The sequence below is a fragment of the Passer domesticus genome, chromosome 4 (genome assembly GCF_036417665.1).
Source record: "Passer domesticus isolate bPasDom1 chromosome 4, bPasDom1.hap1, whole genome shotgun sequence".
In the NCBI taxonomy this organism is placed as follows: Eukaryota; Metazoa; Chordata; class Aves; order Passeriformes; family Passeridae; genus Passer; species Passer domesticus.
In genome coordinates, this window is record NC_087477.1 from 79,490,886 (window position 1) to 79,562,974 (window position 72,089).

At 36.9% G+C, this 72,089-nt stretch overlaps 2 long non-coding RNA genes across 5 annotated transcripts; both read right to left on the reverse strand.

The window, feature by feature from the left end:
* Nucleotides 1-6,414: 6,414 nt before the first annotated feature.
* Nucleotides 6,415-27,367, reverse strand: LOC135299682 (uncharacterized). 4 transcript variants are annotated; one of them, XR_010361634.1, is made up of 6 exons: nucleotides 27,257-27,367; nucleotides 24,443-24,579; nucleotides 17,938-18,692; nucleotides 14,480-17,338; nucleotides 12,274-12,426; nucleotides 6,415-9,022 (listed from the first exon to the last, which is right to left on the reverse strand). It is a non-coding gene; the product is annotated as an uncharacterized LOC135299682 (long non-coding RNA). The 4 variants fall into 4 exon arrangements; XR_010361631.1 differs by having other exon boundaries at nucleotides 6,792-9,022; nucleotides 14,480-14,628; nucleotides 17,187-18,692; XR_010361630.1 differs by having other exon boundaries at nucleotides 6,458-9,022; nucleotides 14,480-18,692.
* A 16,200-nt stretch (nucleotides 27,368-43,567) lies between these two features.
* On the reverse strand, nucleotides 43,568-51,474 carry LOC135299683 (uncharacterized). Its single transcript, XR_010361635.1, has 3 exons — nucleotides 51,356-51,474; nucleotides 50,517-50,850; nucleotides 43,568-44,050 (listed from the first exon to the last, which is right to left on the reverse strand). It is a non-coding gene; the product is annotated as an uncharacterized LOC135299683 (long non-coding RNA).
* Nucleotides 51,475-72,089: the final 20,615 nt, after the last annotated feature.

The window sequence follows — 72,089 nt, forward strand, 5'->3', positions numbered from 1 at the left end:
TCTCTTTTTCATTTCCCCCCCCACACCTTCAACCCACATGTTTTCTGTAGAATATGAAGTGCTAAGCCTCTTGCCAAAATATTTTACACTGCAGTACAAAATACATTTATATTTATGAAACCTCATCAGTACAGATATATTATTCACACAGATATTTAACATACCCACAGAAAAGCAGATTAAAAGGACTCTGGGTTGGAAAATAATCCACCCAGACACTATGGAATGGAGAAGACTGGTTTTGTTCAGCAACCAGAGATTGGCACCTTCACATTTTTTGCATTAGAAGGTAGAATTTTATCATAAAATTGAATGGTATCTTTTTTCATAACATGGTTCTATGGTTCTGACTAATTCAGGACTGAATATCACAGAATAGTTTGAGACTGAAGGGACCTTTAAAAGTTATCTAGTCCCACCCCTCTGCTACAGGCAGGGATATCTTTCAGTAGAACAGTTTGCTCCAAGTCCTCTCCAATGTGACACATCCTGGGATGGGGCATGAACAATTTTCTGTAAAGTCTATTCCAGTGTCTCACCACCCTCAGAATAAAGAATTGCTTCCTTAGGTCAAATCCAAATTTTCCTCTTTTAAGTTTAAAATAGATATCACTTGTCCTATTACTAGAGGCCCTTGTAAAAAGTCCCTCTCCACCTTTTCAATCCTTATTAAGCATAAAAACACTGCTCTGAGGTGTACCCAGAGCCTTCTGTTCCTTCTGTTGTCACTCTTTAAGACCAAACTCAAAAACTCAGTCTCTCAAACTTCACAAGACAGGTGCCCCAGCCCTCAGACCATCTCTGTGGATCTGCTCAAACAAGGAGATGTCTTTCTGCTCTTGGAGGCTCCAGAGCTGGACACAGTAATGCAGGTGGACTCCCACAAGAGCAGTTTATGTCCAGTTTTCATCCACCTCTACCCCCAGGTCCTTCTTGGCAGGGCTGCTCTCAATCCCCTCATCAGGGGAATCCCACTCAGTGATGCTGGGGACTGTCCCCTCACTCTGGCCCTGACCTTGCCAGTGGAACTTGTTGAGTTTCTTCAGGGACCAATTCTCGACATCTGTAATGAAAATTACTTGCTGCAGTCTTACAATAGCCTACTAATTTTTTAATTTTTTTTTTTAAATTTGATAACAGATGTATCATGGCTTTATTTACTGGTTGCTGTTCAAAGCCTGTTTTCCAAACAGAATTGTTCATTTCTAGAGCTATATGTAAGGCTATCATTAGAACATGAATTTTTTTTTTTTGAGAAATGTTGTACTAAAGAAGCTTCTGCATGTGTAGAATTTTTATTGATAAGATTGAATCAATTCCAATGTGGGGCTTTTTTCAGTTCACTGAAAAAGCCACTAACAGCATAGAATCAATAAGTTTATTGCTTTTTGAGATCAGTTAACTCAATTTATCAATTCAGAGGTCACTCAGTAGGAGGTCACTTAAAGACAACCAAAAGAAAGAGTGGGAGAAGTAGATTGGAATCCTTTTTTTTTTTGGTGCCATAACTTCTTCCAGAGAGCTCTTTACAAAGATGGCTTATGAAACCCGTTGCATTTCAAAAGCCAAGATGTCAGTCCATGGGACTTGTTATAATACTCCAATAAATAGGAAGAAATGGTTTGAACTCCTTCCTCTAGCTAGCTAAATACTGCATTTCTTTCTATCAGACTGTTCACATTCCTACTACAATTGCAACTCTTGGCAATATAAAGCAAAAAGCAGCCTAAAATTGTGGTGCTGCATAGAGAAGGACATACACATCATGATCCCAACTGTTCTGATGCAGCAGGACAGACCTGTCAGCATCCTGTAAATACAGAGAATATTTTCCATGTGGCACAGAATTGACCACTTGAGATTGTCTGGCCTCATTGGAAGTGTAAAAATTGTCATTCTCTAAGACCAAACTCATTCCCCAGTGGGAGCCAATGTCATCAGGAACACCAACAAAAATCTCAGTGACTTCAAGTGCATTCTTGTTGAGGTTGAATTCCCTTCACTAGACATACAGACAATAAAGGGAGTAAATCTTTAGCCATATATGTTGTCTTTGTGTTCAAAGATGACACAGACATCCCTACAGGGTAATTCCTCCCTTCCTAAAATATTTGATGTCAGATAACTTACCTTTTAGGGATGCCTACACTTGAGATGAGAAATTAAATTTAAAGTGTAAAACAGTAAAACATTTCCCCCCTTGCTCAGCTGAAGCACATGTATGTTTAAAACTCCCTTTCAGCAAAGAAAACCCATGCAATGAAACATGAGGCAGACACATGGTGTTGGAAAAATGAGCACAAAAGCCTCTCCAGTCCAATTTATTACTGTTTGATGTTAGAACTAATAAAAATACTCTCTTGTAATGTGGCACACCAGGGAAACTTCATAACAGATAATGCTGTCATCCTGGATTTCTGTGTTTGCTATTTGATCAACAGATGGTGGTGATATAATTGTCAATGACATAGAAAAGAGACCAAAACTTCAGGAGCTAAGAATTTACAAACTGCAGACTTCAGTATGTGTTCAGGTGCTTTTTCTTCATCCTTCAAAAAGTGGGTTGTAATATTTCTGAAATATGCATTACAAGATTGTAGTGGAAACCTGCTGAATATTTCATTTTCAATCATCTGCAGTAGTAAAGTTACAAAAGAATGCCTCTAAGCTGAAAAATGTAGTTTTACAAGCAGAACAACCTAATTTGGGAAATGACCAATGCTTTTCTTCCACTTTGTGTTTCCAAAGTGGACAGTTTCAGCAGCTGGCTCTGCAGTTTTTATTTTTTAATGTTCTGTAAGATCCTGTTTGCTGAGTAATGCTTCCAGTTGCTGATCACATCATCTGAAGAGCAGATATTTTACTGCTGGGTAGCAGAATAAGCTTTCTGTTAAATAATAGGCTTTCTTTTAGAGAAATTCTGGCTGCAGACAACTTTGCTGCTGCTTTGGAATCATCCATAGAAGGTCAAGCTGTCTAGAACTGAGCAAACTGGTTAGTTGTGATATTCCTTATCATGTGATTCAAGCCTGAATATAACTCAAATACAATTTAATTCATCTAAGTTTCAGCCACTCTTGAGGGAAGAGATTTGACAGCATAACTCTGGAGTGGCCTCCTGCCAGTAACCACAGAGGGGAATTCAGATGTTTGGCTTTGAGTAGAAACTTCTACTTTTAGAAAAATGAAACTAGGTGAGATCCATCATGCACTAGATACAGAAATTATCAATGACAAAATCACTTTGCCTTGGACTCAAAAGTACATTGTTGTGAACAATCAGACACCTAACTACTAAGTGATTTTTTGTCTTTTGCCTGAATGTTGGCAAATCCCAATAGTTTCACTACCTATCTTTTGATACTGTAGGCATTGCCTTTAGCAAAAACATTACTTTTTTTGTAAATCAACAATTCTGGGGCTTGATTCTCCATTAGATACTGTATCAATGAGCTCAGCAGTGTGATTGTGTCACATGCAAGAACTCACGTTCATGTTATTGGTTTCATATTGATTTCTTTTCTATTTAAACATATATGCTTGAGCTATGAAAGAGTAAACAAGGATTCTGAATTTACCTTCTCTGTGGCATTCATTACCCTGCATGTTTCTGTAACATCCTGTATTAATCAGGAAAACTGAGCATTCTTCCTATGCCTTCAAGAACTCCATCAGGCTTCTTTGGATCCCTTCCATTTGTGCTACCCATTTTTGAGATAAGATAATGGAGAAAGAACAGTGCTACGAAAGGCTAAGCCAGGAAAGCATGTGATGATATTATTATAGTTCCAAATTTGTTTTCTACACCTTCTCCAAATGTCTTAATGTTTTGTTTTTTTCAGTTTTAGCTACACAAAGAATTACCTGTAAAGACTACAAAGACTTTTTCTATAATGATTTGAGGTGCACTCTAAGTAGGTTCAAAAGCGTATGTTTACTACCTTATTATTGTTTGTTACCTTTGTCTCCACAGTTGAGTGTTCATTTGCTGTTATGCCACATTTACCTTAAGTATGCTAAAACCTCTACATTAGTTGAACCATAAATTAACAGAGTTAATGTAGTGGAGAAAAACACATGATCTGCAGTAAAGAACTGTGGATGGACATGAGGTCACCATTAGAAGTCAGCTCCCAAACAGCACCAACTAGACCTAAATCTTCACTGAAAAATGTTTTTATAAATGTGGTTTGTTTGTTTGGTTTGGTTTTTTGTTTGGTTTTTTTGTTGGGTTTTTTTGTTGTTTGTTTGTTTGTTTTGGTGTTTGTTTTTTTGTTTGGTTTTGGTTTTGTTGGTTTTTTTTTTGTTTTGTTTTGTTTTTTGAAACTCCAGTTAAGAGTGCTGCAATATTTTTGCACAGGCTTGGCTGGTGCTTAATCTCTGCTAATATTAAGGCAGAAGCTGAAGCTCACTGGTACTTCTTTCAATGTAGTGAGTAGGCATTTCTATTATCTTTATAAAAAACAATCCAAGCACTTGAAGATTGCATTCCTTCAGTCTGTTCTTTCTCTTGGAAAAGACCACTGTATTCTCTCAACCTTCCATCACAGAAAAAAATGGCAGCTGGTCACAGCAGTCCTGGAGATCTTGGAAATAGTAATCAGCACTTTTATTGGATCTATCTGGCCTTTACTGACTCCGAAAGACTCTGTGCTGAGTTATGCTTCATGCATAACACTGATAATTTATAGTCACACCACATTGAGACAAACATACCTACAAATGTTTATGCCATAAGCAAGAAGAGAACAAGGTTTTTAAATGCATGTCATATTTGGGATATGCTCCTATAAATGATTCACAAAGTTAAGTTGTCTGATCCTGTTTTTTCCCCTCCCTATTACAAAACATCAGATATTAAGGGAGAAATTGCAATGCCTTAAAATCTAAGAACCTTCAAAACTTAGGGAATATCTGCAAATTCTGAGGTTATTCTGATCAACTCACAAGTATAAGGAAGGGCCTAAACCCACACTAGTTTTATTGTTGCATTTCTCAGCTTTCTGTAATTTTTGTAGAGAAGAAAATTTCTTCAGTTTTAGAGGAAGTGAATGTTTTTGCTGCTTTGAGAATTCACTTGTGCAGCTGAACATTGAAACAACAAGCAGCAACTGACAGGAAGAAAAAATATCTGCCATCATTGCTTTCAGGATTTTGTTGCAGGGGAAGGAAAGGTTCCCTAAGTTTATAAGCAAGTTAGAGAAAGCAATTGGATTTTAAAAAATTACCTGTATGAGATGATCACAATTACAGTCTGAAAGACACAGCAGTCTTGAAATGCCCTTTTGCCATTCAGTGCTTCTAATGATTGAGGGTGATAAATCCATACTTATTTGCATTTACATAAGAAAATGGACATTGGCTTCCAGTAGCTTAATTACTAATCCAACCTTTATGCTTTTTTATGTCTCATAATTACGGGAAAAGGCAAATATTCACCCATGACGTAGGACAGCAATTAGTTTTATTCAGGCTGATCATATTAGCTAGAATGTTTTCTTATACACAAGGAAAAACTAAACTTCAGATAAGCTTCTAGGCTGGGTTTAATAATTACATCATCTCAGCATAGAGACTATCTTGCTTTGTCTGCTCAGTCATTTAAAAGTATCCACAAAGGCAAACTGACCTTTCTTTTCATAAGTAGAAATTTAATATCAATATGCTAGAATTAAAGCCAACTTCTTTCTTTTTAATCTTAGGCTATTCTTTGGCAGAGATGGGGAAATATAGAGAGAGAACATCTGAAATCTAACAAACACCTGTTAATGAAGGGAAATTAAGGCTCCTTTCAGATAACTGCACAACAGAAATCATGGAGTTCAGACCATGAGAAGGAGATGCACAGAATTTTGTATTACTACAGGAAATATCACTTTGTGTTCTAAACAGAGACATCAAATTGTATATGCTCGACAATGAGAAACATTGGAGGGAGGAAAAATTGTAGCTTCCCATGTATTATTATTGTCCTTTCCACTCATGACGGAAATGTGGCTGATACTGTAAAGTAACTTCACAGTAGTGTAAAGATTAAGAGCTGAGTTTGTAAGTAAATAGGGCTGATTCCTCCATTTCTAATTTACAGAGGACCCCAGAAGAAAAATCCCATGTCTCAGTCCTTTCTGTGCTCACAGGCTTCTGTCTAGCGTCAGGATTTAATGCTTTGAGCTCATCCTTAATTCAAACTCTGCCAGTGGCAGTTTGTGAGCTCAACATATGCCCAGTTTCCTGATATAAAAAAACAAGCCCTTGATTTATTCTAAACTCTTTATACACTCTCAGAGCAGGCAGAAAAGTTTATCCTAACAATGTGGACCCCTTGGCATACCTGTGCTCCATAGGGCAGGAGTTCCTGAAGCAAAGGATCAATTTTAGTGCAGTTTTGTAGAAAGGAATGAGCAAATCTTAAGCAGTTTCCTTCTGCTGCCATAAGGTGGGAGGAAATTTGCCCCAACAGGAACCTCCTGCCAATAATGTTATACCTTTTCCTTTTTCTTCACATTAAAGCCTTATCTAAGGGCTTCACCTGAGATGGGAACCCCTGTGCAGAAACTGCACAAATAGAACAGATGAACAAAGCTCTCCTGCTGATAGAGACGGCAGCACAGGAACACGACTTCTGCATGTAATGAAACCCACATTGGCCTGGGGTCATGATAATCTCAGGCTTAGCTGTCACCTTCTATACACCCTGAAAATTCACTCTTGCAAAGGAAAAATCGCTTCCCCAAGACCCTATAACAGATTTTATAAAAATAGCAGGACCATGACATTAACTTTACAGACAGGAAATTGGAACACAGAGATTTATTAATTTGTAGAATGCCTGTAGAATGAGTGCATGGCACAGCACCATAATTCTTGGAGCTATTTTACAACAGTAAATAAAATAGCACTAAGTGCATCTCTGGCCCCATGGTAGAAAGCACAGAAAAGTTTAATGGTGGCTGAACTCTCTTCTCCCACAGAACATGGCCCAAAACTGAACCCCAGGATTTGAGGTGCAGCTCACCAGTGCCCAGCACAGGGAGACAATCACTGCCCTGGTCCTGCTGGCCACGCTGTTGCTGATGAAGGCATGGGGGCATTGGCCTTCTTGGCCATCTGGGCACATTTTGGATGATGTTCAGCCACTGTCACCAGCACCTCTGTGTCCTTTTCTGTCATGCAGCCCTCCAGCCACTCAGTCCATGGTCTGGAGTTCTGCAGGAGATTGTTGTGGCCAAAATGCAGACCCAGCACCTGCCTTTGTTGAACCTCAGACCTTTGGCCTTCATCCATGTATCCATCCATCCATCCATCCCGTCCAGATTTCCTGCAGAACCTTCCTGCCCTCCAGCAGATCAACACTCCCACCCAGCTTGGTGTCATCTCCAAACTGACTGAGGGTACCTCCCTCCCCTCAACCAGATCATCAATAAAGAGATTAAACAGAACTGGCCCCAGAAGTGTTCCCCTGGAGAACACCAGTTGTGACACTCCAGCAGCTGGATGTGGCTCCATTCCCCAATGCGGGGCCTGGCTATCCAGCCAGTTTTTCACCCAGCAAACTGTGAACCCATCCAAGCCATGAGCAGCCACTTTCTCCAGGAGAACATGGTGGGAAAAGCTTTCCTAAAGTCTAAGCAGACCAGATCCACAACTTTTCCCTCACTTCACCATGTGAGGCACCTTGTCATAGAAGATTGGGGTGACCAGCAGGACCTGTCTTTCCCAAGCCCATGTTGGGTTTGTCCTGTACCTGCAATGTGATCTGATCTGTCCTGTACTCAAGGTGATCTGATCCATGGCCTCCCTGGGAGCAGCCTTTAAGATTTCCCTCTTGAAGAATGTCCAGCCATCCTGGACTCCTTTGCCCTCCAGGAATGTCTCAGCAGGGATTCTCCGTCCCAAGGGATTCTCTCAACCAATCTTCTAACCAGGTCAAGCACTGCCCTGTGGAAATCTGAGGCAGAAGTTCTGCTGGCAGCTCTCCTTATGTCTCCAGAAATCCCAAACTCTTATAATTTTGTGATTTCTGTGCCCCAAGAGGGCCTCTGACCATCATATCACCCACAAGTCCTTCTCCGGTTGAAAACAGCAAGTTCCACACATTCCAGGAACCTCCCAGACTATTTCCTCTCTGCTGGGTTCCGTTTCCAGCAGACATCTGGAGTTAGGAGTTCCCCATGGGAACAACAAAATATTTAAGTGACATCCTAAGTGTGTCCTCTCCATTTTTTATCCAGTATCATGTTGTACTGCCAGACTAGGAAAATTTAATTTGAATCTTAACTCTCATTTAGTCAAATTTCTTGTCTGAGGAATGTAGCAAATCTTGGAAGGGGTACTTGGACATTCAAACCCCACAGTATTGTCATGAAGTCTTAGCTGGCAAAACATGAAGCTAATGAATTGATTAATGCTGTTATCAGAGTAGGCTTACCCTTAGAAAATTCAACAGATCAGGGCACTAATTTTATGTCTTCTCTGCTAAATGAGGTGTGCAAGCTGTTAAAAATTCCCCCATCACGCAGAGTTTCGTATCAGCCAGAAACAGATGGGCTTGTAGAATAATCAAACATTTAAGCAGATGCTAAGAAAATTCATCAGCAGTGAACCAAAACATTGGGATAAATTGTTACCTTTTGTTTAGTTTGTCTATTGGGAGGCCTCTTAATCATCAATTGGTTGTTCCCCATACCTTTCCAAAAATACTCAAGAGGCAGCCACTCTGAATTTGTGTTGTTTGCAAATTATCCGACATTTGGCAGCCTCACATTTTCACCCAGATAACAACCTTCATAATTATACTGTTCAAATATGTAAATTAAGGCCCTGATCCTGCAGATAGATCGACAGGAGTGGAAGGATATAACATGCACATGAATGACAGCAATAGTTCCAAACTGGCAATCTTTATGAAATATTGATGCTGTAGATGGATGAGGCTGAACAAGTCTCAAAACAAAAGCAGTGACATTGAAACAAAGGTGATTATTAGTCTCGTTTATGCTCCTCTCAATCAACAAGAGATTCCCTGCAAAAATATAGAGAATTGTTAGGGCAGGGAGCACACAAATTTACACTTATTGCTGTATCATGTGTGTTCATTTCCCAGATCTGAAAATCTTTCAGCAGATCTGGGATAACTCATTCATGGTTAACAGACAACAAGACATTTTTATGTTCAAGGTTGCTGGTTTAGGGTTTGGCATATGGGCTTGAGCTGACCTCAGAGTGACACAGTCATACTGCATCTGGTCCTGGAAACATAAATTTTCATGACATTATTTCTGGTGGCTTAGGTTCTTTCTCATGCTGCTGGGTAGGAGAATGTCATTCCACTGAGCTATAATATCAAGCAGAAAAGCAGCTCTACTGTATTTTGGATGGCTAACAAGACATGAAATACAGCTAAATCTTTCAATGGAGCTATTTAATTTTCAGTAATATACTATATTTTACTACTCAGGAAGCTACCCAGCCACTGTGAGAAAGTTTAGCTGATGATTAAAATGTCTGTAGAAATACCAATGGAACAGTGTCAAGGGAAAAACACACACATATATATATATACACACACACACACATGCATATGGTCTCTAAAGGACCCAGTTCTGTTGAAAATTATAGAAATGTAAAAACCTGTAAAATTTGGCTCTGTGAATTCTCCAAGAATGTATTAAATTAGATCAATGTAATGTATAGTGCAAATTATTCTTTGCCTGCTAAAGATTGTTGACAAAGCTCAGAAAAATTTTGGTAACCATCAAGATAGCATAAGATTTTGTGACTAAAAGAAGAAAATTTGTTCTATATTGCTCTAGAAAAAAACTTTCAATTTTCACTTTACCCAAAAAGAAATCCTGCCAACTTTTTCCTTTTACAAACATCACTTTTTCTTTTGTTAGAATTTACATTTAATTATCTTCCAAAACATTGTAGAGAAATTAGAAGGAACAAGAACTTCCTTTCAGTTTTATTGTGGTAAAATGTTGCAAGAGACAGGGAAGAAAACAGAGGAAAATAAAGATTAATAGCTGCTTATTCAGCAAATATTAATGAATCATTCACAGATACTTTGGTTTATCATGAAATTGTAGTTATTGGCACACAGGTAAAAATAAATGAAAACTAAAAGCAAAGCAAATCAAGGAAGTCAAGGAAGATCAGGTCATCAGGATAATAAATCTGATTTAATAAATAAATAATAAATAAGTCTGATAATAAATCTGAAGACAAGTTTTGAAAGGAGATTTGGCACCTTTCAAGGCACATTGGTAATGAAAGAGTAAAAAAAGAAAAGAATAATTAAATTTTAGATAGCTTTCAGAAAATGTAAAACCCATCATCTTTCAGTTTCAACTATTTTCTCCCCCTCCTATATTTTTATTCTGTGGAAGTATGCTTTATTGGGAATATCTATTTTCTCCCACTCATTTTTCTCTATGTTTCCTTACTTTAGGTTTTCCTGTCCTCAGTATTTTCTGATGTTAAATATTTGAACTCACTTTAAAATGTCACAGGAAGTGTTGTTTTTTTTTTTTTTTTTTTTTTTTTTTTTTTTTTTTTTTTTTTTCCTGTTTTCATTCTCTTCTTGCTTCATTTGATTACTTAGTAATATCAGGTTAGATAGAAATTTTTTGGATGGAGGGGGCAGGGAATAGTCAAAAAAGAAAAGTGATGGAGAAAAAAATAGAAAAAAAAATTTAAAGTTGTATGTAACAGAATGGATCTGTTGTGCAACATCCCTTCTGCAATGTCCAGGGAAACTGGCTGTGAAAATGGCTGTGTTCGGTCTGTCTCTTTTCCTAACTGCATAATTTAGAAAATTCTCTTCACCAGATAAATTTAGTCCTTTCCACTGTGTGAAAATTACTTGCCATATAGGTCAATTATTTTCAATTGTTTGGCTGCAGTGATTTAGCTGAACTAAATCTTGACCATGCAGAAGAGCAATGCCTTGACTGTCTTTCTGCCATCAGAATTGTTTGGTCCTGGGTGGTTTTACCCATTTTATACAAAAATATACTTGCATTACAAGTTTGTGTTTAAGGAACCCTGCCCACCAGTATTCAACTGGCAAAGAACTAAAAGCACAGGAAATATCCTTTTTATAACAATGCTCAGTCCAACACAGGGAATGAGAAATGAGACCTAAGCTGCACTTCTTGCCAGCTTCCAAACCCTCATCACCCAGGGCTAATCCAGCTAATTCCATGTGGCATAAATTAAGGCACAGGAAAATAGGTAGTTGTAAACTCCATCCATCCATCCATCCATCCATCCATCCATCCATCCATCCATCCATCCATCCATCCATCCATCCATCCATCCATCCATCCATCCCTGTCTCACTGCCCTCTTATGTTGTGATTGGATCATGAGGGAGGCAGTTTTTCATACTGACACCTGAAGTTTTAGCTTTCATATTTTTCCATACTGCATTAGTACATAACTCTGAACTTCATATAAAGTGTTAGTAAGTTCTCCTCACAGTCTTGTCATACAAAATAATTCTTTTCCAGCCCCAGAAACAAGGACACTATTGCATCAGGCCCAAAAGGTATAAACAATGGTGAACTGGGGAGAGTAATCTGGGAGGGTATGACTTCAAAACCTGAAGCTGTATTTGGATAATTAACCCAAATATTTAAATGGACCAAAAGATAGAAAAGTGTGAAAACTCATGGCTCTGAGTCCGTCTTCAGTGTAGCCTTGGCCTGGCTCTTGTACTGCCCAAGATGCATCCTTTGAAGGCCTTTTTAATAAATGCCTCCTTTATTCCTTTAACACTCTCTAGCCACTGCTCTAGATAGCCTTTCAGACATCAATATACCTTTTAAAATAGGATTATATTCTGTGTTAAATTTTCAGGGAGAGATCAGAACTGCTCCCTGGCTGTGAGCTGGAGATGAAAACCAGACACTTTCAATCCATAAGTTGTTTGCACTCTTAAACAGTGAGGAAAAATAACCACAATGAGCACAACTTAGCTCAGGGTCAGGATAGCTTCTCTATTGTCCATCATTGCCACATAAGTGTTTTACTAAATTAAATTCTAGAAATTCTTGTTGAAAGACTGTTTTTTAATTCTCTACAGGGAATTCGGTGGCCAGTGCTATGCAGCAGCTGAGAGGGTGAACAAGGGCAGGAGTCCCTTACATCACCCTGTTCAGTTCATCCAGGAGCCCATCAATCATCAGACCCATTGAAAAGGTTGCATTTTTAGGTAAGTCAAGCCACACTTTTTTTTTTTTTTTTTTTTTAAATGTTCAACCCATTTACCTCTTTCCTCCTTTTATGAGTTAATGCTGTGTTCATCCGAGCAGGGCTTGTTACTCTTCTCCATGCCATATTCCTGTTCCCCTAAGTGGCTCTTGCCTTCATGCTGGATAATCCAGTTGGACTTCTCAGGCATTGTACTTTCATAATGGTTGGCTTTTAAAACATACAACTCAGTAAGTAAAAGACAAAACAAGAAAAAAACTGGGGTACTTGACTCTTTGCTTTAATGGCACATTAGAAATTTTAATTTTAAATTCCTGGGAAAGTTATCTTTGTTGTTTAGCTTAAGTGTTGCTTCCAGATTAATATCTAATTTAAGAGCAGCTATCATTTTCCCTTTGTTGAATTTTTTTTAATAATAACAGCCTTCAAAGTAGCTAAAAATATCCTTGTTATACAGAGCAATAAATGTTTGCAGATATGAATCCCATTATAGTTTATAGTGATTAGAACATGAAATAGGACTTGGTATTTGGTCTTTGAGAGTTCTGCTGCAATTTGAAGCAGACAGACCTAAGAGCAAATAGTTGCATTTATGTCCTTTTTACCTCAGGGCTTCAAACTATGATGGGGATAACTATCATTTTTTCAAAAGGATACTTAGAAGATATCTATTAGATATAGATATCTTCTATCATTAGAAGATATCTAATCAGACATATTCTGACCAATGCAGTAGCAAAGAAGAGGCTGAGATAGTGAATGCTGATGTGTTTCCAGAGAAGAGAAAACTGAGGACATCTGTCTTTCACAGGGTAACTATTTTTTTTTCCCTGCAACAGCATAAACACAAAAATATTAAATGTATTGCTTAAATTATAAAGACTGCAAGATGCACGAGACTGATAAATCAGATTTCTTGGTTTATATTTTGGTTTTGTGTGATTTGTTGGGGTTTTTTTGGGTTTTTTTAATTTTTTTTGTTGGTTTTTGCTTTTGTTGTTTTGGATTCTTTTATGGAAAAAATCCTTATACATACCTCAAAGAAGAACCCAAAGGATCTGTGTCAGCTGTGATCTCAGGAGTGCCCTAAGCACACCCATCAATCTGTGTCTACCTCAGGCTGTAATCAGCTATAAAATACACTGTACAGGGAAGATCTTTCTCTCACTAAGCCATTCTTAAACACTCCCACAGAAGCATAATCAAAAGCTAACACAGCTTTCCTCCTCATATGTTCCAAGATATAAAGTGATTTCATTATTCATCTATGCAACTTTTACTTTGTACTGAAATGGAGTAGAACACCTTGCACAGACAGACAATTAAATGTGATTATCCTGAAATTCTTGATTAATGCCTTTCAGATTTTTCATGTGACTGCGACTGTGGAAATTTATATCTTGGTTAACATGTCCATTTTTAACATCTATTTAGTATTTGGTGGAACAAACCATAATTTCAGGCAGAGGGGTTCAGTTGTTTTGCCAAGTGGATGCATCTGAACTTGTCGGTCCTTTTCCACAATGTAGTGTTAAGTGGATATGGGCTGTATGAGGAGGAATAAAAAGAAGAAAAAAAAAACCAACAACAAAAATAAACTCTTTGCTAGCTGCAGAGTCACCACATGAAGCAGCTTCTTGTGCTGAGGGCTCCATGCCATAAATCCAACTCACTGGAAGGAGGTGGGAGTTCTTCAGGCACTGCCAGACAGCGTTGGCGTGGCCCCAAAACCCCACACTTGTGGTGCTTAAAAATACTTTGAACTGGGAGAGGATTATGGCAGGAGCTTTTTTAGGCTCAGTCCAACCAACTCAAGCTGTGATAAGGGAGTCAGTTATTTCCTTCATCCAAATGCATGTGCTCAGGATAAAGAGGGAAGCACACAATTGTGGGATGGCAAAGTGGGAAAGTTTTAATTCCCCAGGAAACTTCACAGTGTCTCACAGAGAGCTCCAGTCAATGCTGTCACTTACCTGTGACTTTCCACCTATGTTTATTGTTACATAAAATTAATATCAACATTTTAATACAAAGCTCAAACAAAGTTATTGACCATTTAAATATAAATAGGTTAAACCAAAGGGAATGAGTTTGAATAGGTTGGTTTGTTTGTTTATTTTTTAATGAAGCCAACATGGATTTGAAATAATTTACAGTAATGCTTAATTTCTTTAAAAAGCATGTTATAATAAAAAATTTCAATCTCAATGAAATTTCTTTTTCCCAAAAGATAACTGTACCTAAAGGAAAGCAAACAACTTACCATCTAAAATATGAGCATTTGTGGCATTTAGAGACATGTTTTGTTTTAGTGAACATCGCAGTTCTGGTTTAATGGATGGGCTCAATGATTTAAAAGATCTTTTCAGCCTTAAAGATTCTCTGGCTTTATATCTTTGACCAAGCAAAATACTGCAATGAGAGAACACAGAGTAATACACTTTATTTCTTCCTGTGCTCTCAGAAATTTGTTAATGTTCTTCCTCTCAGTTTTCTCAAGGACTATAAAACCACATTGACAGTGTCAATTTATTTTAATGGACATCACTCAGAACAAAACTGGCCCAAGTTCTCTGGCTATTGCTTATCAATGCATTCAAAACCACTGGAGGAAATGGCCTCTGTAAGGAAAAGTAAAAATTCCCATTCACTTTAGAGTCTCCGTTCATCATGACAGTGAGAAAAATAGCTACAATATCAGCTTTCAAGATGCAGCCATTAGAAACAGGTAAACTGCATTTTGATTGGTGGATTTCTTTTAGGGTAACTGGTCAAGAAACCAAAATCCTAAAAGATGAAGCAGGTTTTTCATGTACCACTTTTGGCTGCAGAACATCAACATCTGGAAATTTTATATGGAGCTTGCGGGAATTTTTTTCTCTCAGGAGGTCCTGTTGCAACTAATCTGGAATCTGGTTTAGCAAACAGTCTGAGTTATTTTTAAAATACAAGTATTTCATGACAGTTGTCTTTGTTGGTTTTTTGGTTTTTGGGTTTCGCTAGTTTGAGGTTTTGTTTTTTGGTTTTTTTTGGGTGGGGGCATATTTATTTCTGATAAACTTTGATCCAAGCAATTGCAGCAGATTGTGATCGATATGCAGAGTTATTATTAGAACTGCAGTTGTTGCTACCAGGTCATATCTTCTACACAAAAATCCCATTAAATTTTAGTGCAATAGTATGCCAGATTTTTTGGTAAGGTAGATTCACTCTTTCCCAATAGAAGCAAATTATTTTTACTATAAACTAATTATAATATATATATAATATAATCACAGTTCAAGTATGAGATGCATTGAGAAATTTTAGGATGCATCACTGTGGTTCTATCAGATCCACTGTGGGAAAGGCTATGTGGAGGCAGATAAATCAAGGAAGAAGTAGAGTTTTTATTATAAATCTTATAAATGTCTGTCTTTTACCACTTCATTGACATGTTGAAGGGAAAATCTGCAGAAACTGAGTTTAACAATATTTCAGTATATGGTGCTGGCTCATTTACACCCTGCCATGATCAATACTGAAGATTTAGAAGTTCAGGGTGTCAGAAAAACTCCAAGTTGAATCTATACACCCTTGCTTATTGGCTCACAAACAAAAGCCTATTGTTAAATCCAGAAATAACATTATTGCCAAAAGTGAAAATGAATAATCTGAGCTGGAGGAGACAAAGAATTCTGAAAGTTAAAGTTCCTATGGCAACACTGACTTGGACAACCTGCCACAAAAATGAATTGTTTCCCTGTTCCTTTATGGTAGGAGGTGCAGTTAGGAAGAACACTGCTGGAATAAACATGGTCAAACACCTACAGCCATTCTGATTAAGTATGTTTTGATATCAAACAAGCCTGTCAGGCCCAGGTTTGTAAATATGTTCAGAGAAAATGTGAATACAAAGCAGAGAGTTAAGTACTAATGTACAGATTCTGTGTGCTAGCCTCTCATGGAGTATAAATCTGTTTATACACACACTCCATCCAGCTCAATACATTTACTTACCATCCACTTCCTACACTGATTTTTTTTCAATTTAAGAGACACTTTTGCAATCAGATATAGAGTTTGCTCTGTTCTTTTAGTCTCATTTACTGCATTTCTCAGGATAATTGTTTCCTGGATATCAGTACTGATAAAGTATTTGAGAGGAGTTCACCTGCTTGTAATTAATTGCTTCCAGTATCTGAGGTGTGTTGCAGTGTAAACCAAGAATAAAAGCCTCTTTACCAGGTATTTTAATCAAGATCTTGCAGTATTGATTTGTCTCCAGCAAGAAAACCATCTCCATGATCCCAGAGTTCTGCTAAGGTTCTTGGAGAGAATCCAGTATGCTCAGTGTAAGACAGGCATGGGAAATATTTAATAAGTGTGATAAAAAGCATCTGAATGACAAATATTTTACAACTGTAATTTTGAGGCACACAGTGTAAGTCTTGTCACCTGTACACCTCTGCTGAAATCTTCTCTCAGGATTTTCTTTGTGCATGTCACCGAGACAGTTACAGAATTATAATTTTAAAACTTTTTCCATTCAAATTGTATGGTTCATAACAAATATCTGAAAGCCTGCAGGATCTGAAAACCTCCTCATTTGCCAGCATGCTTTGTATCCCAGGATGCTCTAATTCTAAAAAATTTGGGGAATACTTACACCTTAAATTTTAAGATGAAACCTCACAGCCCCTATGAGATCTTCATACCAAGCCAATACCAAGATTGGTACTAATTCACACAAGCTTTGCCCATTTTAACTGACCCATTATGATGTACATCCAAATCTTCATATTTTAAGATCCCTTTTCCAAAGGCACCTTTTCTCCCAGAGCCAATAGTCTCCACTTAAACTGTTAAAACAGCAGGACATTGTTTCCCAGTAGAAAATCATCTCTGCAGGATTTTATCACAATTCTTTAGTTTGAGATTAGTGTGAAACTGCATAATCCAACAGGAAAATGAGTTGTGAAACATCCTACCTGGGATTGTTGCACCTTCTCCAAAAGATTATTTCTGCAGGATTAAACTAAGGCTGCTGAAGTACAAGCAGGACTGAAGCTTGACTTCTTGTGTCAGCTGAGGACCTGGCTCCTTTCCCTGAAGTTTTCACTCTCCTTCCCAGAAGTGTCAGCTGAAATGAAGTGACAATTCCAAGGGCACCTTTGACTTTTCAGCAAATAAGCTAAAGCCCAGAACTGTAACTCCTGCCAGTGACTACCAAGAAGGGGAACTTGGTTTTCTTGTGTTTCAGCAAGTCCTGAGATCTATGGGCAGCTGACCTTCAGCGTTCCTTCATGGATGGAAGATCTATATTTACCTCTATGGTATTTCTGGATGTGAGAGAGTCAGTTTAGGAGCAAACAAACCTTCCTTCACTTCTTGTCTGTATTGGCCCTTGCGGTCTCTTCTAGAGCAGATCTCATGGCTTTTGCCAGGACAGGGGAAAATATTAAAATTTTACAAGTGGAATGCATTTGAGAGTGTCCTCAGAACTGTGTGCATATTATCTCAACATAACCTATCTTTTGCAGACAGAGAATTCTTTCTTGATAGGCCACAAAAGTAACCCTGACACAAGCACACAGGGTTTGTGGACAGATGGAACTCAAGCAGTTTAAGCTGTGTGTGGAGACAGGCTTGGACATACAGGGCTATGAAGTTTTCTCAGAACCAAGCTACACCACAAACACTGCTTCCAAAACATCACTTCAGGCAAGAAAAGTTCTATACCTGTTTTCAAATGTCTTTCTTGCATAGAAGAAGAGTTAATTACCCTTGCTCTGAAGGATTACAGTCTGTAAGGCAAAGTTTAAAGAGACAATCCTTAAAAACACCACCTGCTTGAGAGAATCAACAGATGAAATACAAAACAAGGAGGAAGAAAGCACCTCCTTCTTAGTGAGAAAAGTGGTTTTCAGAAAAGCAAATGAACAATTTCAAAGCATTTTTTTATCTGAAGTGTCTTTTAGTCTGTTCAAATGGTAAAATCTCCAACCACTCCTTTAAATGTTAGAGGTACTAAGCCTTAGATAAGCCTCAGATATCAGATCCAGCTACCTTACTCTTCTAACAGTGTCAGATCTTGAAACAACTTGAAACAAATTTTGAATATGTTAATATTATTCAGCAACATGAGCATGGACATATTCCCACTTTCCTTTATATCTCTCCTCTCTTCCTGTGCTTTATTGGATTTATGTGTTTTGGGAGGAGAATATAATACTAATAATCATCTCAAAGAAAATCTGCTAAGACCACTTCCAGCTGATGCAGAGGTAGTTTGAGGTACAATGTGTGGCTTCAAAAGCAATCTGTATTGTAGGACAAGACCTTTCAGAGAGACCTGTAAACCCAGCTTTAGAATTGTCCTGCAATGTCATTTAGCTTCTCAGTAGCTCTCCAAGTCCTTGCAGAAATACAAAGATGATCAAAGGTACAGGATGGTATCAGCATGATGAGTGTATAATAGACCAGCTCTTTTCAGACTGGAAAAAAAAAAAAAAAAAAGATGAGTGAATAAGTACATGACAGATGCCATCAGTGGCACATAAAAGATAAAAAGATAAGTCATTCATTGTCTCTTTCAATGGAATGAAATATAAAGCAGGCAGATCCAAACTAAGCATGCATTTTCAAAGTGGAGAGTTAAAAAGAGTACTCCTTGCCACAGGCAGTTATGCAAACTTTTAGGAGTATTGAAAAGGCAATTGATGAAGTTGAAGATAATAATAAATAATTCACTGTGGGTTATTATGTAAAGGCACTTCTGCTGTTTAGAGGGACTTTAAACAGAAATTTCATCAAACTGGGAGAAAACACTCCAGAAAAAGATCATTGCTGATTTCTCCCACTCCTATATTTTATTTCATTTACCAAATATTGCGTAACACACCATGTTGTGTGTCAGAATACAAGGTTTCAGAATACAAACTTTAAATTTCTGCATAAAAATAAATTTAAAAAATCATATGACCAGTTCTGTGCTCCCTGACAAAAACCCAAAATAACAGCCTTCAACTTAGTGTGTCCCTGGACAAAAACTTGATCTTTTCATGTTCATTCATTGTGCATGGATCAGTCTTATTTGTTAGCAGACAGGTAGATTCCTGCATTACAGCTGAAGTGACAATTCCATTAGCATTCAGAGCAGATACTTCTGGAATTGGCTGACAACAGAGTTCATATTTATATGCATGGGATGCATTTACACTTATAACTATGTCATGATCTACAACATCAGCTAATGTGAAAATTATGCATTTAGGTTTAACACTGTGTAAATGCCAGATAGGGGAATGGAAAAGTCCATTTAGCTTTTTAAGTACAACCTCCAAAGGCAGTTTAGAATTTTTAGTTAGCAACTACATTATTAATTTTTTTGTTCTTTTATTATAGAAATAGGTAGAAAAAGCCATTTGACACTTTGAATACAATGAACAATTCCACCTGCTCTCCACTCTTTGCTTTTATTACAAAAGGCTGCACTTTTATTGCAAAGCTATTTACTACAAATAGCTTTACTATAGCATCCTGTGTATCTTTGCTATTATAACAAGGATGTTCATGTCACTACATTAACCACCATTCTCTGACCCTGAAGGGTTGAAAGTCTTTCCAGGACAAAGTATTTTTCTTTGTACAGTAATTTTAAGTATAGTATTGCCTTGTAAGGAAGAAAAACATATTCCTCTGGGCTAGCTTGCCTCATCATAGTAAAAAGAAAAAAAGTCCTAAAAAGCACACCAGCAAAGCAGTTTCTATCCTGATCTTAAAACATAACTCGTTATAGGAGTTTATCCATAGAATTATCAGAGTATGGGGTTTAAATAATTCTTTTAACCAATGCTGTCAGCTGTAGAAGCTGAAAGAAAGAGCCAAAATGGCACACTCACAGGTTTGGCAGTGGCTAAAAAAACCGTGGGATTTCCATTTTTCAGGTGAGTACCTGCACAGAGAACCACGATTGTGATGCAGCTCCTCTCACTCATTAAAATCCATGTGTGAAGGAAACAAAACATCAATGTCTAAACCAATCTGTAAGCCAAAGTTTAAAATGGACATTGTGAGAGTATTTCTGAAATAAAAATAAGCTACAGTAGAAGTGTCTACTGCAGGATTAATAGTAAAGAATCTAGTACTCCAATGTACTAAAGACTCTATTGGACATGAATGAAGTTGCAATTGAAGTGAAAATGTTTCTAGGAAGAGAAATGAGTAAGAAGTGTTCTGGCTAAGGCACCTCAGGGTCAGGGGAAGTTCATCTGCCACCTGTGCCAGTCTCAGACATTGTGCCAAGTGCTCACCAGCAGAGTAAGATTGTTTTATTCTTAAATAAGTCTTAGTTTGGTTATGCTGAATAGTTTTTGTATCAATGTATCAAAATAATTGAATGTAGAATGTCTTGGTGTTTTCACCATTATTCCCTCTGATGAGCACATCCCTTCAGGGACCCTACAATAATCTACTGCTGCTATCACCACTATTTTCACCTCTACCATTTACAGAAGTAAAAGTGGGTTTGGGTTATTTAGGCAAAAATCATGATTGTATAATCTCACAATTTCTCATCTGGAGGGGAAATCCAGCCCTCTACCAGCTGTGTGATGTACCTGATCCTTAGTTCATGGAACATGGATATTTATGGGAAAAAAAGAACCCTTTGCAGTTAAAAAAAAAAAAAAAAAAAAAAAAAAAAAAAAAAAGAAAAAAAAAAGAAACCAAAACTGAGCTGGTTTCTTAACTTCTAAGTCATATGATTTTTAACTTCAATACATGCAAATGAATACTTTTTGCAATATTTCTTCCAAAAACTCTGAAATTCCCTGGTTGCATGCACAGGCATCCTCAAGATAAAACATATTTAGTTTATTTATCCCACATCTTTTATTTTCAGTTAATGGATAGCAAATCCACACCTTTTTGTACTTATGTTAGTGCATAAATAAACAAAATAGTTCCTACTTAAAATTCCAATTCCTAGAGATTTAAAGAACTCCCTTCACAAATAACCTTGATTTGAAAGCAGTTAAATTCAACCTAGGGTTACAAAACATGCATTATTCATTTTCCCTATCACTGCTAAAAGCGATTTAATCTGTTTATAAAGGGGGAGTACAATTTTATTTAACTTTTCTTAACGAAGATCCCTCTGCTGCAGAATGTTTTACCTTGAAATTTTCACCCTTGCCTCTCAAACAGAATCCAGAGAGAAAAAAAAATCTCCTCAGACATAACAGCATTCATATAACATTTATTCTTGGGCTTTATAATCATATTTTCTACCCGTTATAAATTTGTAATTAAGAAGCAATGAGCAAAACTTTTTTCAAGGTTTCATTTCTGCCCCAATTAACATTTTGGATTTTGCTTTGGGGTCTTCGTTACAAACAAGTTGTCAAGCTAAATGATGTACCAAGTTATCTATATTTAGCAACCTATAATTTTAGCTTGTGTTTTACTGGTTGAAGACATGAGCAACTGACATCACTGCAGAAAACAGGAAAGAAGAATGAACTAATATTAAAATCCCCAATAGCATGCATTAATCTTCTGTGATTAAAACCCTCTGCCTGGCCTTTCTTTGAAAAGACAAAGACTTCCAAACTGATTGAACCTAGAGGCAAGGCTGTTTTGCATATATCTTGTAAAAATCCCCAAGCTGCCCTAAACTTTAGTCTAAAATTTAGCTGCAATCAATTTTTTCTTAGATAGTCGCATACCAGCTTGGAAGTCCTGCAATTTTATTCCTCAAAATCGGATAACCTGAGTCCAGTTTTTATAAATCAAAAATGCATATCCATTTTACCTGATTTCATCAGATGTTCTAAAATTGTTCCAGAAAACAGGGCTCTGTTTATGCTACTGAGTTCAGTGAGCTTTGCTGTTAGAAATCAGCCATGGCTCACTTCTGCTCTGAGTGGACAACATCACACCAGGAGCACATTCTAATTAATTCCAACGTTAATTGGCAATTCATTAAGCTGTGCCACCAATTAAGTTCAATTTTACCCAGGTATCCCCCAATGTATTCAGAGGCACAGCCACCTATCTCATTGCTTTGGGCCTTATTCCTACAACTTCTGAAGCAGGAAAGAGTTCACAAATATATGGTGGGTAAAATGCAGTCAGAAACGGTCACAGCAGCAACTTAGATGCCAAAGAAGCTCAAAAAATCTGTGCAGAGGTTAAAAGCAGCTGTTTAGATCTGGAGAGGTCAGTTCCAGTCTGATTCATCTGAAGTCACTGCAAGCTCCACTCCTGCCTTCAACACCACAAACACTGAATTAAGGACTACATCTGTACTCAACTTTTTCCAAGCTGCTGAAAGGCTTTACATGGTCATTGGAATTCCCATCCTAATTTTCCCTCTGAACTAAATAAATCTGGAAGTTGGTTTGAAGCCTCATTTCTGAGAACAGGGACCATACTTTAGACCAAGTGTCTCACTTTTATTATTCCAAATGAGAGGAAATAATTCCATTGAAGATACTAACAAGAGTCAGAAATCCTCATTGGGTCAATAGCAGGACATGACACTACTCAGTGTGACTTACTGAACACAAAAGTGTCTTCTTATTATGAAGTGACTGATTAGCATAAAAAATTAATTAAATGTATTACTGGCTGGGATATTTTTGAGGTGGATTCTGACTTCTCTGTCCAAATGGAGACAGAATATATCCACCCTTGATATCAAATAATATTACAAAAAAGCACTGTTAAATATAGAGTTAACATTGAAACTGGTTTTTTTCCATTACTATTTGCTACTAGTGTAAGTTGGCAAGCACATTGTATGTATCCAGTGTTTTTCCCAATACTGTTTTTAATACTTTGTAATAAAATTGTTTATGTGAGATGTTGACATAATTGCTTGCAGATACAAATTAAGAAGTTATTTCCTAAGCTGTGCAGAACTGAAATCCTATGGCATAAAAGTAGGAGTAAATAAATACTGCAATATATTTTGTAGAACATTTTAATGCACCAAGTGTCCCATAAATCAGAAGAAATGCACTACTTCCCTTGCTTCCCTGGATTTAGTCTTACAGATGATAGGGTTACCTAAACTTCAATCCTGACCCGAACGTAATCCTCTGTATTTTACCTATAAAGGTTTCAGCAAGGGTATGAAATAAAACATTGAATCATACTGAGGATGATGAGGGAAAAAAAAAGAGCTTAAAAGCTAGAACTGGATAAAGCTAAATCAAGCCAATGAGCACCATAAAATCTGCTTAAAGTCACAGTGCTTTTACCAAGCTTTTTGGCAGCTTAATATTCCAAATATTCAAAGTTGGATCCTTAGAAATAACTAGAAAATGTCTCCTGACCATAGCCAGACTTCACAGAGGAAAGTTGTTTCTTTTTCATGCAGGTAATTTTTAACTTTCCTGATCTGCCTATCTGCAAAGATCTGAACATCTCCTCAGAAGAGATTTGTGAGATTTTCACGAGTACAATACTGCATTAGTGAGTGGCTGTTCCCACAAGGCTCCCATTGCCCCTTAAGAATACCTTTCAAAAATATATTTTTCAAAAAGCAGGTCTGGCTGCTGAATCGTTGTGGGTTTATACTTAATAACAGGCATTCTGCAAAGAAACAAATCCCAAATAAATCAGACCGGAGTGGTTGTTTGACCTTGAATCAAAGTGCCCTAACAGAGCTTCTGTCCACACGCCCAAACTCTCTTTATTCCTCAGAACTGTCAGAATAGAGTTTCCTTCTCTTTTGAACCAGTAATGGTGCTTGGCAGTAACTCTAAGCTGCAATTCTATGCACTTAGAACTCAGTCTCCCTTTTAAGCTTGAGAACGAGCTGGTGATTCAATATTTCTGCCATAAAGATACTTCCAGGCTTTTTCTGTAGATATAATGACCAAAAGAGCACTGCTGAAGGTCTCAACATAGCTCAAAGACTTCTAATGCTAAAAATGGAGCAACATCCAACCCATATTCAACCAAAGCTCTACATACCATATACTGCCAGCTTTTGGACCATCAACTTGGCTGCTCACTGACCTCAAGATAAAGAGAAAGAAATCGTATCCTGAATATCCAAGGGCTGTTCCTCAGGAGCAGCAAACTTACACAAACTTCTCATAAAACATGAAGTAATTTCTTCATAAGGAAGAAGCTTCACCAATGTAAAAGAGAACATAAAAATACTGAAATATCCATTGTCAGCTACTTAATAAAGCAAAAAGCAGCTAAAAAGCAGGTATAGTTTACCTACCTCTTGTTGTAGCCATGTGCTAGAACAGCGAGGAAATGCAGAGCTCGAGTTCAACTTCCACTTAAAACATTGGCAACCAAGCTGGCAGGATAACTGGGTTTTCTCTTTTTTGTAATTTTGATTAGGCCAAAATCCAGCTAAAGCAAACAAAATTATTGCTAGTAACTGAAAAATTTAAAAATTCTTGTTTTTGTGTAAGTATTAACATCACCTTTCAGGGTGTTTGAACTCAGCTTTAGCCACCCAGACCAAGTTTTGGAAGTGATCTGGATGTTCTAACCACACTACCCATCAGCCAGTGATCCACAAAAGGCAAATGTTACTAAGAGTGGTGTAAACTTTGTTTATGTAAAACTTTAGAGGAGATTATGACATTGACTGTAGAGTTAGTCTAGGAAAAAAAAGTCAGATGAGATTAATCACTATATCTTAACTAACTTATAGATGTGGGCAAATATGCTTCCAGAGCATAACATTACTATGAACTTGCTTCACCCTATTACAACCAGGAGAGGTATCTCCAAATATCATTTTACAGAGAAAATTATGACATTCCACATATTCAACAGTGTCACATGCAATTCTAAATTTCTTATTTTGGTTGCCCAAACTAACAATTCAAATAAGTTGTTTATTTGAAGTTATAAGCTTCAAGTAAATTAGGTTTTTGTAGTTATTTGATGTTTTCTAATTTATACAGTAAGCCAGGAGAAAAAAAAATTAATACATTATATTATACAGGTTATTTTACTCAGATCAGAAAAAAAATCAAACCAATTACCACGAATCAAGAATTAGATGCACTTTTCCTTTTGATTATGCATCTGCTATCCAGCTTGATAAGACAAGAATCATCAGATACAAAGGCGTTATGTTGAAAATAATTATAATTAAGATTAACATAGCCAGAAGCCAACCCTTCATTACAACACTGAAGAAATTTCTTGTTAATGAGAAGGCACATCTTCTAAACAGTTTCACAGCTTTAGAAAATAAGAACTCCTTTTCCTTCCAGGCAAACAAACAACAACGACAAAATAATTTTCCAAGTTCTGAGGGGCTGCCAGGACCTGCCTATAACTACTATATCTGAATTACCAGTTCACTTCTCTTGCTTTAGGTTTTGGTTTCAAATTTATTTTACTTGTAGGCACCACATTAAGAATCTTGTTATTCCAGATGGTAGTTACCACTTTATTCTGCAGTTTTACTTCTTATTTGGGTATTATGTAGAAGTCATCTGGAATTAGAAGTAAATATATCATGCTATGAATTATTACTATATGCTTCTGCTTGGTTTTTTGATGGTGGAATTTACAAAAGCATAGTGTTTAATATGAATTCTTGTTCTCATTATATCTCACTATTTCCACATTCAGCTACAATATGTTGTTACCCAAACTGCATATGAAATTTTCTTCATAACTTGGTTCTGGATTTTTATTTAGTGGGATTTTCTTTTGTTGTTGTTCCTGTCCTGTTGGTTTTTGAGGTTTGTTTTTTTCTTTAGATTATAGCCAAAAAAGATGCTATGGAAGAACATACAGAAAATTTAATGAAGTCAAGGTAAATGACATCCAAAAAACACCCTCATAAACTTACTCACAACTTATACTTAAATCCACACTTCCCATTGGAAGTCACCTTCCTTTTGCTCATGCACTTGATTTTGACTTTCAAGTACACTTCTTAGATACTTTTCCAAGGAATTGAAATTTAAAATATTTATATCTTTTTCATGTTCTTTTCTGACACCTCAAAGGTGAGCACACCAACTCCCATTTTTCAGTCATTAAAACCCTCCTTAATTCCATCTGTTGATTCCAAACTCTATTAAAAACTGACAAAACCATTCATAGCCCTGAGAGATTTAAGTTTTATACAGGAGTATCCTTCCCATTAAAATCTCTCAGAGTTGCTGCCCTTCACCCAGCTGGTCTGCAGATAGACTGGATAACATCAAGGTTAAAAATTCTTATTTGTAGAATAAGAGAATGGTTTGGGTTGGAAGGGACCTTAAAGATAATTTCCTTCCAACCCCCTGCCATGGGCAGGGACACCTTGCACCAGACCAGGTTGCTCAGGGCGTCCTCCAACCTGGCCCTGAACACTTCCAGGGATTCACTGCTGGTCAATAATGCAGCCTTTCCTGACCTGCACCACCCTCATAAAAATCTGTGGAATGATGAAGAATCTCTGGACCTCAATAAGTTGCTCTTTCTCAATACACATACAACTCAAAATATGAGATCACACTGCCCTTTCTAGACAGGGAATATCTCTGCTGTTATTCCTTGCAAAAATAACTAATTATTTTCTGGAATAATTCAAAAGACTAAATAAGCTGGTGAAACTGTCCTAGTTAATTTTTATTATCTTTTTTCCCTAGCCCTGATAAAATGAATTTAGTGCAGCAGGAAATACCACATAGGCACCTATTAAGTCATATGTGAAAGAGATTAGATTCAGGTAAAAGAAGATTCAAGCAGATTTTGCAAACATTGGTCTACTTTATATTTTGTAAGGAGGTACAGGTCACAAACATCCAGGCAACACAAATATATTTCAGTATTAGGAGAATACTACTACCATGCTCAGTTACTGAACTAAAAATATAAATTTCCATACCATAGAAAAATGCAACTTCCTGGATAACCACCATGGGAACTAAGGGGGAGGGGAAAAAAAAATCTCATAAACTCCAAGCAGAGATTTAGGCAGTTTGATTTCTATACCTGACTTTTTTAGATATTTTTCTACTACCAGAACAAGAATTTCTAAGGAAACACAGACTTTTGGAGAGCAAATACCTACAGAAATATACAAACACTTCTGCATTTTATCCCTTTTCTTCTCCCCTCTGCCAGTATTCCTAGTGCTCAAGAATGAGCTGCTCTGTATTATATAGGGACATCGACTTCTCCCACTTCCAGCAGGCTCTACTTGCTAATTAGCCCTTAATTAAAATGAGTTGCAGCTGGTTTGAGACACTCCCTTCTCCCCAACCTCAGTGCCCTGTTTCTAATTTCAGAACTAATAAAAATTCCCACAAGCTAGTCTGGTCTGGGTACTTTTCTTGAGAGAGTATATTCAGCATTTCTTTAGTGCTCTTTCCTCTTCCTCTTCTCTGTCTGTCTTCTAAGCACAAAACTTTAAGAATAGATTTTGCTTCTTGTTAGATTTCTTTTATTTAGATTTCCCCCATGGAGTGAATTATATAGTTTTTCTTTTTCCTGGCTTTGAAACTTGTTTCAGTTGTTGGTTTGATGAGGCTTTAGGCTGGAATAGACTGAAAACCCAACAATAAAATCTTGCTAAGGGCCAGCGCAGATGTGTTACAAGGCTCCCAGATACTGCTGCCAACACATTTTAACTGAGGCTTGTGATGTCTCTTATTCCTGATTTTCCACTCAATTGAAGTAAATTTCATTTGGATTTTGTGATGAGGACAAACATCCACAAAGGATGAAACCAAAGCTCACAAACTCAATTTGACCTCCCCTGGATTTGCAGAAGTCTGAAAGGATGAAAAGGCTGGGCAGCCTCTTCTCTCTGTTGTAACTATGTCTCACCATGTTAGCAAATAAATATCACTGGACAAACCTCATTTCAGCTTCCTTGTTATGTTCCTGATTCACCCTTCTGAAAGTTAATCTGATCTAAGCCAAGAGACACATTAGAGTCTCCAGGAAATACTCTGAGATGGTTACTTTACCAGAAAAATGGAGATGTGAACAGAATTTTAAAGGAAAAAAAATCTGGAAGGGAAAGTGCCAGGGTCGGCTGTTGCTTGTCTCTGCCCCAGCACGGGAAAAAGTGGTTCTGGGTAGGCCGCGCTCTCGAAGAAGGAGTTTGGACTGTTGCTTTAGGTCTTCAGTCGAGTTTATTATTTCTTATCTACAAAGATTTTCTGTCTGTCTAGCCGAGGTCTGATTAGCAAGACAGCCAAAAGCACTCTCCCCCGCCAACGAGGCGGTTGTCTCTTTTATAATGAAAATTACGTATTAGATATTTACCTTTACTTCTCAATACTTTCTGCTTTTGTTGGTAAGTGTACTCTTTCTATGAACCAATCTACACATGCCAACATCATCCTGAACATGGATGCCAAGGAGAAGAAAGAAGAAGGACAGGGCACGCCCAAATTCCTCCATCTTGGGACTCTTGATCCATGCACAGAATTCTAGACCCCCCTGTACAGCACATAAAACCCCCCTGTACAGTGCATTCTAACTTAAGTTCTAACAAGTGAATAACATCCCCTCACCATTCAGACCTGAAATTCTCTCATCTCCTCACCTTCAGGTGTCATTTCTTTAAAAGGATCAAAGTCAAGCCACCAGGTACTTTTGGCAACATTCCAGGGCCTCCGAGCCCCCCAAGGGTTGTCTCGGTAGCTCTGGACATCCGGAGTGATGTACTGAGTTCCCATAAGAGACACATTAGAGTCTCCAGGAAATACTCTGAGATGGTTACTGTACCAGAAAAATGGAGATGTGAGCAGAATTTTAAAGGAAAAAAAAATCTGGAAGGGAAAGTGGGAGGAAAAAGAAGTGTATGGATACATTAACTTAGTTCTGAGTGAGAAACTTGAAGTCGTGGCTTGTGTAATCTCTTAAAAAAAGATATATTTTCCACTTAAATATAACCAAAGACATAATTCGATTCACTAAGCATGAGAGGTACAAGAGAGAAAGGCAAATAATGGCTGCATTATTTTATTCTCCACAGAAGGGTAATTCTTATTAGGCAAATAATATTTGAAGGTCTTCTCTGCTTTTGTATTGGCAACAGGAATGTAACCACTCCTCCCCTGGACAACTCTATATACAGAGTATGACAACTGCAGTTTACCTTTCTGCTGTTTCCAGAAGTTCCAGAAGAGTTTTATTTCAGTTCTTGGAGGATCTGTATCCAGATTATAGTTTTATTAATTTATTAAATTTATTTTCTGTCTTGCAACCATGCTCATGTTTCTCTCCCAGTCAAAAGTCCGAGGTTTGGGATTGGTTTCCTCCCTGCCCTTTACATGTGAAATGAAAGTCAAAATAAATCATTAAATAGGCTATTTGGGGGGAAAAAAGAAATGTTTTGTGTCAGATTTATATTTGTTTAAATTAAACCTTAAGGTAAAATGTCATTGCATCATTTCTGGGGGAAAAAAAGAAGAAGAAAACTTCCTTCTGAAAATATAAAAATGCAACAACAATAAAAAAAAACCTAGCTTTATTAAGCCCTGATAAATACTTCCTTCCCCATGTGTGTTTCCATCTATGAATCTCCCATGAGTTCAAAACACCAGAACAAAAATCCTAAATAATAAAGCTGATTTTAAAACATGTTTGTAAACAGAAACTAACTTTGAAAAACTGCAGGTTGAGGGATGCCTTCAGATCAGGTTTAATTTACAGAGAACATTTCATGAGGCAGCACCAAATGTTTCTTTGTTTCCAATTAGCTTTCTAAATAAATGCAAAGCACTTTGACATTTGTCATGCAGAGAACATTTTTTGTCTGCATTTCATGTTCAAACTCCCAGGTTTTGCCCTTACTGATGATCATCAGCTGTGGTCACTCCTACTGTAATCTCCATACCTCAGGAGATTTTACTTTGAGTCTGAAGCAAAAGTGCTTCAAGTTGCATCTAGAGGCAGTTTGGTGTTGTCAGTGGCAGTCCCAGTGCAATGTCCCCTTCTCAGGTTATTTTCAAAGGTTGTTTCAATTTAAAATGTCTTCACAAATGGAAATCCCGCATCCCTCTGTGCCCAGGCACACCCTAGATGTGTCCAGCCCTACAAAGTTGTGTGCTGACTTTTCTCTATAATATCTTTTTCTTCTTTTACAGAAACTGATACTTTTGGTAAATTAACTGAGGTATTTTAATGATATTCTCTGCAAATACTAATTTCAGATGCTATTGAACCCTGGGTGTGCAGGTGACAATGCACAACCACAGGCTGGAGACACTCTCTGCCTGATGTCCAAATATCCATTGGGCTGAGGAATGTGGTCTCTTGCTTTTCCTTCCCAGAGGATTCTTTACAAACACAGTCCACTGAATAACAGATCCTACCTGGCTGCAGGGAAAGTCTTGCTGGAAATTCAGCAGTTGAACAAAGACTCTGCTTTCACCTTCCAGAAAACTCTTTCCAGAAGTTAATCCTAAACTTTCCGATGTTAAAGATAAATTTTCCGTAGGAAGTTGACAGGTTTTTGACATGTTCTGTCTGTCTGAAAGAGATGATACAAGTAAAAAGACACATGAATTTAACTCCTTATTGGAAACATAGAGATATAACTTTTAATAGAAGAACTTTGTAGCTTTGAGAAAAAGCAGAACTTGTAAGAAACAGAAATGTCTCATTCAGCAGATGATTAAACTTCATATTGTAAGAGAACGAAGAAAGACATTACAATCAATACTAGGATTTGAAGTGAATATACAGCTGAGATAAAAATGCATAATGGAAAAATAATAATCTTTTTCTTTTTCTTTTTCTTTTTCTTTTTCTTTTTCTTTTTCTTTTTCTTTTTCTTTTTCTTTTTCTTTTTATTTTTCCTCCGCACTCCAAAATTCAGGCAGTGAACTAGAAAACAAAAGAAGATGTAAGACCACCCTGCAGCTCCAGTAAGTTTAGTCTCATGTTATTTTCCTGTAAATGTCCCTGAAGGTATAAGACAGTGAGCAATCAGCTCAGAAAATTACTAGATTCACTTTGTGTGATTCACTTTGTGTGGCCAGAGGGGGATACTTCGTTAAAAGGCAATGAGAAATAGAAAGCGTAATGAGATCCTAAGCTCCTATTCTAGCCATGCATGTGATGGTAAAATATTAGTATAGTGTGAAGAAAATACAGAAAGAAAATCACTGTAAATATCAATGCAAAATGTAGCTTGGGTGAGGTGATTTGTGTCCAAGAGAAATCATCATAAAATCCATTATAAAAGGCATTGTAAAATCCATGGAAAAGTCAGAGGAAAACACTAATTTCTTTAGTACAGACAGCACAGTTATGAATTTTTTCTTACTTGTACTTGGCATACCTTCTGTACTATTTTCATACATTTTACCAAAAAAATGGGATTTAGAAGTGAGTTAAAAGAACAATATTCTGTCTACGGGGAGTTTGTATATTTCAATATATTACAAAATTCTGAATACCTTTTTGATGGAAACCAGGATGTGTTTTGGCCTTGTTTATAGAGCAAAATTAGTTATTAAGCAGTAAAAATAATAAATAAGAGTGAAACTTCTTGACTTGTTAGACTGAAGTAACAATTTATTTTGGAAGGGTGTTGACATTGTGTGGTACTGTGGTGTCACAGGAAAGGCAACATGAGGTTTGAGGTTCAAATGCTTTCAGATTTGTTCTCACCTCAGATTTGGGGATCAAAATGCATTTTACACCTTACATCTGGAGATGTGTTGCATCACATTTTCTGTAGAGGACAGGTGCAGCATATTATGGGAAATACAATTTGTTTCCCCAGTCACAAGAGAAGTGTGGCACACTTTTTAATTGACTCAGAGTTAAGTTGAATTGGCTCAGGATAAAGTTTCACGTGAGTTTAAAAATGGTACTGCTTTAATATGGGTTCAAACCAATATAAAGGTATAATATTCCATGTTCCAAAGAAAATATGGTGTAATGTTAAAGAAAGAGAATGGACATGGCTGAATAATCTTTCCTGCAGTTATGGGTGGGTTTATTTGGGGAGATTTCTTCATTTTTTCTTTACCCAAGCCTTTCTTCTTTACCTACTTTCAATCCAAAATTATTCTGCCAAAAATTCTTTCTAAAATATCTATTTCTTCATTCAAACCAAGGCTGATGTGCAGTACTGCATTCAAATAAATCTAATAAAAATTTTTCATGGTCTTGGAAGCTGAAAACTGTGTTCACTCCTTGTGTGCTCCTCCATGGTCAGTCTGCAACAAATTGCCAGTTGAAAAACTGGAAATTGGAAGGTTTCCCTTTCTTAAAGACTATCATTAGGCAAGTCCCTTTAATATTTTTTAGACACTTAAATGCACTCAACCACTCTTGTGAAGCCTGCTGTATTTCCAGATACAGCACTTGTGCACTTGACTAGAGTTTAGATAGAAATAACCTCCTGTTTGGTATAGAAAAGATATTAAATGAGAAAAGAACATTTCCTGATGCTAAGTCAGGTCGCTAGGGAAAAAATGTTGATGTCCTACTTAAAAGGATCAGAGACAATATGACTGAGGTCAGGGTGATAACACCTAAAACTCTTTTTTCATGTAATGGGTGTAAAGAACACAGGGAAAGATGGGAGGGACAGGTGGAGGTGATTTAAGTGGTGGCATTTAACAAAGGGATGTCAGGCAGAAAGATGACATCTGTTTTCAACCCCATCATTATATTCATTTACATAAATATTTAGATGCACATAGGAAAAAAGAGAATTTCGAGAAGAGATGGCTTGATGGGTCTCTTTTCATGCCTCTTAAAAGGATAACCAGGCTAAGAAAAAAATCCCTAGAATGCAGTTAATCCCTAGGAATACAGAACATCTGGAAAGATCACAGCTGTACCAGAAGCCAGGTGTTTCAATAATCTTATTTAGATTGAAAAAACAAGAACAAAAGAAAGTGGGAGAAAAGCACACATAGTGATAAAGAATGGAAAAGTCACTTTGAAAGACCAGGAACTTTTGTACTTTCTGTTTTTATGAAGGCTAAAGCATTGATTATTCTGGAAATGTTTTCATTTCTGAAGCTTTTTGGAGGAAAAACCAAAAAAGGTTGTTTGAACAGCTGGCTGCTAAAGCCATGGCTTGAAAAGAGGGTGAAGATATGGCAACCAGAAGTTCTCCTGTGATTAACCCTGGGTCTATTGTAATTTTGTTGTGGCAAGAAGGAAAAAAAAGTCCAATATATGAGACATTCCATAATGTCCCATGTTTTACTGAAAACAACGTATATTGGAGGAGGAAAGATTCCTTCTTTTAGGAACTCTGCAAACATGACTCCAGCAAGTAACCTCATCTCTCAATTTCACTAATTTATCTCTTGTGATGTTTTGTTTCCATTCTAATAAATATTTCAAAGCTCAGACTTGAAAAAGATTTTCTTCCATCAGCTTTAATTATTAAATCAAGTATGGTAAATTAGTAAAGGACAAAAGATATATTTCATATAGAATACTCTTCACAGAAATTGCACATGGACATTTTCTGACAATGTGGTCCTAATAATTACCTGAGTATCTATATTTTTTTCCCTTGAATTATGTATGCATCAGCTGCATAGTCTATAAGCATAAAGAAAACTTCCTGGAATATTTATGAGAGGTCTAAAATATTAATAGTGACAATAACTTAATTCAAATGAAAAATAAACATACTTACAGTATGCTCTTTTTCCTGATTCTGAACTGATTTGATTGAGATGTTGCAGTTATTGAGAAAAACATGATCCTTACATTGTATTTGCTATACAGGAATTCCATATACTGACTTGAAACTAAATTTAAAATAATGAAAATATTCACTTGCCACAGAAAGTATGAATCATTAGAAAAGCTCAAGTATATTTGAATGAAATTACGTCCTTATGTTTGGTGTCATAATCTTGTTGGAATAACCAGGTAAAATAATAAAACTATTGAGTTTGTTAAGCAGCACTAGCACAAAAAAAAATAAAAATTAAACAAATATATATGTATGTATGTGTGTAAGTAAAAAAACATATGTCTATTCCATGGAGATCCCATGCCTGGAAATGTTCAAGTGTTCAAGGCCAGGTTGGAAGTGTGAGCAACCTGGTCATATGGAAAGTGTCCCTGCCCATGGCAGTGGGTGAGAACTCAGTGGTCTTTAAGATCCCTTCCCAAACATTCTGTGAAAAAATTTTGAGATGAATGTTGAACACACTCAGTATTCTTCCAAATATAATATAATTATGTTAAAAATTATGTAGAATTTATTAATAAGTATTAAAAAATGTATTCTAAATTTTCAACCTAACTTTTAAAATTGAAAAAATAAAATGCTGTAGGGCTGCAGCAGGGAGTAAAAATCAATGTTGTTCTTTAGACATCTTTAATCACTACACAGGAAAGTAAAGTATATCCCCATCTTTTTATGGTGGATGTATGCATTGCTAAACAAATATTCAGGAGATTTTCGGTTCAAATTGTAGGAACAAGTTACATAGAAACAAGTAGGATATGGCCAAGAAGTTGCCATAAAAGTTTAAATTGATTAGAAAGGATTCTGCAAATTCCTGTGAAATTGGTCCATCCTTTTGAGTGTTAAACACAATCAGAAGCATAAACTGATATCCAGAAAGTCCATAAACTGCTGACTGCAAAGACATTGTCCCCAGAGAAAAATCTGGCTGCATAATGACTATTTCTTTTTTAATACAACTATCCTGTTGGCAAGCAGGATGCTGGAATAGGAAAAAGCTGTAGCCTATCTCAATATGACAATTCTTTCCTTGTTATTGGGAGAAAAAAATATTTAAGTACCTCAGCACTTAATTAAGTTTGTAAATGTGTCCCAGACTTAAGGTTGAACATACAATTAATTTATTTGCTGATTTGGTGGGTTTGTATTTCATTGTGCGAGTTATTTATTGCCAAACTCTAAGAGGTTCCAGTGATCCCAGCACAGACAGTTCACAAGAGTTTGCCCTTATTTTGCCCTGTTCCACTGCCTCTGGCAGGTGAACTTCCAGATCTTTGAATTAAGAAATGGCTGCTTAAAACTTTGAGGTGAAATGTGAAGAGCAGTAAGATCACATCCAATTAAAAAATAATTCTCCAACAATGTTAACTTACAGGTCACTCATCTTTTTAAGAAGCCATAAATAATTTATCCATTACTAATTAGCTGCATCTACTTTACCATCATATCTCCTATTTAATGAGCAACATGAGAGCATTATGTTAATTTAAAACTATACGACTTGTCAAAAAGGAGTCAATTAAAAGGATTCTCTTCAGGAGGCTCTAATAGAATTCAGGACTGGATTACATCAGAAACAAAATTGAACTTTCTGTCCTGTGGGTATTTTTGAGAGTTCAAACTTCTGTCCCAAACAAAAACAAATAGAGTGAATCTGTTTATTGCTAAGGAAGGCAGAGGCACGTCAGTTTGAATCAGTCACTCTGTATATCCTGATTGTTTATATTTCATGCTTATATTTCAACTCTATTCTGCAATGTGCTCTCAGGAGATTGGATTAGGAAGAACCTTTATTGTAGCAATTCTAAAGTTGCTGGAAGAGAAAATTAAATTTATTTTATTTTCTGAAAAGTTTTGAAGGGTGCAAGAGACTCCCCATGGTCCCACGATGTGGCTCCTGTTGGCACAAACAGAGAAGGACTTTCAGCTCTCCTCCCAAGCAGCTATGCAGGGCAGAAGCTCCCTTATTTTTCCATATGAAAAGACAGCTCCAGGGGAGTATTAAAAACTAAAACCTAGCTAAGTTAAGTAAAGGTTTCATCTCACACAGTGTTAGCTGATTGGCTTTGGTCAGATGCACTGGTGTAGCAGGGATGTGGGCAGAGAACTCAGAGTGGGACCTCTGCAATGCAGGCTCTGAAACAAGGCAAGGTGACTCCTGCCACAAAGATTTGGAGCTAATTATCATCAATAAGTTTTCTGTGCCTCTCACTCCTTCAGAACAGCAGATATGACTGCAAACTCCTATCTGATTTCTCAAGACTTCTTGCAAATTTTGTACTCATTTGCAAAATTAGGACCACAATTTCTAGACACTGGGAATACGGGGATATTTTTATCTACATATATAGATATGCTCTTAAAAAAAAAAAAAAATTACACACCTTATAATTTGAAAGAGTTGACCAGCTCACCAAACCTTAGATTTCTAAAACAAAGCTCCTAATTAAAGGTGAAATATTGTCTACAGTTAATAGTAAAAGCCAGACAAATCCAGAACCCACACCAGTTTGTTTGGAAACCTAATTTAGGATTCCCACTGGAGAAAATCACTTTTCTGAAGACATCAGGCCGGTACAAAAACATGTGTGTCATGGACAGGCAGAGTGAGCTGTTAACATGGGAGTTATTCTGACCCATGGAAGTCAGAATGCAGGAGGAGGAATGGGAGAGAGCACAAAGGTACAAAAAGATCATGGAGCACCACCTTGGCTTGTTTCAGGGTTACTTTGAATTTTCATGGCTATTTAAATTGGATTAGCTTCAATTCTCAGATGGTCTGCCTGAAAAAACAATCATCTCTTCTCTAATGAAAGGATAAATCCAGAGAATTTAGAGTGCCAGGAGCAAGCCTGCAAGAGTAGAGGAATAGTCTAGCAGACTTTAGGAGGTCTTTACTTTCATTATTTTACATTGAGAGTCTTTCTCTTGCTCAAACAAAACATTTCACACCCAAAGCATATGAACAAGATGTTATCTTTGCACCAGGGCTTGCCAGAGATTAGATGGAAATCTCCTGAGTTTTAGGCCCCATTTATCTTCCACTTGACTCTTTTCCAGCTGATGATTAATTAATTGGCTGTGAAGCTCTTAGCAAGGCTTTCCCTTAAACATTCCTTTGTTCCATCACACCTCCAGAGCTCTGGGCTGCCCGGGCAGCTGGGCTGAGCCCCTCTGCAGCACTCACTGATGTCAAAGGGAGCTGGAAGTCAGCAACCAGAAAAAAAAACCAACATCACCATGTGGCATTTTTAAAGGTTTGTTGTCAAGTAGGTTTTAACAGTTGCTTTTTATTGGTTTCATTTTTTGTCTAGACTTTCTCTGTAATCTAGAGATGACACTATTGTCACTGTGATATTTTATGAAAATCCTCTTGTGAGGATTTTTCTCCTGAGAAGCCTCAGAAAAGAAATGTAAACAATAACAATCTGATTGCTTTGGAATGTGATCTGGAGATGGTTTACCAACAGGTACATCTTTGATTGGTCTCGTGTGAATTGTTTTTACTTGATGACCAATCATGGTCCGGCTGTGTTGAGGCTCTGAGCAGTCATGAATTTTTGTTATTCATTCCTTTCCTTTCTAGCTTTCTGATCTATTCCTTTCTCTTTATAGTTTAGTATAGCTTTAGTATAGCACTTTTTAATATAATATAGTATCATAATATAATAAATCAGGCTTCTAAGAAATAAGGAGTCAGATCCATCTTTTCCCTCATCCTGGGACCCACAAACATGTTGTCAGGCCAAATAAAACAGTATATCATTCTGAATGTTCGGAATGAATTTTCATTACAATCAAATCTATTAGCAGCAGTGCTCAGTTTGTGCATTTTTGACTCAAAATACTAAATATTGGTATTAAAAAATAAAATCAGCTTTAAAATAACCTTGATGGCTTTAAAATAACTCTGATACCACACAACTCTTCCAGGCTATTAATTCTCTGGGAATGCAGCTTGCCAGATAAATCAGTTCTGATCTGTGGCCCACGCTGTGTTTATCCAAGTTCCTCAGAGACAGATCTACAGTTCTCTCATTAGGTATTGTCTGCTTAATAATTTCATATAAGATAAAAAAAAAATAAATAAAAAGAAAATGAAAGCACACCTTCTTATTTATTTTTTCTTAAAACAAAAAGGAACATTAAATTATGAAACTTTTAGAGTCCTACTCTTTCTGGAAGAAAACAGAAAGCAATGCAGACTCACCATTCAGTGGCAAAAAAGCTAATTCTGAAAATAAATATTCATTTATTTGTGTTGTCAAGATGAGAGGTATTTTCTATAAATTCACAGTAATACATGCACATCTGAATTCTATCACTATGAGAAAGAGTTAAGATTGTTTTAAAACTTTAATACAAATTTATTTCTATTAAATTGTAGATGTTCAACATTTTCAAATTTGACCTTCCCTACTTTTTTTTTTATTTGTGACTCATGTAATGGAATTTAGGGGTCACTATAGGCTTCTTTTTGTTTCCTGCTTCTTGCAGGGTCATTCACAATAATCCACTATTTTTTTAAAGATGATTAGGAGTTAGGCTTTAGATATCACTTTAGATAAGTTTAGATAAGCTTTAGATAACTGTATTTCATTATCTTTAGTCTTAACTCTGCTCTTCTTGTTTTATCTCTTCCCTGGTTCATCTTGTCTGTAAAGAAAATCATGTGTATGAAATTATCTTTGGAAGAACAATTTTGTTCAATGTCTGCTGAAGAAATTTTCATTTATGAAAAATAATGTAGGTGGAAATGCCTATCAATCCTGAAAGTGCATTTTTCAGTCATACCTCATGCTCCAGATGTCAGCAAGTTGAAGGCCTCCATCCATAGCACAGGCAATAAAAATGTCATAAGTATAGAATTAACTTCATAATTTGAATGGAGAATTAACTAAAAACTTAGAAAAAGGAATAAATTTTTTAAAAAGTCTGAAAAAGAACACATGGAATAAAATAATACCACAAAATTTATGCCTTTTTATTTCATTACTGTAAAAATCCTAAAAATAGAGATTATGTTTACTTTCAGCTGGTTATGGTGGATAAATTTCCAAGTAAACATGTTTTTAACAAGAGTAACATGAGAGTAGCCATGAAAACACAGAGGCCTTGTCCTGATTCTAAAAGCAAAAGCACAGAGAAAGCATATTGACACCACTTAAAAAAATCAATAATGACTTCACATTCTTAAAAAAATCCCTCAAATCCAACCATTTAATGAAAATAAAAACATAGCTTGTTTTTGGTAGTACCCCAACATAGTATGGTTGGGTTTTGAAACATTCTCAGAGATCTCCTCCTTTCTTTTCCTCAAATAAATATATTTTCAGAGATTCAGCAATATTTGATATGTCTTGATTTCACTGGAATTGGGTATTACTGATGCTTTTGTGGGCAGTTTCAGAAGGAAAGCCATCCATACCTCAGTGATATTGGTAAGGAGGTGACACTGGAGAAGGGACCTGTCCCCAGTCCCACCCCAAGGCAGTGTCTGGGACACAGCAGGGAATCTCTGAGCTCTCATCTGGTGCCAGTGACTTGGATTTCCTCAGCACCAGGAGAAATTTTTCACTGCTGTGACCTCTTCACTGCTGCTCTGGTTGTTCATTTGAGCATTAGCCAACCTTCAGTCCTCCCACTGCTCATTTTTCGTGTCCTTAGCAGTGCTGAGATAGCTGAAGTGATCTGTCACTCCTGGCATTTTGTTACCTCTCAGCTCCAGATTTATGATGCTCTTATCTACATGACACGGGTAACTCACATCTGATGTACTGTGCTGCTTTTACAGCTCCGTGCACGACTTGGTGTGAATCTCCACAACAGGGAAAGAAGAGCGAACAATTGATCTGTATTTTCACTAGCTCACTGAAAAATTCCTCAGGGGTTAGAGCTCAGCCTTACCTCTGTGTGAGCCTCATGCCCTACTTGAAAAATCTGATTTGTATCATAATGTCACTGTGTGAACTCTGTTCTCCTCTAGCACTTCTAGGTTAAAAGTTATTGTGCTTCTCCAATGACTTCTTAAATTTCTGAATTATGATAAATCTTCAGGACCATACAAAAAAAACCCACCTAACCAAACAAAAAAAAAAAAAAAAGCACTGCATAATACCTTGTAAGTTATTGATCTTTCAAAAACCAATGTGAAGAATTGGAAAGGGGGCTGACAGAAAAAAAGAGCATTTTTTTGAACATAGAATTATTGGGTTTATCTGTTTCCACACCAGGAATTGCACACAGCTTTGAATTTTTCCTCAGCAGTGATCCCAGCCACTGTCAAAGCCTGATTATCTCATAAAGTACAGGGCTTGTGATGGATTTTGATTTTTTCATGGAGAATTTTCAGGAAAAAAAATCTGAGTCTATAACTTGAATATCTCAAATGGCAAAAATAAATGTCTGAAAAGAAAGAAGACTGTTATAAAGAAGGGTGTTGAACACACAATATGTATGTGTTAGTGTGTAAATGTGTATATAAATGTGAAGATCTATTTATTTATATTCTCAACTGTGCAAGTGTGAAGCTTTACACAGATACATACGCAAAAAAGTTTGCAACAAAGTTGAGAGAACAAAACCAATGACACTGGATTCTTTATTATTCTTTTAAGGATGAAATATTTTTCTTCAGAACACCATTTTTGTGTCTTTATCTCACCTGCAATTATTTCTGTTTCTGCCTTCTTATAGTAACAATTTTGATACGAACACAACCACCTACAATTTATATCAATAGCAGACATCTTCAATAGCTCTCAAACTGCAAATTATTTTGAAAGAGAAACATCTGTATATATTGCTATTCTGATTGTAAAGTCTGTGAAAACATTTTTCTCCCTGAGCTCTTTGCTTGTTTTTAATATTGGAGTAAAAGTGGTTTAGCTATGCTGAAAAAATACTTGAAAATGTTGAAACCAGAGATGGTTGGTCTCACATTGTCTGCACAACCAGAAGTGGAGCTGCTCAGATGATTATCAAAATCCCACTAACATGCTTAAAATAGTCTTTACTCTCCATTTGATGGTACAATAACTTCTGGTGTCACATTGATATTTTCTGGAAAATCCCTTTGCCTATGATTTTTTTTCCTGGGAAGCTGAGAAGCCTCAGAGAAAAGGAAAACAATAGTTATCTGATTTGATTCTCCTCTGTTTTGCTTCTTTGGATTGTGTTTGGAGATTATTTACCCACAGGTGATTGTTCCATTGGATACTGCTGTAAGTTGTTTTCACTCTTTGACCAATCAGGGCCAAGCTGTGTCTGGACTCTGGAAAGAGTCAAGAGTTTCATTATTATCTTTTTAGCATTCAGTAAGTATCCTTTCTGTATTCTTTAGTAGAGTATTCTTTAATATAATATAGTATAAAAAAATTAGCCTTCTGAGAACATGGAGTCAGATTCATCATTCCTTCCTTTGTCTGGCAAATACAAAACTTCTGGCACTGATGAATTATTATTTTGAGCTGTCACCACATCTCTCAACAGAAGAGTCTGAATTTAGTTTGTGAAAGAGAGGTGTGGCAAGAGCAGTTGTTTCCTCTGCATTTGCACTGTCTGTTTTAATGTGGAGCTAACACAAAAGACCTCAGTCTCTCAAGCCTCAGAAAGAACAAATCCAAAATATCCACACTTTAAGCTTCCAGCAGAACAAAATGAAGAACCAGCAAACCATTATTCATCGAGTTGCACCATCTCCCCACATCTGTAAATTCTTAGGTATTTTTTGAGAATTAAGTATTCTCAAAGTACTTTTTTTCTGATTGGAAAACTTCTTTATTCCTGCACCAATCTTCACAGCCCTCATTTTCATAGTTTAGAAGATCTTTTGGAGATTTTTACAGAAAGATGTTCATGGATACTAAAATTAAAGTTTGTAATGAAATGTAAACCCAAAACATGCTTGGAAAGAATTTTTCACACATGTCCAGGCTGTAGGTACATCTCATTTGATGAGAATATGAACTATTTGATTGCAATATATATGTTGCTGTATCATTACCCCTTTGATAAAAAAAAAAGCCATGAAAATACTTCCCAGATTTATAAGACAACTTTTACCACCATGGTGTTAAGGTCAAGAGTAATTTCTCCATAAATAAGGAAGAGCAGTCAATTCCACACAGAGCAGTCAGTTTCAATTACAGCTAGACAAAAAGAGTATGAATATTGTCTCTCTGAAAATTGGTGCCTTTTTTGCTATTGATTGACCAGAATTCCTGTAAGTTATTACTATTTGACTTAATAAGCATTGGTTTAAAAGACCTGCTTTGATGAATTCTTACAAAGTAAAGGATAACCAACACCATAAAATGGTGACAGTAATTCTGGGCTTAATTAAAAATTACTATTGAAAATTTTTGTTCTGAACCATACAGCCAAACTCTTAATTATACACAAAAATGCATACATACTTAATTACATATTTAATGTAATTGCTTATATATGTCATAGTGCATTTTACAGGAGCCATTTTACTGTTCATTCCAAATCAGTTCGCCTGCATTGCTTTTTGTAAACATAGATTTTTCAACTATGATCCTATCTTTCAGTTTTTCTGGTCTGTACAATAGATGGAACTTAATTTGTATCATATTTCCTAAGAATTCAATTTTCCTGAGTTAGAGACTGCTACCATAGCCTTTTCCTTGCAATTTATCACATTTGATTTCACATACTGGTTTGGTTTTCTGGGCTCCTGATATTGCTTTCACCTTAAATAAACCTCATGTTCTTAAGGTCCTGATATTAGGAATGAGAGAGAGGGAAAAAAAAATCACCTCACGGTAGCAGAAAGTTGGCTAAAGGAGCCAATAATAATTTCTGTCTCTCAGCTGTACTCTACTGGATTAAATGCAGTAGAACATGATATTATTGTGATTTTCATTAGTGTTTTGGGGAATAATAGTGCGTGCAAGAAGTCCCTATGTTTAAAAGGGCAGTTTTATAAAACCAGAAGCAGGACTATCTGTGATCTCAGGATCACCTTCACCTTACTGGAATTGGCTTTCCTTTTGCCAATTTTCCAGTTAAAATCTTTCCACAGGAAATATAAATCTTTGGATGAATCTCAGCTGATATCCAACTATTTCTGTTCAAAAGCCACCAAAGATAAGCTGGAGGAGTTGAAATGTAAGTACTTCATAAAATCCTTTTTCTAGACAAGGTCCTCACTGAATTATCTATCCCAAAATTCACCACAGCCTCACCTCTAAGTCCATGGAAATGATTTCCCATGGCAGCCAGATGTCTATATTGCATGACAACAGAAGTCAGCCTGAGGGCCTTTGGCTGGAGAAGCAAAAGTTCAAATCTCAGGCTCAGTACAAGTCTTGTGGGACACCAGAGAGAAATATGAGGACCAGAATAATCTACTTTTTAGTGTGATTAAGGCAATAAATTTCCAGTCTCACATTTTAAAAGTGCTAGATGTACAAATACCACCAAAAGTTGTTTTTTCACCCAGTATTAAAAAAAAATAAATATTTTGACTAGAAATTCTTAGCCAACCTGCCTAGGATCAAGAGAAAAAATACAATATAACCCACAAATAAAAATTCAACTGCAAAATATCATTATGCAGTCTGGGACATCATTTTTTATTCAAGAAGAATATATGTAAGATTCCTCAAAGTCAGCAGAATCTTCATTCATCTATTATATCTGAAAATCACAACCTAGAAATATGTCAGAGAACAGTAACAAACCAAAACAACACCTTATGTCCTCACTCATGTCTCTCAGCATGTTTGTAGGTTTTACAAGTCTCTGAAAACATGAGAATAGATCATTCATAATTCATCCATGTTTGCAGTGCTGAAGTGAAGTGTAATTTCTTTATAAAAAGTTTGAAAGGGCTGAGTTTCTAAAAAAAAAAATTCCCGTTCATTTTTGAGTGCCTGTAAACATTTGTAAGAAAAGGCAGGAAGTTCCACAGTTTTAAATACAAGGAGAATGAAGACAGTAACTTCTCACATCTGTACTTCTCACCTCCAAGTTTTATTTCATGCCTTTGTTGTTGTTTCAGAAAAAAACCAATGCTCAATCTTTATTTATTCCCTTTTTGCAAGCCTCTGTCACATGCCACGTCGTTCCTTCTGCCTTCATCATCCATATTTTATATCTTTGCCAAATCTCGTGTCCTTTCCTCAGCTGAAATGTTCCAATCTGTTTGGGTGAGTTTCAAGTCAGACAAGAAGTATCACAGAACTGCATCTTTCAAATATTATAAACATTTATTTCTAGAAAATACACTCAAGAAATAGCATTTTGTTAACCTCAATAAAGACATTTACAGAACCCTCTCACATTTACAACCTTGGGTTAATCTTTGATGACTATAGCCTGTCATGCTTACCAATTTCTTTTCAGAAGTGTTCTATGAGGAATGTGAGGTTCCTACACAAAGTTCTAAGAAAGTAGCAATTCAGACCAAGGTGAGTAAACTCTGGTCTATCTCTGCTTGTGCTGGTTGAGAAAATTTTCCTTTATGAGTGTCCAGTTGGAATAAGTAACAAGGTTTGTGCCCATGGAGACCAGTGTTGTAGTTTGACAGTCATGTTAAGGCAGCACGAGCCAACAATATCCATGGCAAATTAATGTACTGGGAAATAAACCCTAAAAACAAGTATTGAGAAGTAGTATTTTCAAAGTAAAAAAACATAATAGTAATAGTAATAATAATAATAACAACAAGCCCAAGTCAAGACAGATGCAAAAGAATTAAAAAAAGTAATTACTCAGACTGTTGGTTTCTCCTGCTAATGTTGAAAATCTGTAATTATGATATGAAAATTAACTTGAAATTTGAAGTTGTATCTACAAATTCAGGTACAGTATTCAAAAAGAGAGGATTAAATGCTGGCACCACAGAAGTGAATGGATGTCCTGAAGTCAATGACAAAGTTCTCCTGAATTTAATTAGGTTAATATTTTAAGTTCAGAAATTCCAAGAGGCCATGAACTCCTATCTAGAACTCAGGCATCTCCACAGAGCACTGGAAAGGAGTGGAAACATGAAATATCATAATATTTTCTAGTGATCTGGACATTTCAAGAGCTGGTAGACCACAAAATACTATTATGAGAGGGTGCAAATTTTGAGTGGACACAACCTTAAATTAATTACTCTGGAAAAGATACGGAAGAAGCTAATTTTGCACCACAGGCTCAGTAAAGGAATCATCAAACAAATCTCCCTGAGTTTTTCCACTCTTTATATTTGGACTAGACAATAATGTGTCCCCCTATGTGTGGCAAGATCATTGAAAATACACATTCCAAGCCCTAGGCAGTGCTGTAGCCAGAATTAATACAAACTCCGCTGAAAACAAATCTTTAGCCACAAAGATCTCATGTGGGTTTGAAAGTTCATATTCTATATTGCTTGTCAATATTATTATCTGCAGGAAAAAAATAAGGTCTATGAAAAATAAAAATTGGTGCATAAATAAAAGTGTATTGGGGGATCATAGTTAATTATAGGGGTTTTTGTTATAACTACTTCCCCATGAATATACATAAGCCTAAATGTCCCATTACTGTTTAATTATACAGCCATTAGAAGAAGAAAATTGCCAGTGAAAGCAGCTATGAAAAATGTATATCATTTACAAAACCATACATAATATACCACAGATATTTTCAATATCATAGGGAAAAAGATGACTCTGAGGATATCACCATTGCATTTAATCGCTTTTATACATTATCAAATCTTTCATTGTGTAGAATTATGAGGGAGCTGGAAATGAAAACTCATCTGGGTGCCATTTTAAATCATACATTGGGCTTATTATAAGATATGAGGTGGGTTCATTCCTTCACCTGAGCTGTTGGTTTACCATCTGGACTTTTTAGTCATAAACTTCAAAGAAATTTCATTAAGGTGTGACATTAACCTTCAGCACAAGGTTTTTATATTCTAGTCTAACTTTGCAATATTGGCAAGCTGCCTTATTGTCTTCAGCTTTTTGCTGTCATTTCTTGTAATGACTCTTTGCACTTTGAAACCACAACAGTTCACGGGTATGGGAATTAATAATTCAGGTAAACACCTTTTATATTTGTGCACAAACTGGCAGTTCTTCTGGCATGTGCATTTCTGGCTTTGAACAGCAGACCCTAGAAAGTACATAAACCACTGTATTTATTTTTTTCCCCAAAACTGAGAAAATTCTGTTTCTCTCCAGGCTCTAAGTGAACTGAAAATTACTTCTGTTTTCCTCAGGGATCTTAGGAGCTACTGTATTTCCCAGATATCCATTATTAGCAAATGGCAGTGCTGTTTTCTGTTCATAGAAAGTGGTTTTAGAACAGTCTATAGATTTAAAAGAAACAAATAAACTAAAAGAGTTAAACAATTTTGGGTATCTCATCACATAAAAGCCCTCAGCATGCCCAAACTGACTCTCTTTTCTGAAGATGTCTGTTGGTAAGAAAAGAAATTCTATGTTTAATTTCTGTGTTATTTCAGAAACGACAAAAGAGGGATGAAAGAAATTATCACACTCATATGAAACTTTGAGGTGAAAACACTTGGGGAACTATTAAAAATAGTTCTCCTATGCTCTTTCATAAGTCTGAGGAAAAAGAATATATTTAAAAGACCAGAAAATTACAGTTGACTAGTCATAAAGGAAAATATTATACTGATTTTAATTATTCTATAGGATAAGAAAAATAGAGGCATTTCACAATAAGTTGGGGAGCAGAGATGACACAATGTTATGTCTGATTCTCTATTGTGCATATGCATACATATAAAATAAGCAATCAGCCAAGACAAAAATAATTATTTTTCATTTCATAATGAATAAGTAGTGTATAAATTTACTTTCTGCCTGGATATTTTTGCTGATTAGATGGCTGAAAATTTACAGCAACACTAATTTCCACTGGTCAGCTACAGAGAGCAGTAATCAATCCTGTGACAGGGAGCTGTAAAATGGGGACCAAAAACTAAGCTTCCTATAAATACTGAATTACACATCAGCCTTTAAAATATTCTGATTAATCATTACTCTAAAACACAAGTGACTACTTTAAAGAGCCCTGAGCAACTAATTCCAGACATCAAAAATGACACGATCATGTTTGAAATCAGTATTTTCTTCTTGTTTGTCGTTATTGGCGACTGAGGGATACCTTGTGAATACCAAACCAACTGCATTTGTTGTACAAAGTGTTTGTTTGATCTATTCCCCATTCATTTTCATAAAGTGAGTTATCTGCCTAAGACAGGGTAAAACATCACATGGAGATCACAAACAACATTTCCAAACTTAGTGCACAGAGCAGGGGAAATTCATGCTCAGGTTTGGGGCACCTTACACTACTGGATTTGACTTCCCACCCATAAAGAAGTCTTATTTTGGCAAAAGAGTTTTCTAAGCAGGCCAAATATCAGCTTTCACCTGTTTCTGCTGGGTTGTCAGGTCTATTGGCACTGGCCTTCCCCAGTCTCCCATCTGGCCTCAAATGCCTACTTAAATTTTTGAATGTTTCTTGAAGTCCTAATTTTCTTTCACTTTTTCTGTACATGCTCCATCAGCTTTAATTAAAATCTTAATAGGTGCTTTTAGCTAAATGTGGTAAAGCGGTACAAGAGTTTTATTTACAAGCATGGTATTCAAACTCTTCAGAAAGGTTGTATAAGTCTTTCCTCCCTTATACACTTTTTTTTAGCATACTCAACAAGTTTGTCCCTGGTTTCTCTGATCTCAGCTGATGAAGTGTGGCAATTCCACTGCAAGTGGTCATGGATTTTTGCCATGTGGATAGAACCATGGCAACAGGTAGAGACGCTGAGGATGAGCTGTGCACTCATTTGTTCTCTCTATTTTTAGTTAAATGAGACTTAACTGAAATTCCTTCTATGGGTACAAAGGTTGTACCCATATGCTGCAGGTTATTCCTGCAGCATATCCAGACAGGCATCTCAGATCTGCTGGTGGCTCTGAGGGCAACATTCTCTTCATACCAACCAGGACCTTGATCTCTTAGGTTATAAAATCAGTTTTAAAACATAACTCTCACCTTTTTGGCCAAAGGAGTTATAGATGAACGTAAATGCCATCAAGAGCTCTTTAATCAATGTATTGCATCATCAATGTCCTAATCAAAGACTCTGCCAGTGGACTTTGTACATTCTAATCAATTTTCTGATTACAATGTTAGTCTCATTATTATTTACAAAGCTAAAAGTAAGGATAGAACAAGCTGACTTTAAACCTGCTCTTGGTACCTAATTACCCAAGCTTATTAGTATCTTGTTATACCAAAAGTGTTGTTATGGCCAAACGAGAGTACACCATATATATGGAGCTATGAATTTATTGTTAGCACAATTGAAGTTTTATCAGTCTAGTAAATTTGGGCTGTGTAATTATATATATATTTATAGTAAAGCTTAACAAATAATACAATTAAAATTGTTGTACAAGTGCCTTCTTTATCTGGACAACCCTTTACTGTGGTGCTGTCCTCAGTTTCCTAATTTTACTTGTACTTGTTATCATTGCAAACTAAAGCTAAACTAGAACACAATTCCTCATTGAAGGGACTTTTTGATATTTGTTATTACAGAGAAAGAACCACAAACAAGAGCAAGCCAAAGTGATCTCAGGCAAGTTCTGACACCCTGCAGAGTCATGTTAAAAACTTCAGAGCTTGACATCTTTTACCGGCAACAGTAAAAGATGTGCCTGTGTTTATTGGTCTGTGATCCTCATAAAAACTTTTTATTTTTATTCGTGTCAGGCTCCTGCACTTTAGGTATGCCCACCAGTTGAAATGTGCATTAATTTACCCTGCCTAGGCTCAGACATTTCCTGCTACTACTAGAAGGTGAGGACATTTAACCAGACATTTCTAATCCCCTTATCCAGCCAAGAAAATAACCATGTTCCCATATTCCATTGGTTTCAGGTAGCCAGAGACAACAGAACAACAAAGCATGGTCCAGGCCTTGAATGGAGATAATATGAGACCACTGCAAACTTTGCTCACAGGCACTCAGAGATGCTCAGTCTGTGTCACAGTGACATTGGCTAAATATAAACATCTCAAATAGGCCAGATGATTTCTCTAAAAATGCCTGTGTCTCTCACATGACAATATACAGAATTGAATGGCTCAGCTGTAGACATCCACATTGTGGAGATGGGGCTTTGAACGTGCTCGGTTCCTCCCTAAATCTCTAATTCCAGCCTTCTTTTTGCTGGAGATTAAATTCCACTTTTGATTACAATTTAATATCTCCCAACATGCTGCTACAAAAAGAAACAGACAGCTGGCTATAGTAACTCCTTGCATTTCTCTGATTACTGCCAAAAATCTTTCTGTCTGTCTGTTAGGGAAAAATAATAATAAGACAAGAAACCCCAAACATTAAGCTTACCCAAAAGCAGCCAAGATGTAGTGAAATATCACAGCAGAAGTCTATTTTATCCCATGCACAACAAGTGAATGTGCTGTCATTGCTGGTTGTTTGCAATATTCATCCCTGGATACAGTTTTAATTTTCCTGGGAGACAGCTGATTGTGCATGCCTGCACACCCATGCACAGAGACAGAGAACCCATAAACTACTTTCCACGCATGGCATCATTTATCTTAATAGTTGTTAGTGCAGCAGTTTCCACTTTAACAGTAATCATGACACATTTGTTACTTGATTTATTTGAATAGCACTGTCAAACACTGCATAAACAATACTGTTCTGGGACCTGGCCAGAAATTTCAAATTACATTTTAATATTTATGTGCCTTCAGACTCCAGGAGGAAAAATACTGATGCTGGCTTGTGATTTGAATTGCTGTTACAGCAAAGCCAGAATAAGTCTGCTTTTTTCTATAACTCGTGTAATCTATCATGATATTTCTTTAGCTGATACAAGTAAAAAGAACATTAGTTTATATTTGCAATAACTGGCAGTAACTAAAATAATATTTAGGTGGAATTAAAGTATGCTTGCAGCTTCCTGGATTGGCTTTCTAAATAGCTATCTCTATCTCAATCATCTCTGTGACTTCACAGCACTGAATATCTCTTCTATTGCTTTAGAGCAGCATGAGCAGAGCTTGCTTTCTGAAATGTAAAACCTCCCCTTTGAGTCCTTACTTTATATATTCCACTTAGCACCATCCATTAACAGCAAAATGTTCATTATAGCTGTGAGCTGATTATAAATTATCATTAGGACCACTATGTTTATTAGTGGTATATTTTTGGTTAGCTGTCTCTAAGGGCAGCATTTTTTTCTGCAGTTAAAATGTCCCACCATCAGAATTACAATTATTGTAGGATAAATGCTGTGGCAGGGTTCTGTTAGTTTCCTGCTGCTAATGAGAAATGATAAGGACATTGACAGTGTTTTGTTCCCCTTTCTAGTGCTCCATGAGCATTCCGAAATCAGGACCTTCAATCACATCTTCATGGGAGTGAGGCTTGGCTTTTCCTGGCTGTATTTAAAACCTTCTCTTTGTCAGTGGCCATCTGGATGTGTGTTATGTTCTATTGTGTGCCAAATTATATTGCTGTGCCTATGGTATCACTCAGTGTGGTTTGCTTTCTCTGACAAACCAGCAATAATAATTACTTCTTATCCTTTGCATTAATGATGATACTTACATGGAAAGAGTGTAGGCCTTGGTCCCATTGTCTCTCAGGAAAAATTGCCACTTGTGAGATGGCAGAGTTCATGCAGAAATGGGTTCTCTTCTCTGAATCGTGTCCTGCTCTCTCACTGGGGGCAGTGGGATGTACCCTAATGGACTAAAGAGCCCCTGAATTCCCCAGTACCTCACCCCCCACCCTCCTGACAATTATTTCTTTTTCCTTTGCCAAATATGTATTTTCCATAAAATTTCACAAAATAGGAAACAGAGAACACATTTGGAAATTTCCCTCTCTTTTTCAGGTAGCTTTCATGAAAATCTCTAGTGCCAAGGAGTCCAAGGAAAATCTAAGGAAAACACAATCAGAAAACATTATTAAGCTTGAGGAATAGACAGACAGGAATATCATGAGGTTCATTTTAAAAAGAGACTATTCAGGGACTGACACCATCCAGGGCAGGCTCACAGGCAGGGAGCTGACTGTGTATTAGGCATTCCTGAGCAGCAGGATGAATTAATAACCACTTGAGGTCCCTCACAATAATTCAGATTTTAGAATTGCAGATATAACCAAAGCACATGTACTTAACGGCAGAGGAAATTAGCTGATCTGCTCAAAACCAGACAAGGCAACACACAATGAATGAAAGGCTAAGGAATTAGGATCTGGGAGAAAAACAGAAGGCAAAATTATTCTTCAGTATGTTAACACATTTGGATAAACAGGGTCTGTACCCCAAAGTGGAGCCATGTGTCTTAGGAAAAGAAGGACGGAAGACCTTGTACCTCCACTTCTTAATAAACGAACACCACCACATTTACCACCAAGCCATATTTCCAAATGCCACATACACATGCTGCAGCTCTCTTCATAGAGGAAGCAGGCACAACTACCCAAAGCTATTTCCCGGGAATTGCTGCAAGGTACCTCAGAGAAAGAGAAAACAATTCTTATCTCTAGTCACTGCGCCTGTTGTTTTGCACATGTGGAATGTGTTAGGAAGATTGTTAGGAAGTGATTTGTCAATTGGATTCTGCTGAGGATTGTTTTGTTTCCTTGGTCAGTTGGGTCAAAGCTGTGCCCTGGCTGTCTAGAGACAGTTACAAGTTTTTCTTTAGTAAGTATATTTTGTATAATACAGTACAGTATCTCTTTAGTATAGTAAAGTATAATGTAGTATAATAAGTTTTAATAAAGCAATTGTTCAGTATTCTGAATCTATGGAGTCAGATGCCAATCATTCCCCACTGAGGGGTCACCTGTTTCTGCTATACATGTGCTGCTTGAACGTTTCCAGGGATGGTGATTCCACCACTTCTCTGGGCAGCCTGTTCCACTGACTGACCATACATCCCAACCACTTTTAAAAAAGGTTAAAAGAAGGACCCTGGGATTATTAATCAGTCAGCCTCACCTCTGTGCCTGGTAAGATCATGGAATGGATGCGCCTGGGAAACCTGGAAGGTATGTGGATGACAGAGAGGTGTTCAAAGACAACCAAAGTGGTTTCACAAAGGGCAAATCCCGTCTGAATAACCTGGTGGCTTTCTTTTCCTACCTCAGTTTCCTCCCATTGATTTTGTGTGATTAAGGAGTTAAATGGGATTTCAGGAATGTATTCTGCTGACTATTTTTCTGGTTCTGAATCCAACTGAGTTGAATGCAGAGGTGTCAGGGGGAGTCCTGTGATTGAGAAAGGGAGGTCAGTGAAAGCAATGCTAATGGTAAATCTGAGGTATATGAGTATTTGTACTTCAGCTTCTGCAGCTTTGGTGCTGCAGATGAGCTGATACAATACTGCAGTTGCTAATTTGTCATGAGAGGTTTTATTATCACTCTTGTCACCTTGAGTGCCTTACACAATCAGATTGCTCTCTGCTGGGACAAAATATCTCATTTCCTGTGATATGCAGTAATTGTTATAATACAAAAATTCTCTCTATCTTTGTATTCTGGAAATGTTCATTTCATGCTTTCTCCAACAGCTTCAGCTGATTTTCACAAGTTGTTAAACTGTTACTTAAGTGAAATGAAAACTCATTTTTTCCCTTCCTACCTCCACCAAATCAAACAAATTTGTGGAGAGAAAGTGAATCTATTATTTGGGGTTGCTGTGTTTTGTGATTTTTATTGTGAATCTGGCAATTAACAGCCATATCTTCTGGAACCATGACATTAAGCAGTTTAAAGAAAACTTTGAAATTGTTATGCTTTAGGGCTCAAGAAACCAGAAGGGGGAGAAAAAACAGAAAAACCCCTCAGTTTCTTTTTTAAGATTCATGCTTTTTTTTTTTCAGGGTCTGCCTCCTAACTGTAAGAGCAATATTTCAGTTCTATGCCTCCTTCCTTCAAAAGTTCCAATGACTGTGACAATACAATTCAGTCCATAAATCAGAGTAGAAATGCCACAGATTATAAAGAAACCAGACTGAAGAATTAGTTATCAGGAGAACAAGCAGAGCACACACACAATTAATCAAAGAGTATGCTTGTAGAGTTTCGGGTCAAAGTCTAAATGGGATATTCCGCAGCTGCTACTTTCAGGAGAATGGGATATCTGAGTCTGAATTATCTCTCAATAAATTACACAGGGAAAACCAGATTCTTGATGATATTGTCTTTATAAATTTGTGAAGAGTGGATTAGATTATTCATCATCAGAATTGTTAGATTTGCAAGAAAATCCCTGGAAAACCACTCTTTTTGCAGAGCCTTTGGCATCTTACCTTGCCCTTGTGCTGAGCAGGGGATGCAGCAAAGGCATTGATGCAATAATCTCCAAGCTGGCTCCAGAAGGGAGCAGTGGAAGGGTGTGCTAGGGTCTGTATCTTTCTTCCTTCAGCTGTGAATTTTGATTTTCCTTACTGCTTTATCCCTCTGTCTGTCCCTGAATGTCTTTTTGTGCTTCCTTCTTCATATGGGCTCACACATTGAAGAACTTCAGTACTAAAGCCCAAGAGAAATTGAGTGTTTTCCTCAAAAATTCCTTCTCTGGGAATTTACTGGAATATTATCTTCACTTACTTTTGTCTGTCTAGACTGTTAAAATGTAATAGACTCCCCTGCTGCCAAGAGAGGTTGGTTTTTGAACTGGATATGGCCTATGGAAACTTTTCTATCGTCTTTCCCTGTAAGACGTACAGAGGGAATTCTTGGATGATCCCATTTCTATAATTAATTACTCTCTGAGCTGTGTTTGTTCTTTAGGTTCTTGCTAAAATTGATGCTTTCAGACTTCTTTCTGTGTTAAGGGACAAGAGGATTTGTTCAATATTCTTGGTATTACAGACTTGGAACAGAGCTGACATTATATATTCACAGCAGTTAATCCACCTGTGAGTATGCACATCTAATCCTTTTATAGACTTTCCCTTTGGAAATTTTAATCTGTGTATGTTCTTATGACAATCCACTAATTTTTCTTTCCACTGTAATTAAAAAAAAAAAAGTTGGCTATCTTTTGTAATTGATTTATATTTTTTTACAATTTATCATTTACTCTATTGTCATTTATCATTTTTTTTATAATTAATCTAAATCTTTTCATCCTCCTGTGTTTACTGGGATATTTCAGGCAGCATGTAGTTAAAAGAAAAAAAAATCAAAAAACAAAACAACAGAATAAAAAAGACTTTCACACAATAAAAAGATTTGTACTGATCTGGCTCTTTTAAAGTTTTGTGGTAGCATTTTATTTGTTTGTGTTGTTGACTCTAAACACTAAACTCAAATAATGCTTTTACATTTGGGGATAAGTCCGGAGTTTAAAAAAAATTTTGATCTTTATATCAGCAGAAAGTTATTGGCAACACAAGGCAACATAAGCCAATTAAAATTTATGTGTTGAAGACCTGGAGCCTTAGGAGTCATGGCTCATATAGAGAACTCCCCTAGTGGCATTTGATTTCTTTCATAAATGTGTTTCATCTAAGTAAGGATGCTTTTTGAGTAGGAAAACAGCACATCTGGAGACGACTCTAAAATATCATTAATGACAGAACAGGTTTATAAATATTGTGCAGTGGCTGGCAGGGAATATTGCACATTTACTACCCAGAAAAACTGAAAATCTGCCTGAGACAATTCTCAGGACCTGACTAAGACCTATTATTCTTCACATTAGTTGACTTTTGCGTGGCTTAGAACCTAAACAATCCAGGGATGTAACCAGCCTTTGCTTCATAAACCAGTCTGCTGCTGTTTGGAAATGACACCTTTGGGAACCTCATGAGGTTCAAAAGGGCCAGGGCTGGGGCCCAAGGTCAGCACAGGCTGGGGGTGGCCAGGTGGAGCAGCCCCAGGAGGAAGGATTGGGGTGCTGGTGGGGCAGGGGCTGGACATGGCCCAGCCATGTGCCCTCGCAGCCCAGAGAGCCCCAGGTGTGTCCCAGATGTGCAGGCAGGTCGAGGGAGGGGATTCTGCCCTCAGAGCCCACCTGCAGAGCTGTTCCAGCTCTGGGGCCCAGCCCAGGAAGGACCTGGAGCTGCTGGAGTGAGTCCAGAGGAGGCACCAAGGTCATCAGATGGTAGAAAAATACTAAAAAAAGACTTCACAAAATCAAGCCTGCTCTCCTGGAATCAGTGGCTGGCCTTGACAGAGCTAGCATTTTGCAAGTTCCCATTGCAAGTCCATTTGAAAGCAATCCTCTTGTGAGCAATTTGTTAATAAAACAATCTACTCCTGGGTAAAAAAAAAACCACCTAAACTTGCACCTATATAAACTGTTCTTACGCCATTAGATAAAAAAATTAAAACTATTTTTACACCATTAAACGAAACTGTTTTTACACCATTAGATAGAAAAATGAAACAAACTGTCCCTGCATGTAGACACCCAGAGTTTGAGTGACCAATCAATACAGAATAACAACTTGTTACTAACCAATAAAATAATTGGCAAGAAAACTACTGACCAATTGTTCTGTAAAACTGTATAAAAATGAGTTATATGAATAACTTTATTCTTTAGCCTTTTTGTACCATGAAGAAAATGGAGTCCCGTGTGATTTGTGTGATTTATTCCCGTAATCAGAGGGATGGAGCAGCTCTGGTATGAGGAAAGGCTGAGAGGGCTGGAGTTGCTCAGCCTGGAGAACAGAAGCTCCAAGGCGACCTAATTGTGGCCTCTCAGTGCCTGAAGGAAACCTGCAAGGAAGTTGGAGAGGGACTTTTTCCAAGAGCATGGAGTGACAGAAGAAATGGCAATGGGTTTAAACTGAAAGAGGGTAGGGTGAAATTATATATTAAGAAGAAATTGTTTACTGTGAGGGTGGTGAGGCCCTGGCACAGGTTGCCCAGAGAAGCTGTGGCTGTCTCAGCTGTCTCTGGAAGTTTCCAAGGCCAGGTTGGATGGGGCTTGGAGGAAGCAGGGATAGAGGAAGGTGTCCCTGCCCTGTCAGCAGGGTTGGAACTAGGTGATCCTTAAGATCCCTTCCAACCCAAGACATTCTGTGATTTTATGATTCTCTGATTCTATAGAGATATGATACATTATTGTTGACTCCTTCTGAAATATTTTATGCTGATAACTACAACTCTCTTCCTACTTTCCCCTCAGTCCAAGGGTGTCAGTCAACCCCTGGTGCTGACCAAGTATCCCTAACCTGGTTCTTTTTGACCTCACATGAGCATACCAGCTCCATGACTTCCACTCCCCAGCCTTTATCCAGGAGCCTCCCTTGAATCAGGCACAGAGACTCAAAATCTTACACCTGAGGCGACTCCTGTGTTTATACACCTGAAATGTTCTCTTCTGAAAAATAATCATCTAAGCTGAGCACCTGATACAATGCACTGGACTCTAACTTTTGCTAGTAAAGTTTGCTGCAAACAAACAAACAAAAAAAAAAGGAATAATTTCTACCTAATTAGTGGCAAATCATGTCCTTGAGATTGAATGTGAGATAAAAAAAAATCAGAGTGAGCCCTTCTAAAAAAACATATTATACTAAATGCCAAGGTTACTCTGCTTTGGGATTTTTTTGTTTTAATCAGCCATTCATTGCTCAGAGATAATTACATTTTAATTTTCATATATTATGAGGACTAAAGTTGCCATGCAAGTGACTGTTTCCACTCAAAATGGTTAAGAATTGCTTGATCTGTTATGAAAAATGTGTTTACCCACTGGTCAGATCTGTACTGTTCTGGTCTTCAGCTCTGCTGAAAATGTCATTATGAAAAAGACAATTTGTCACCTTTTTGTACCTCTCCCTGCAATCCACAAAAAGACAGCAGTTTGTGTTCTAGCTGTAATTTATTTCCTAAAGTAATTCCATCAGAATATTTTATGATGTAAAACAAGGGAGTAAAAAAGGATGAAGAATAAAAAGTTTGTTACAAACTTAATTAAATAGATCACAAAATAAGGAAAGGCATTGTATCCTTAAATGTTATTAAGAGATCTGAGGAATTAATCATTGCAAAACAGCTCCAAGAGAGAAATACAGTGGGAATATATATTACAGGGAATATATATTACAGAATCAAGAGAAACAAACAGAAAGTAATTTTTTTTGGAAACTTATTTGTACATAATCATTATTTTAATAGTTATTACCTTGTGAAAATTACAAATCTGGTCTTGGAAACTGTTTGCTAACCCATAAATTGGATTCAGTAGATTTTCACAGAAACACAGCTAGAAAGAAGCTGCAGCTGATGGAGAAATTACAATCTGAGTTGAAATTATTAAGAAAAATAATTCTGTTCTTAAACATTAAAATTATTTTTGGGGTCACAATTTGCAGCCCTGTCTGACTACAGCTGATTAGAAGATTGTATGGTTATGCATACAAGCACATATTGTGCATTTTCATACACACTACAACATGAGGTAGTGACAATTACAGTAATTTAGCAGATCGTGAAAATAGGAGTCAGCATTCTTTAGAGACTAAGAATAGAAATAAAAACAAATAAATTCCAGAAAATTCACTGTCCAAGCCACTCTGTAGTGGTGATTCATTTTCTAATTCAGGGTCACACAATGATATCAAGGTAGACAGGAGAAGACCCATGACAGTTAACACAGGAATTTTTGTTTTCCTTTGGAGTTTTCAGCTCCTTTCATTGCCTACAAAGAAAGCCATGAGCAATGAGGTGATCAGGTCACGAGCTTGAAGTTAAGTGGGATTAATTCAGACCAGATCTCTGAAAGGTTTTCCTGTTTTCTCCCAAATGGGCAAACAGAAGTATGAGAGTATTTGGAGACACTCTTGAATTTCAAGGTGGTGTTGGACTGTGGGGGAACTCTGACCTGGCATCCTGCAAAGCCCAGGCCAGGTTAATGGGATAAACTGACAGCAGCCAGCAAAAGACACATGAGAGCAGCAGGGCCTCGTGGCAGCTGAGTTACAGACATGTGAGTACTCAGGGCTTGACAAGGATTTTTAAAACACACGCCTGCAGTCCACTCAGCAGAGAAAATGAGGTTAACAAAGCAGCCTCTTCCCCATCTCTCTGCTCCCAGCAGGCAGCAGGTGAAGTGCCTATGAACACTTGACAAATACAAATTTCTGTAAACTCTGGTCCCTGTTTGTTTCCATTATCTCAGGGAGTAGCAACTTCAGTCACGAGTTAAGGGCTGACAGTTACCCTGGAGAAAGAATAACAATTAACTCTGCTCCCAGCCAGTGCCAGAGAGGAAGAAAATAATTGTGAAGCTTCTGTTATTTTTCTCATTAGCCTGTGCAGCATGCCAGGAGCTGGACTGTGCAAAGAGGAGCTTGCAGCCCCAGTTTGCTGCTACACTTCATCAGGATAACTGTACAGCTTGTACACTGCTTAAAGGTTTAAAAAATAATCCAAATTTCAGCACATCTTCAACTGGATATGAAAGCAAAACTAATCTCTCCTTCTAGTACATGCCATCATATGTAGTGATCCTTCCAAGACATGTTAATGATAAATATTCTCAGAAAGACTGAAGATTTTCCTTTGTTCCTACTGTGTAATTTTTCTCTGTGACTGACACGGAGAGTGGGGACAGAGCTATCACACCCTGAATAAAGAATGAGTGTCTGAGGTTTGGGCAACCTGGACCACACAGATCCTTCTCTTCTTTACACCACACACCTGAATTCCAGATACACCACGTTATTGTAAATGCAGGGCCACCAAAGAAGGAAGGACTCCATCTTAACTAAAGGCTAATTTATTACTTTATTATACTATATTATATTAAAGAATACTAATCGAAACTATACTAAAGAATACAGAAAGGACCCTTACTCAATGCTAAAAAGATAATAATGAAACTCGTGACTCTCTCCAGAGTCCTGACACAGCCTGGCCCTGATTGGCCAAAGAGTGAAAACAACTCACAGCAGAACCTAATGAAACAATCACCTGTGGGTAAACAATCTCCAAACACATTCCACATGAGCACAACAGAGAGGAAGCAAATGAGATAAGAATTGTTTTCCTTTTCTCTGAGGCCTCTCGCTGCCTTTCAGCTTCACCAGGAGAAAAACCCTGGGTGAAGGAATCATGTTCAGAGAATGTGTATGCCACATCACATGAGTATTTTGAGTTGACGTATTACATAAGTATTTTAAGTTGAGTACACTTCTTTCAGTGCACTTAAAGAAGGAGAACCAGTTTGACACACACTGTGAAAAACTTTTCCTGGAGACAGCTGCTCTGAGTGGGTGAGGAGGTTAAGGAAAATTGCTTCTCAGAGGTTATAACCTGGGGGTTATAATTGCTTCTCAGGGGTTCTAACCAAAGCCTGTTTCCCATCTTTTTTTCCATGGCAATTCAGAAAATACCATTGCTTGGCAAAAGCTCAGTTCATGAAGTTAATGACCTGACATCCAAGACCTTGATCAAAGAGAACAAAACCCAAAGTACTGTGCTGATCTGGTATTTTAATTTAATTTGATAGTGAAAACAAAAAAGATATTTCAGCTTAAACCAAAGTAGGATTATAGAAAGTTGTTTTTAATGTTTTATGTTTAAGTGATTTTTATGTCTTTAATTGACAAAAGAACCCTGGAAAAGTCTAAAAATTAGCATTTCAAAGTGAGTATTTTTCTCTTTTTCATTTTTGGATGCTTTTACTTTTCTCAAGTTATAATAGATTTAAACAAATATAGGCTGCAAAATAGTCACATGGAAAAAAGGCAAATCCTTTAATTTCAGAAAGTTGGGGGGAAATATTCTCCCTTTACTTTTCCTTTCCCCATTTCTCAAAATATTCAAAATAGTTAATTAATCAGGTATTGTCTTACAGATTCTTTTGGATTTACCTTTCCCTCAAATGCATATTTACAGAACAAAGTGTACAAAAAGCTTTTCCAAGCTCCAAGTTATCACCACTATGTGCAAATTAACAACTGTGAGATAACTCCTTTAATATCTGATCTTAAATAAAAAGTCATGCCTTTCTCCTCATTTGGTTCTCTGAATCTTCTTATTTTGTTTTGATTGAATCTGTCCAGTTCAATATTCTTATTATAGAATATATAAGACCAATGCATATATATTTATATATATTTATACATATATACACACACATATATATGTACATATATATACATATATATGTGTATATATTTATATAATATATATTTTTATATACATATATATTACATTATCTTATAGTATACTTTATTATATATTCTTACATATTATATATTTATATTTTATAATATTATATATATATTTGTATATAAATAGAACCCATGATTCAACCTTTCTAAACATACATCTCCTCATATCACTGAATAGTACTGTGCCATTTTAAACTTTAATTTCTGTTTCAGGTTCTTTCAGATTTCAAAAACCTTTTCAAAGTTTTTTGATGTTTTGACATATTTTCCTGTTAAGATTTTTTAAAGTTATCGTTTATGCATTTTAGCTTTCAGTGGAAACAGAACAAGGGGAAGAAAAGAGACATTAGCATAAAAATACACAAGGGGATGTAAATGGCCTTTGAAGCATAACTTTACTGATTCTTTTTCTTACTCTTAGATCTATTTATTTACAATCATATCCCCTGAAGAAAGATGGTCTGAAATGAATTAAGAAGTTGCTTCAATTCATTTATTGATTCGTTAGGAATATACTTCTGGGCCTGTAGGACTATGAAAAGAGGGGTTTCATAGAGGAAGAATGCTTTTGTAAGATAACCCATACATTCAAATAAATTATTCATTAAATGATGCTTTATGACAGATTACAAAAGGGAAATATTGAAATAGTACTGAAAAATATACTATCATTTATTGATTACTTAAATTTATATATATACATTTTTAATTGCCTTCTTAGTTTACTGAGAATAACCTTTTTGAATTTTAGCCTTTAAATGTGACTAGTTTCAAAATAGCAGTAAAAACCACACAGATAAATTTTTCTGGCTGTGTCTGATGGAGTTTCAGTTAAAACAGGAAAAAAAAAAAGTCTGACTGGTTTCACAGGATTCCACAAATTATGAAGAACTACAGCTAATAGAGATTATACAGCATTACAAAAAATATTTTTGTGTTTCCTTATCTCTCTGTAACCTCATAATTGATAGATAAAATACAGGTCAAAGCTAAAAATCTGATTTAAATTTTGATCCATCCAATCCAGCACTGCAAGTTTAAATTAGAAGAATAAGAAACCCTGAGAAAAAATAGCACAGAAAATGTAAACAAAAACCCAAGCACCAAATATTTCCAGAAACCTATTTGAGAGTAAAAAAGGATATTCTTTATGTATTTAAATTATAGCTTACTAAACTGCATCTCTTAAAAATGTTTATTAGTTATGAATCAACTTTTATGTCTAGTCAAAGTTGCTCAATTCTCGTTGCAATAAAGAAAATAAAGAAATTCGAAAACTCCAAATAATTCTGTGGGACCAATTTTAGAGAAGTTCACCACAAATTAAAGTAGGATAGTTAGAGTTTAAAAAAAAAAAAAAAACTCCAGATGTCAATATGGAGTAACTATGTCTACTGGGAGGAAAAAAACCCCTTCCCTGTATTTTTCTCTGTCGTGAGATACTGTTCACTGGGGGAAAAAATAGAAAAGAAAGCAAAACAACCAAAATAAAATCTCAAGCCCAACAAAAAAAATTTCAACTGTTGCCTAAATATGAAGACCCTTTGTAAAACATAAAGGAAAATTATACCTAGATTTGACTGAAGTATTTTCCTACAAATATTTTTAGTAACAGGTCACAGTCACAGTCTGCTGCCTTCCTACCATAAGTTAAGCACTGTAAGAGTCTCAAGTGTATTTAGTCTTCTTTTTGGACTGTGAAGTTTTTTATTAAAGTTGAAGTGAATATTTTATGAGAAATCTTGCAAAATTATAAACCTAAGAGCACGTGGATATTTGGAATTTGGAAGCACAGCCGTCATACAGAATTAGAGTGATGAACAAACATAATTATAGTGACATAATTATATAGAAGTGGAGAGGAGGCTGTTGTAGGTGAGTCCATGCGGGACCAGCAGAAAATACACTTTTACTGATGCCTCAGGTTTTAGCTTTTATATTTTTCAGAGTCTATGCTGCTTTAGTGTGTACTTCTGAGTTTCATATGAGGGGATGGTGAGCTCTCTGCACAGAGCAGGGAGACAAAACAATTCCTGCTCCAGCTGGGCACCAAGGACAAATGATCCAAATCTCAGGCCCAAGAGCACAAACAACGTGGGCTGAAGAGAAAAAAACAAGCAGGATGGGACTGCATGGGCTAAAGCTGGAATTGGACAATGAACTGCAATCTGCAAATGGAGCAAAACTGATAAAAGTGAGAGACCCTGGGAGCGCTCGTGAATTTTGTGACCATTTTGGTTCATCTTGGGTGCAGCCCTGGCTGGGCTCTTGTGCTGCCGAAGGTGGATCCATTGAGGAGATCCTTTTAATAAATCCCTGCTTTATTCTTTAACTCTGTCTAGCCCCTGTTCTAGGGCAATCTTCCCAAGGCATCAGTTTCTGGTGCTGTAGGGATGAGATGGGACAAGATGTGATACCTGTACAACAAAGAAGCTTCTTCCTCCCCTGGCATGGCCTCCCAAAGACTCTGGAAGCCAAGCAACTGGCAAGGAGCATTCACTCCAGATGGATCAGTTAGATGAGCAGTAGCTCACATAACACCATGCAGATGACTCCATCTGGCACCAAAGTGCTGGATATGATGTTTTTGTTAGCTGTTTACCACATTTTCCCCCACTCTACATAAAAGCAGGGAAAGGGTTTTTCATGTCCACCGGCCACATTCTGTAGACTTCCTCTGCAGCCAAGAGGGTGTTTGAGCAAGCTGCTTCCTCACCCTTCTGCTTCTGAGTCATTTTGGGATGCTCTTGAACGTTGTCCCTGCTGTAAATGGATGGCAGATTGTTTGGGCTGCGATTAAATTAGGCAGGCACAGGTGGCATCACCTATTGTAAATTTGTCAACTTTTTACATCTTCAGCAGCAGCTGCTCTTCTTTATATTTTAACAACTCAACAAAGAGGAGAGGGAAAGGATGCTGAGCCCACGAGGTGATCACATGGAAGAGTCCCAGAGGTTTCAGAGAGCTGGGATGTTTCCCATGCCATTGTTCAGTGACAAATATCTCTCTGCCCTGGTCCCCACAAGGAGATTTTGGGGTGAAGGGGCATTAAATCAACAGCAGGGAAGAAATGCTGTAGCGTTCACTTTGCCTTCAATTTAAATTTGGTTAATGACCTAAGAAAATGTACAAAGCTTTATAACAGTGTGCTGGTTTAGGGAAGAGACAGGTCCCTTAGACATTGTATTACTCAGTGCTTTCAAAGCAACAATCCTTAAATTTCATCACTATTTTAGTTAACACAGAAATTAATCAGCTTCAGTTCTTAGTCTACCCTTTTCACAGCATCATATCAATGTAATCTACATTATAATTCTAACATTTTTGTTGTTAGGTTTTTTTTGTGTGGTTAGCATTCTAGCTTCATTTATTCTTCAAAAGTTACTACTATCAATAAACATTTTAACAGGTACTAGAAAAATTTTAAAAGTGTATAATATGTGTGTTTTGTAAAATTTGTCTTAACAACATAGCACAGGTAAATCTGCCTCCATAACAGAACTCACACTATTGGTAAAGTTCTCATTCTTTAGAGTTATTTGCCATTGAGCTGCTTTTTGATCCTGCTGAAATAATGTCATTTTCATTTTAGGTTACATTAACAAATTATAGTTTTCAGTTCCATTTCCACTTCCTATTAACAATAACACAGTTATCCCCCTTTTGACCCTCAAACACATTAATTATACAAAAAATGCTTTTTAAAATTCAGACCAAAATTTGATATAATAATATGAGCTTACAATACTGACCAGAAATTTGATTTGTAGACTAACTTATTACTTGTTCATTAATTAATATACCATGCTTTAAAATTTTCAGAGAATGTTTTAGCAGTGTAAAGAAGAGATACAGAAGAAGTAAGGAAGAGCCTGCATGTCTTAGATCTCATCTTTTTCTTGAAGTTATACCAGGTGGTTTAGCAAAAAATGTTATTTCCCGCTACAGATATCCTTATTCTTTGAAAGAGACTGGAATTGTTGGTTCTTCCATTGGTTTTACCCAAGCAGCTAGATTGAGGCAGTATGTAAATTAACATGAAATTTCAAATATTTTATTGTTCACAAAAAATAAAGTGTAATGACAAGGAACTGACCACAGAAAAGCAGGGATTGCATTTGCAACCAATAGAAGAAAAACTTGGCAGTAGAAGAAATACACAGATAAAACCACTGGGAGGGTATTCTTGTGTTCAGTGCCACTAAATAATTAAATATCAGATTAAAAATTTAACAGCATTTTACTTGAGGTCTATAAGGTGGGTGGAGCATTGGTTTCCTGTGATGATGATGAGAATGATGACAGTGATGATGATGAGGAGGATCATTATGGATGTTTCAAGATAAACATGGCTTCTTCGGGTGGGAAAGAAATATTTCTGAAAAGATGTAACAACATCGTCAGGCAGACATTTACTTGTCACCTGTGGCAAATAAATACAGTATTTTGTCTCCATCACTAGGCAAAACTGGAATTTTCCAAACATTAGGGAAGTGAAGAAGCTTGCATATAAACCCCAAGATACAGCAGCAAAGTGCTTAGAGAGTGAGATAAGAAAAGAAGTGAGAGATATCTTTAAAAAGGGGAATATCTACTATATAAGGGACTTAAAACTACAGGGCAGTGCAGAAGCATTGACATCAACAGGAACCTGGGCCCATTAATATATCACACATGGTCTTTTGAGCAGCTCTGCTGCAGGATCCCTGTTTTGTGCCATAGGACATGGCATTTTTGATCCAGCTATAGGAATTCAAGACATGCATTTCCTCTAATCTGCCTTTGCACAGCCAGGTGTCCAAGGAAATGCATGAGTGCCTGATTATTACCTTTAAACACAAGGATGTGTGTTAGAGGCCAGTCTAAAGCCTGTGCAGACCAAGGGGGTTTTTATTTACTGCAGCTGTCTTTAGGTCAGGCTGTCATTGTGCTGACACTTTGGTACCTGTCCTTTTTAGGAGTGGCACAGGTCCTACAGTCCTATAACTACATTAATAGTTCTGATTTCCTTGGGCACAGGGGAAAGAATTTTCTTAGTTATTGACAAAGACAAAAGAGCTAAACCTTCAACACCATGAGCTCTGGGAGCTCCAAATTCACTCACTGAGTCCAAATGTGCCATTTGTAACTAATTTTTGTGACTTCATATAAATTGAGCTAGCCTGTTTTACAAGATCTAAATACCTCCTGGTTTGTGCAGGTTGGCAGAGCAAAGAGGTGCTACCCTTGATGAGAAAACACAGAGGCAGGAAATCTAAGGCTGAATACAGATAAAAGAATAAATAAGATGAATTGGCTGGTAAATAAGGAAGGTTGGAGATCTGAAGACTCTTTCAAAATATTAAAATAATGTTTATAAAATCCTCAGTCTGGAATAGGGTTTTGAAAACAGAGCACTTTTTTGGTTTTGGATAATGCTATCACAACCCATTGACTGTGATAGCACAAAAGTTGGATAACCCAAAAAGTCTTTTTCAAGACCCCTGTTTCAGCATTGTCGTACAATAAAATTTCTAATATGTCATAGTTTTCATTTACTCACAGTTTTTAACAGAATCTTTCTGATTTAAAAGTGCTGTGCTCCAGACCAAATTCATTTGGCAAAAATATACCAGGGCATTAGGTTTTATTCCAGTGCAGATTGAATACAAACATTTATGTGTGGAAAGCTGCTGCAAAGTCAAATTATCCTCTGGACAGCTTTAGCTGAATATAACACACACAGGTGGTTCTTACCTGCTTCTTTGAATGCAGGAAAAAATGACAGAAAAATCACTAAAAGTAACACTGACTGCAATTACAGGCTCAACCTGGACCCATGTGCACTGAGAATTTCCATGCCAGTTGGTGGTCTCAGCTTGATTTCCTGTTTCTTTCATTTAATTTTATATTACTCAGACATTTTTAATTTCTACCTGTTACCAGTTATATTAAGATATTTTTTTGCTATTTATTTTCCTGCCTGCAAATCTATCAGGGAATGAACACCAAAGCTCACAGATTCTGTGTCCCCATTCAGTTCTCTCACTGACATCCTCAGTTCATGCTGTGTATATATTTGATTCTCTCACTTTTTCCCTGTTTGCTGTCATCCATCCTGCACAATGCTTTCTAAGCAGTGATGGATCATCACACAGGTAAGTGTTTCATTGATATTACCTCTCTGACTGGTATTTGGAAGCTTTCAGTCTGCACTTTAAAAGTCCCGACGTTAATTAGGCTCCCTGCCTCTCCAGGGTTTACGTGTCCTTTTCCATTCCCATAAAAGACTTCAGAAGTAATTTGGAAAAAGAACTGGTGCAATTTTTCAAGGTCAACTTTGATCCAGTTTCTTGCCTTGTTAGTATTGATCGGTGCTCCTGGCCTAGTGTCATTTTTTTATTTGTACACTTTTTTTAGTGTTCCTACCTCTTGGTCATCATGTCAATGCAAAATGTAGACAAGACTAGGCTTTACACTGCACTTCCATTTGTTGTCCTGCTTTTGCATTGCCTCAATCTATCCTGCTCTATTTTTGGCCCCTTAACTATGCCCATGTTTAATCCAGCTGAGAATTCACCATTAGACTCGTGCTTATTGCTTCTGTACATTCACTGTTTGTCTTTTCCTATGCATCCTTTGGAAGAGCCACAATATTTTTATTATCTAAGTTTCCTCACATTGAGACCTGAGCTAGCACACTTCTAAGGATAGTGACTGGGACATTAAAGGAAGGAATTTTCCCTGGAAAGACAATAAGATATGACCTTCAATATTTCTAGTGAAACACTCATCTGAGTAAGGTCTTATCCTCTAAGGATGTGAGTAGACAGGACCAAGACAGGGACATCTCTGTTACAAACCAGTTCCAGAACACAAATCTAAATGCAGCAAAAATCTGCAGCTCGTATTGGTCCAGACAGGGCAGTCATGGTGGCCTTCTCTGTGCTTATCAATAAAGAGGAGCCAGTACAAAAAAATACAGATGCTGACCACACAGTTGATTTCCTCATCTCAAGTGAGCTGGGCCAGTTATACACGTTCTGTTCTCTACTTGACTCTTTTGAGCCTCTGGCAATCACAACAGCTCTGTAACACAGCTTTGCCATCCCTGTTGAGAGCTGCAGCTGAGCAATCTGCTCATATGTTTGTTTGGATGCTGTTGATGGGGAAATTCCTATTTTATATCCTTGAGATAAAGTGACAAATGCAATTTTTGGAAAGATGAGAAGGACCTCTTGATCTAAAGATTTCTGAAAGCACCAAATAAGTCCAAGGTGTACACATAATTGTAATTGCAAAATTTGTTGAAAGGACAATTTTAAGAGGCACAGCACTTGCACCCATATTCCACAGACCTAAGAACATTTTGTAATGTTACTGCCATTATTCCAAAAAATGCATAATGTTAAATGTACATTATCATACACAAGCAGAGCAGAGTTAAGAAGTTTTAAGTAGAAGAGGTCCATTTAATATCCAGAAGACTGGATATTAAATGCTTAATAATAATTTTACTTTATTAAATAAATCTGCAAGTACTGACAGGCAATGTGGAGTATATTTGTGTGTGCAAGGCTACAAATGTCAACAGAGGAAACTCTTAATCCAAAAATGAAATCAGATAAAAATAGTGAGATGGAAGGCAGTTATCATCTTTACAATTCTCCTTTTACACCTGTAGTTTGAAGGCCAGAAGCATTACATGATGTCTGAAGCTGTCAGTCTGAGGTGGTGCTGAAAATTGAGCTCATATATTGAGAATGTAAACCTTGTACTTTGTCCTTCAAATTTGCCTTTGACTGAAGCCAGAGAAGCTCCAGCTTCCTCAGCACCTTCAGGCTCTTTCTTCTGTGTTTTTGTTTTTTGTTTTTTTTTTTTTTTTTCATTACAGAGAGCTCTTCCTTACTGTCCAGTGGCTCTGGTTCAGTAAATGCACAGAAACAGATGGAGAATCACATCAGCTCAGCTCGAGGTAACTCATTCAAGTAATGAAGCAATTCTTTCTAGGAATACAGGATCAGCTCAGACCTCTCAGTCATCTCCCATCCACAGAGACACCCCCTTATGATATCCTTGTCTCCATTTTAAAAGCAGTTAAAAATTGAGCTAACACATGATGTAGTTGCTACAAAATTGCATTATGAATAATTAAATTGAAACCGCTTTTTCCCCACTGCGGTCCATTACAGGGTTTTCCTTTTCTTTGATATAGATAAAATCAGAAAAGAAGAAAAGCATCAGAATGGGGAATACTTCTGGTGTGGGATCATATTGCTAGAGCAGGTCGGTGGCAAATCTCCAGCAGAGTGTTATAAAAGTCTTACTCGGGGGTTTCCTCTTGATAAGTTGTCTGCAATATGAGGTTTTTTTGCAGCAGAACATTGAGCAGTGGCATAAATTCCCTTGCAGTGCTCTCAGGCAAAAAGCACAAGATGATCATTTCCACACATGCTCCCAGTGTGATAATATATTATATAAGAAGGCACTTTGTGGAAAATAGAAATAATCTTTTAGGATCTAAGCTTGCTTGCCTATACTATAACTCTCCCAGGGAAACTGAGAGCTGGCGTCATCAGTTTAAACCATTTAAAATCCAAAAATTGACAACTGGGAAGGCTGATCTAGGCAAATATTAACTCTTTCTGTTGAGCTTTGCTGAACTTTCAGCTTTCCAAATCTTAAGTGTCTAGTCAAAAGTAGACATAGGCTCCCTGCTTTTCATTTGAGACAGGAAATCACCTCCAGAGAGTGATTTATCCAGTGCAGAGACAGATGTCTAAGACAACTATGACCTCTTTTGGAGATGCCTTTCTCTACTATTCCAAGACTGCATACCAGCCTGTTAGTCTGATAACTTTATGCAAAAGGGTTCCTATCCCATAAATCAGAATGAATTCATACCCCATAGTTCTACTGTATCAACTGGCAGCATCTCAAAACAGTGATTTGCTTTTCTTTTTCTATTTTTCCTTCATTATTTTAGTAGCAACCTATGTGCCTCTTCCCCTTTGATGCTCCTCACTCTCTATTCATGACTGCATTAGTGGTAGAATAAATTTCAATCTGTGTATGTAAAGATATTACTGGCCATAACAAGAAAAAAAGATAGAAAATACTTTTGTACATGATGCTTAAATTTTGTATTTTCTCCTCATTAGTAAAGCAAACCCTCCAGGCTTCTTGCCCCATAATTAGTTAAATACCCAATTAAGCAGGATGTTTAAAGGCATGCATATGATCAGGTACACCCTACAAAGTTATCTTTTGGAATACAAAATAACAGTAATGGAAAAGAAAAAATAATTATTCAGAGATAACGTGGAAGATGAAGCCAAAAGGATGATATCCCATCTTTGGAAGGAAGAATTTCTAGAGACATTGAGTCAGAATAGTGAGAGGACTCCAGCCTGGTTTTAAGTTGATATTTGGAAAAGCTACAGCTGGACAGCAGGATTTCCTGCAATAACAGGTGATTTTTACCTTTGAAGTCAGGAAATCTTTCTACTCTGGCATTCCAGCGGGTGACAGTAACACTTGGATGCACTTTGACAGCCTGTGAGAAACCATTTGGAAAACTTCCTATCAAAAGATTTCCAGTGTGCTGCTCACTTCACAAATCCAAGAGCCACAGGATTGTTGGCAGGTTTCTGGGGTTGGGGTTCTTTTCTCACAAATAAGCATTTAATTTTCTTAAAAAGGGGTGCTCATCCTAAAAAGTATGGATTTCAGCACTTCTGCTCACAGTAAGTTTTTCAACCCAGGCCCATCACAGATGTAAGTTATTTTCTCAGTAACACACAAAATCCTCTGGTTCCCAGCCTGTTCCTTTTCTTTTGAGTACCCTCTGCCTGTTTATCAGATCTACCAGGCTTAAAAAATAGTCACTGGATGCCACAATATTGGCCATTTTGACAAAAGACCCAGGGTGATGTGCAAGCTGTAAAACCCTTCTGAGAAACTGTCTTGGGCTGGAGTCTCACGCTGATTTAGGAGGGTGGCCAGAGGGAAGCCATTCTCAGAAAGTCATAAGAGTCAAGGAATGAAAAAGGCAAAATTAATCATCCAGCCCATTGCCCTGAAAGCACAGGATTGCTCATAGAATAAATTTAAGCCTCATCTAGTTTGGAGGATCACCAAGGCTGACACTTTTTTTCCCAGGGCTCACAAAATGAGCAAATTCTCTGAGTTTAGCCATTCCTGGGCTAGGTGAGCCACAGTGGCTGCCCATGTGTGTCCTATTAGCCAGACTATCATGGACTAATTCAATTTAGCTCTAGCCCAATTATCTCAGGTTAGCTACGACCTAAAAACATGCACAGACAGTTAGGGTGCCTCGAGTGATGTGCAATACTTTGACAGTGGATTCAAGCCCGCACAAGGCTGTTATAAACTGGATTTTCCTTATTTCCTTCTCATTTTCTTACTCATTTTTCTTCTCATTACCTTATTTTCTTCTCATTTACTTACTTTTGTTTGTTTTACAAAATAAATTTAGGTGGCTGGTTGTGAAGGTTTACAATTCCCCTCTCTCAAACAGGCACAAATCAGCTCTAGTCAGAATTGTGCCATGTGTCAGCCTGGGATCCCATTATTTCCTGCAGGGTGTTTTATTCAGTAGGGAGTCATAAAGAAGCTGGAGAACTTCCACACAGGCTTAACTTCTCTCCCAATAGCAAAGAGAAGGAGCAGAGCAAACCCAAATCTTAGCCACCTCTAAATGTAAGCGTATTTAGTGACTGTATTAAGGATATTATTTCTTTCTCAAATATGAACAGGTAGTTATACCCATTTGATAGAGTTTTCATGGGTTAAACCTTTTTTCCCTGTCTAGATATGTATTGCAATATACCTTAACAAAAAAAACCCCAACTCTTTTCTGATGAATTTAAAAGTACTTACTCAATGCTTTCTGGAAAAAAGGATTCCCCTTTAAACCAGTATTTTTCTACAGGCTGTACAGTTTCTGCTGAAGTATGTCACAAGTATTTCATATATTTATCTGGAAAATATTGACAATTTTTAAAGATTACAGTGTTATTTTTATTGGATGTTAGTTATCATGATTAATATTTTTTCAATCTTTATCAAAAATACATTATTTGCTCCACCTGAAAATTCAATAAATAATATTATTTCAATAACAATATAATAAAAAATATTGACTACCTGCAAAGAATAAAAGTGAGTTTTGAAAAACAAAATACAAATAATAGTTTTTCCTCTGTTCTCTCGGAAGGCAGTAGTTCATCACAACAAGAAAAAAAATTCTGTCACTAGGAAATAATATAGTGTTGGTAGGTTCCTCCTGAGAGGAAATCTTCACAGTATACAGCACATAGTCATATAAAGCTGGCAAAATATGAATAAATGGACGGTAAAGTGAGTAAAAATCCAATATAAAAAAGGAAGATGTAGAAGATTCTGCAAGTATTGAACAACTAGGAGTCTATATGATGGTACAGTCTAATGATTTTGGGGGTAAGATAAGAGTTCACCATGTTATTTATTTTGCTGCTTCTTTTTCTCCTTTTTTTAATATATAATACCTCTGCGATTCCCAGGAGGTCATTAAAATACCATACTAGTATGTAGCAGAAGACCAAGCTTGCCAGAAAAAATGTATAAAACAGGATCTGGGACCAGTGTGCAAATTTTGGAGGATGGAAGTGTATAACAGATCATCATGTGAGACATACATTTTCTTGTTCAGGTTTTTAAACAGCAAAATTCATCAAATGTACAAATATCCCACCAATAGTTTTGCTAACAGAAAGAGAAAAAGCAACAGAGAGTTGTTTATACTGGAGAAGAGGAGGCTTGTGGGGCAACACATTTCTCTCTACAACCACCTGAAAGGAGGTTTTAGCCAGGTGAGAGTCAGGCTCTTCTCCCAGGTGACAGGACAAGAGGAATAAATCTCAAGTTGAGCTAGGGGAGGTTTAGATTTGATATTAGGGAAAGTTTCTTCCCTGAAAGTAGGGTCAAGTATTGGAACAGGCTGCTCAGGGCAGTGTTGAAGTTGTTGTCCCTGGAAGTGTGTAAAGTATGT